This window comes from Micromys minutus, assembly GCF_963924665.1.
Source record: "Micromys minutus genome assembly, chromosome: 2".
In the NCBI taxonomy this organism is placed as follows: domain Eukaryota; kingdom Metazoa; phylum Chordata; class Mammalia; order Rodentia; family Muridae; genus Micromys; species Micromys minutus.
In genome coordinates, this window is record NC_137971.1 from 3557675 (window position 1) to 3629763 (window position 72089).

A 72089-nucleotide genomic window follows, 5' to 3' on the forward strand; every position below is an offset into this window, starting at 1 on the left:
ACCGTGGCTTCCTCCCATCTGCCTGCTTTTCACCGCTGTAGACTCTCCAGTTCTCTCTCCACAGAGTACAGGCCCCTCAGCCTTACCTTCTCTTCCATGTCTCCATCCCATATCCCCCCTTTCTCATCTCTTCCTCATACATTCCTCTACCAGAGCGGCTCCTGGCCGGAGGCAGGCGCTTTGGTGTCTGTCAGTCATTGTCCATCTGTCCGGTGGCGGACATGTAGGCTGTTCCCAGTTGCTGGGCATTACGAAGAGAGCAGCAGGTGAAGATGGCTGAGCGCCTCCATGGTCAGTGAAGTGTCCTCTGGGAATGTGCCCAAATGTAGCGCAGTTCATCTTGAGACCCACCGGTTCCCACCTTTCCATGGGACTGACACACGTGTGCACAGCAGCTGCAGTTTAAAATGTTCTCATTTGAAACCCATGGAGACAAGCTCACGGGTGCTTGTCACGTAAACAAACCTTATCGGCCTGGTCACTCCATTTCCTCCAAAAGCTATCTGGGTGACAGTGACCGAAAAGACCAAGAGAAACATTTTCATTCTATGTGTATTTTGTCCCCTACCCTCACCCCATTTCCATTTAAGGTATCTGGGAAAATACTCGAGTAAGTCTGTGGTTTGTGTTGAGTGTCAGCTAAAATGAGATGTTTTTACAATGTTGGAAAACAGGTTCAAAAGCAGTAGAGGACTGTTTCCCTAAGACTCCCATGAGCATCTTCCTTTAGGACAGCAATTCTCAGCCTCTGGGTCATGACTCCTTCAGAGGTATCAGATTTTCACGGGACAGTAGTAAAACTATAGTCATGAAGTAGTAATGAAAGAATTTTGTGGTGGGGGGAGGGTTCAGCACACCTCGAGAAGCTGTGTTAAATGGCTCTGGCATTATGGCGGATCAGAACCACTGATTGAGGACTGTCAGGGAGGGAACTGAAAGTCGCATGTTTAACTGACCTGGGGAAACATGGGGACTGAGCGCTCCCACACATGATAAGTGATGTTCTTCCTATGAAAGGGAACGGCAGGACTCAATGGCTCTAGAGTCCCCTTGGTTGCTAGGGTGAAGAGAATGACTGTCACAGCGTCCTCTGCGCAGCACGGTCAACACTCCTCACTCTGAGGAGCCATGTGGATGGCTGTTGGGTCACTTCCTTCGGTGGTGTGGCTGCTGCTAAGGTGCCCTGCTCAGTAACACTCACACATGCTCAGGGCAGCCAGTCTGACCTTAGTGGATCAAAGCCGCACACACCCAGGAGGGTTGTATGAGAGCAAAGTGTTCAGCCAGTGGTCAGGGGATGAGGTAATGGATGAAAAGTGACCAATGTCTGTCATATCCACGTGAACTTGTCACAGGTAAGAAGATTCACAACCTCACATGTAGCAGTGGGTAAAACGTTTTCAGTTAGAATTCTACAAAGCTGTAAGACAGTATTTTGTTTAAGTTCCATGGATTTATTTTCCTGATTTCCCTCTTTGTCCTGCATGCAGTGTTAGCGTGGAAGCTGACGCTGACCTCCACCTCCGGAGAGGACAGCAGGCACTGTCACCCGGGAATCCAGACTTTTACAACACTGCTGGTGACCGCCATGGCGCTCACAGAAAAGTGTGCCATACATCCTGTTTAACGTAAACAAGGCAGGAGGCCAACAGAGTATCAGTGATGGTATTTTACAGGGCCCAGAAGTAGGATTATCTAAGTGTTACGATGACATGCATATTTTACTTTATTGTTCAACCCCAAATTACCATAGTTGGTGGGTTTGTCATTTCACCATAACTTCTTCTGTTACATGGTAAACTTCATAATTAAATGGTAACTGTACAGTAATGTAATAACTTATGGAGACATAACCATGAGAAGAATGAAGTAATTCTGTAATTTGTGCCCTGTAAGATTAAACGTAACAATCTTTACACTAGCAACAGTGTAAGCAAGCTAAGGATTTTGGTCCTTTTTTAGATATGTAGATATATATATATATACATATACACACATTTATATACATACATGTACACACAATAATATACAGTTAGGCCAAGAAGCTATGAGTTCACTCACAGCTTCATATTGCACAGATATTTATGACGTTACATACTTATAATGTGAGCACTACAATAAAAATTGACGAAAACAAATCTGATTTTGTCAAGTGGAAAATGGCTCATTACTGAAAAGAAACCAAAGACTACATTGTTATAAAGTAAAAAAAAAAAAAAAAAGTGCACACTTATTTCCTATTTATACAAACATTAAGCAGACGAGAATTCAGTTTGGAACTCCGAACTCTGCACGGTGACCACTTGCTAAGGTGATACTTTTCACTCAACAGTCTGTGGAAATCCTGGAATCGCTGAGACTGTGAGAAAAGCTAACCCTAGCTGGCTACAGTGTGAGGTCATTACACCAACTTAGGAAAAGCGTGCCTTCAGGAGCAGCGAACACAAGGTAGAGCTATGCCGGGCTCTTAGAGTGGGATGCCAGAGGCCTGGCTGTGGTGAGAAGGGCAGTGTTTGGTCAGGAGCTCACCTCACTGGTTCCTACAGAGCCCTCTGAGGGCACTGACACCTGATACCTCTCAATGTCCTATCTCAGTACACCAGCATCAAAGCAGCTGGGAGCAACGTCTGAAGATGTGGGGACTCGCAGAAACCCGTCAAGAAATACAACAAAAGGAACCACTGCTCATCCGTGAGAGCCACGGAAGGAAGGCCATGCAGAGGACCGCCCCTCCCCCTCTGGCTCTTTACTGTCTGTCTGAACAGATTTCTTGAAGGACCAGAGAAAGAGTTGCATCACGTTAGGAACAGAGTAGTTTTGTCATTTTAACAATGATGAACATTCTGGAACTGAGGCTACTCTTCATCTTCTGGTATTTTATTCCTAAATAGCAAAACTGAGCTATAAAATGGATCTGAAACAAGCTGGGCAGAGTGTGTCAATCATGCCCCCAGCCACGCTGTGTCCCCAGCGGGTGACAGCCTCCTGATTGTCTCCCCGGGGCGTGAACGGTGAAGAAGAAAGTGCAGCTGCTTAACACTTCAATAAGGACAAGGACATAAGTTCTAGAACCACAGTCACCTAAAGACTAGACAGACAGGTCGTCAGTGTGTCCTGCAGCTGAATGCTGCACCTTGGCTAACGGAGACATCCCAGTATCCTTACCACTCACACGCACGCACACATGCACGCTCCATTCCTCTAAATCCTTTAAGGTGTAAACTGAACATGAAAAGACTTACAAACAATCTCTTTAAAATCACTTAAGACAAAAGACGGAACCAAATAAAAGAACTGTAAACACCAAGAGGCCCTTGGCATGCCCACGGCTGCTCCAGAGCCAGGTCCTGCTAACACTGCCATGCCCTTCAGGAGGGACGAGAATTATAAAGCAATTTTCAGAGGGGAAATAGACGGGGTCTCAACCTGGCGTGTGTTAATTAGCTTTAAAATGCTATTTCAGCAAACACTACCCATGATGGCCATAAACCAATGCTGTTGCAAAAATGACAGTTTAAATGATCTGGAGCCACACGTGAAAAGCCAACTGCGAGTGTGACTATGTGCACAGAAGAGTAAAAGAACATTTCTTTAAAAATATAGATAATATATTAAGAATTTCTTTATCATATTAAATTGTTATTCTTACAAAAGCTGAAGAAGTCGATGCTGCTCTGTGAGTTTTCCCTCCTCCAGGATCATCTGATGGCTCCTCAGTGATATTTTTCCTCATTTACTTTTCCTAAATATTTTGTATAAGAAGAATCTTAACCTTAAAAAGTTATAAAATTAGTGATTTTTTTCTTGCTGCTTATTAATACAAAAGAATATAAGCATTTGAGTCCCAGAGAATGCCAAAATGCTTTGCTGCTTAAAGGATATTAAAAGAACAAAATGTCAGCCAAGTCCTGACATCACAACTTTTGCAGCTTTTCAGTCACTGGAGACTCAATCTCAAGTTTGATTGTTTCCTGGGTTAGAACCACGTGCAGTCATCCAGAGGCTCATACGGCAGAGCGCGTGGAAGCAACCTCGGGCCTCAGTGCGAGCAGCCGCTCAGTGGGCTCGACCTTCCGTGCAGGCGCCTTTCCATCCTCTCGAGGCTGAGTGGAGGAATCTCAGTGACCGGGTTCTTCAGGGCGAGGAGGAGGAGGCGTGGAACTTAACAAATGCAATGGCCGCCAGCTCCTTGCAGAACTCCTCCAACACAATCACACCCTCCAGCAGCGTGATGTGGTCAACACTAGAGAAAGCAAACAGCACATGATAATGAGGCAACCCTGAGAAGTGAGGAACCCCAGATGAAGGCTGTGAAACTCTGACTCACACAGGGCCTTCGGGCTCCAAGCCAAGCAGCCGCTTTCTGACCAAGAGAAGCTTGGGGGTGAAGTCTTGAATACGCTGAATTCGGACCATCAGGTCTCCAACAACCTGCAGAGAAGGGAGGAAACCAGCTCCTGGGTGACTCTCAGAGCCTCTCTGAGATACCTTCCTTCCCAGTCACCAGCTCTATGACCAATCAACTCCTATTTAATTTTCAAAATTAAATGTCAGGGTGGGGGAGGTGGCTCTGTGTGTCCCGGGGGTGCTGTGTTGGGCTTGCTGTGTCCTGAGCTCAGATCCCCAGCCCCCGTAGGAAGCTGGGAGCAGTGGTGTGTGTCTGCAGCCCCAGCACTAGAGGTGGAGACGGGACAAGCCCGGGGACTCACTGCCAGCCCGCTTCCCTGAAGGCGTGAGCGGTGGGTTCAGCAAAAGCCTGGCCTCAAGTGCTGGAGAGTGAGCGAGGAAGACATCAACCTCTGGCCTACACAGCACACCTGGCCATATATACCCATGTATATATACATACACGCACATGTATGTACTACATAAATAAAACACAATTTTAGATTTACTTCATTCATGTTTCTTTTGCCTTCATGCATGTATGTGCACAACATACATGTGGAGGTAAGAAGTATTGGATCCCCTGGAACCGGAGTCAAGGATGGCTGTGAGTTACCATGTGGGTGAGCTGCCTTGTGGGTGCTGGGAACTGAACCTGGGTCCTTTGCAAAAGCAAGTGCACGTAGCCCTGAGCTTCTCTCTGGCCCATGTTTTAATGACTTCGGTGAGTTCCTACGGCTCCATATGGTTCAGAACGCATAGCAATTATCTACAAGCAGTAGCGATGTCTTCCTTTCCACTAACTACACACAACGATACGAAAATGCTGATCCCAGAGAACTGAACATCAGTGAACTCACCCTGACAATCACAGAGAAGAGAGACCTACAGCCAGAGGCCAGGTTCACGTAGGGATCCAGAAGGTACTCGTGTGTGTGTGGATGAGGGAACAGGGAGAGCCTGGACAGTACCGAGGTCACCTGCAGATTCACGTCGTAAGGCTGCGAGGAAGAAGAACAGAGTGTTCGTGTCCTGTGCTGCCAGGCCTGGGATGCCACCACCCTGACCCATGGTGCCGAGACTTACAACAGAAGACAGGCAGGGGCGCCCACAGGGGGACAGCTTCCTACAGCAAGCCATCACAGCCCACCCATGTGTCAGGTACAGCCCTGACTATGAGCCAGAGGACACACTAAATCCAAAGTCCTAACAAACACACATGGGAACTTTTCAACACAGTGACATAATTCTAGGCCTGCTCTCCGTAGCTCAGCATGGGGACGCAGCTCCTTAGACACCTCTGCGGGTAGGAGCACAGGACTCTGGACTTAGTTGACCATGGCTGCTCGCTGGTCCCAGAGGCCAGCACTGGAGGGGAAGGTGTCGCTCAGAGCTCGGGAGCCACTCACATAGGCTTGCTCTCTTTTCCCAAGCAGCCAAAGGAAACTGGTGGGCTTAAAACTAACTGCCTAGAAGGGACAGGCAATGCAGCCTGGGACAGCAAAGGTGATTCGGGACCAAGTTTAGAAGCACAGTGGACTCTCTGTTCAATGCTTTGACACAGTGAAAAACAGGAGTCTGGCTAGGCACACGGTGGAAGTCAGCAGCCATGCCGATGGACAATAGACATGCCCACCCCCACACTCTGTTACAAGGTACCCAAAACATATATAACTTGTGGCTCTAAGTTCAACTGTAGGCTTTCTTACTTACCACAAACTCAATAAACACAAGTTTTCTTTTTTTTTTTTTTTTTTTTTGTTTTTGTTTTTTTTTTGAGAAGAGAAACTACCTTCAAGTCACCCCTTTTCAAAATCTTGCCTTAAACAAGACAGAGGAAATCTAAAGTCCCAATAAGTAAGAGTATTAAAGTGTATTTTCCTACTTGTAAGTATTGGTGACAGAACACACACTCGTGACCTACGAACAGTCATCTATCAGAAAGACTAAGATCAGCCAAGCCTACACCGTGGGGTCAAACAACATGAAAACCAGGATCTTCCAATGTTTTACCTGATCAAGAATCCTTCCCATTCTGTCAAATAAAACCTTCAAAAAATGTCCTTCAAAGAAGGCTGCTTCTAAGTCACACTTCTCCAGTGGTTTGGGGGCTCCGGGCCACTCCCACCGTAAGCAGACAGCGCAGTAGTCTCGGAACTACAAGGAAAATATTTGGATTAACGAGCAGCTGAGAAACAAGCCAAGAGGAAAGGACTCGCTCAGCTGCTGACTGTCTGCTGTGCCTGCGGTGGCAGAACCAGGCAGGAGGGGTGGGGACGGTCACAATGAGCCCGTCCAGATTGGTCACCACCCCCTGACTGGCTCCTCTGGTCATCACAGCAGACTTGGAGAACATTTGGTCCAGAGCCAAAGTCTCATGTAAGGTGTTACATGCCATGTTACATGTAAAGGATGGATGATGCCCGTTACTGAGCAAGCTTGCTGTGCTCACATGTAAGAACATGCTACTGTGAAAGGTGGGAACACTGCTCTCCAAAGGGGGTCCACAGGCCAGTGCTGACCCTCAGAGTCTTGTGACCATGACCAGTGGTAAGAACAGAAAAGGGGGCGTTAGTCCTCACAGCCCGAATAACATGACCAAGCAACCTTGTGTCGGCCAGGTCTAACAATGAAGTGCTGGCGTATGACGAGTGAGGATAAAACTAGTCCTTACAAGCCAGGTGTGGCGGTACACATCTGCCATCCTGGCACCTGGGAGACAGACGCAAGAGCCTGAGGCCATAAACAACTCAAGGCAGCCTGGAACCAGAGACCTCGATGCTTCAGACTTAAGTCTCATTTCTCAGGTGAACCAGCACCTTTCTCTGGAGTCGGGGCTGCTGGCAACTGGGCATAGTGTATATGAGGGGTGCCATGTGTGCATTTACACCCCACACCCCCAAGTCAGTCGGCCACATCACTTACCTGCCTGTGAGCGTCTCGGAGGTAGGTGTCATAGCCTGTGCCCTCCACGTGGTAGGAGGACTTGGCTTCATCTGGCACTAGACAGAGGAAACTGAAGGGAAGAGCTGTAATGAGCGAAAGCACCAGGAGAGGAACTGCTCGAAAGTGCAACCGCTAACAGGTGCAACCGCTAACAGGTGCAACCACTAACAGGTGCAACCGATAACAGGTGCAACCGCTAACAAGTGCAATGGGAACTTGAAAACCAAAGTACTTGGCAAGTTTTATTCAATGGCAGCTCTGCCCTCAGATTTATTAAGGCTTTATTAAAAAATAACTAATTCTGTATGTAACACAAATAAACCAAAAAAGACTTAATTTTCAGATTGTGGTACAATGGACTGCTGTATTTATTAATCTTAGAAACTGTATTTAATAACTGAACATGAGGTATTTTTATGGAGTATAATTTTACATTTGAACCAAATGTCATTTGTTTAATGTCACTTGCCAGGATCAGGCAATAACAGAGTTAAAGCAAAAGACACAGAGCAGCTTGTCAGGGTTGCTCTAGCTGTGACCTACGTCACGTTAAGTCACTCAGCGCTAATGCCTTGGCCCTGACTTCTGTCTCAGTTACTTTCTTCCATCCCCGTGCAGGTTGACCTCAGAAGCTTCTATGGAGACTGGTCAGTGCTCTTAACAGAAATTACTTCTCTATGAACACAGTCTTTTCTCCTGGAATCGACCGTTTTCCCAGTCATCTGTCAACCGCTCCCTGGCAGCTCCTGTGTTCACAGTGCACTCCTGTGACAACCACAGGCAGGAGAGCCTGGCTTGGAACACGTGACACATTCACGCCAATCACACAGTGGCTCACCTGTTGACGACTTTATGCACCTCCGTCTTGCCGTCATTTTTGGGATGGTCTGGGCTGGTGCGGGGTGAACAGATCCATTCTTGGTTTGGCAGAGTGTTATCTGGTGAAATGTCAGTAAATAATGGATCTTCCTCCAGATCTCTATGTTTAATTCAATGATGTATAAAAAACAACATTTATTATGGTATTTTCTAAACCCAAAGATTCTATTGCTAGTTTCTGAGATATATTACATAATTTTTCTAATACAAAAAAATAAGGACTAATGTATCTAATACACAAATTACCATTTTACACTAACAATCTCAAGGGTTCACTACTTCTTCAGTTAAAGCTCAAAGAATATTTAGTATCTGCCATTTACATTCCAGAAGTCACTGTTTAATGCACCTGTGGAGAACCCCAGTCCTGGCTGGGGAGATACCACCCACAGAGCGGATACTTACACAGCTCCTGCTATCAGCCCGTTCTCCACCACGTCCTTGTCTTCCGGGCACAAAGGTTTGTATTCTGTATAGTTTCTTTCTTCAAGATTTCTTAGGACCAAGTTGTACAGAATGTGCTCGTTGGGCTTTTGTAGGAGATGCTCAAACATCCTCAGGGTCATTATACTGATCTGAAACCAAGGCGATGGAGGCTCAGGGGACACCTTCAAGTCAGGTGCCCTTTACAAGTCATAGAGAAAACACTGTGACACATGTGTTACCACCCCCCGCACCAGCACCCCAACCCCTGCCATTACAAAATAAATCACAAGAACATTAAAAACCAACATTTCATAGATTCTAAATCTAGCGTAGTTGAACATGGCTTACCTCATCAGATATGTGATCGCAGTGTTCGATTAACCTATGTCTCAGTGGGTGTCTGCTAATTTCCGACAGAGTCTCCGGCTCCCTCTGTGCTCCGAGGATGAAGACCACCATCTCCTGAAGCAGGTCGTCCGAGGTCACTTGCCGAACGATGCGGTGCAGCAGGGCCGTGGACGTCAGGATCCCCATCTCAGAGCTGCGAGGAGCAGACGGGGTCAGCGAGAGAAAGGACACGCTGTGGCTAGTTCTGCAAGGTGAAAGGGCACTCACGTCTGCATCAGCTGGGGTTCCATGACACCGATGAAGAACCTCTCGTGGATGGCTTTGGCGAGAGCAACCGCAGCTGTCTAAAACACACAGCGAACATGATAAGCCGACTTGGTAAAGACAATGAACTCTTACTGGACGCCAGCGCCTCGTGGAGCTGGGAACTGGCTGGGTCCTGTGCTACCTGTGCGCCCACTCTAATAAACACAAAACCCACCAATAAACAACAAAGAATTTAAACCTTTTGTGCCTCCTTGATGAGCTGATCACAGTAATCAAACCAGGAAAGAAATGAGATTAAGGCCCGCTTCCCCGGGAACGCTGACGCATCTTCTTTATGACTGTAGGAGTCCAACCTGTGGGACACAGAGAAGAACCAGGCAGGAGAAATGGGCTCCGAGATGTAGACACTGCATCTCAAGCCATCCCCTCCAGGAACACGGGATGGGCAGCGCTTACCCCCAGTTAACTGCCTCCACCGTTTCAATGTCTAAGGGGTCCACTGACTGAGGTAGGGCTTTGTACAGGGAGGTGAGTCTGCCGGTCAGCAGCTCACACAAGCAGGTGCTCTGAGCAAGGCACTTGGCAGCCGCCGGCTCCGGCAGACTCACCAAGAGCATCAAGCCCTCACACGCCTTCACAGCTATCCGGCCGTCCTGAGCAAGAACACAGACATTACTTTTGGAATTCAACATGAAAGGATTCAGTGTTTTTCATTAAAGAAAGAATAAATGTGTTTCTACTTTAAATTCCAATTATTGCAGTCATGGGGGAGGGGGTAAGAAGCTGACTCACGGGACTTCTCGTCAGGTTTAACAAAGAATTCACTAAGTTGTAGTCCTGGTTTGGCCGAACGGCAGAGGCCTCTGGCAGTGAGGTGACATTGAGATCGTCCAGACTCGCAGACAGGTCATCCATCTGGTGAGGGGGCTCATCCTCCGGCTCCGTGTGCTCCACCCCGGTAGCACCTGACAGCTCCTGGGGCTGGTGGCACTGGCTGACGTCTCCTGACACGGGGTCCTGACCTTTTGGGACATCCTCTGAGATGACACTCAGAGCTCCTCTGGACATCAGAGACTTCGACTTGTTCTGAAAAGAAGTGTGTGTCTGTGGGGGTCATGCTCAGAACAGAAATCATGCTACAGAGCTACCACCTCACATGAACAAAAACTAGCAATCGGATCGGAATGTCCTCTCTTCTTTTCTGGTGGTGTGTTGGGGACTATGGCCGGGGCTCACTCAGGCTAGAGAAGCTCTGTCCCCTTCTGAGCGGCATCTCCGGTGCTAATAGATTTGGGTGGTAGCCACAGTGCTGGGTACTGAATGCGAGGCCTCACGCGTGCCTGGCAAGTACCACTGAGCTACACTTCCAGGTTCTGTTTTGAAATAGGGCCTTATTTAGTTGCTCAGGTTAACCTTGAACCTATCTTGTAGTCCAGACAGGTCCTAAAATGGCAATCCTCCTGCCTCAGGCTTCTAAGAAGCAGCTAGAACAGACCTGTGCCAGCAGGTCCAGCTTGGATTTTTCTGATTAGTGTTCCCCATGCCTAACGAAGTGGTGGTAAGTGTTTTCTGAAATGAAAACACAGACTTAAGCCACCTTTTAGATGCAATGTCACAGTCACACGAAGTTACCGATTCTTCACACTGAACACATGCATTCCACACTGATCGGCACTGACCATATTGACGGTAACTCTCAAACCACCGGTATTGGCAGTTAGCGTTACTACAGATATATCACCACAATGTTACTCCTGCCAGGATCAAGGGCAGGGGGGCCCAAAACTAAAAAGTTCAAAGGTCAACAACATAAACTTGAGGTTTTCACAAAAGCCTCAGGTTTTCTTCATTCTGTCTGAGCCTTTTCTGAGTTCTTTTTTTTTTTTTCTCCTTCACCTCTGCGTGGGAAACCACCAGAAACAACCCCGAGGACACTTTTATCTGTGTCTGAAGATACAATGTGCTTGCCTGAGCCAAACACAAAAAAATTCTGAAGCAAATCACTGGCTTCCTATTTGACATGAGAACAGACATCAAACTATTTCACAAGGTAACGTGCGTCGGAAGCCAGCCATGCTTACGTCACCAGAGGCACAGGGAAGGCCGATCCGTTTACAGGCCTACTCCCCTAACGCAGTCCTTGGAAACACTGTACTGCTGTGTGAGGTTCACCAGGCCAGTCTTGAGACCAGTGAGCTCAGGGCACACAATGCAGACACCTCTGTCTAGTGAACAACTTGCCAACTTCCTACAATATCCACAGCATACTGCACTTTACAAGGAGCAGCACTTAGGCCATGAGATGGCTCAGAGTCTGAGTTTGATCCCCAAGAGCCACGCGGTGGAGGAACCAGCTCCCTCAAGTCCTCTGGCCACCACACACCATGGTTATGCCGCCACACATGCGTGGTGGTCTGACCAGACGCCTGGGACTGAATGTGAACACGGAGGCAGAGCCAGGGAGTCTTCATGTAGAGAGCTCCTAGGTGATGAGCTGTGGTCATACTGCTGTGTTCCCCTTTCTTCTTGAGGATGGATCTCATTGGTGCAGCAAACCTCTGCGGATAACAACTCCTAACAACGCATTTGTGCAGATAACTCCCAAACCTCTTACACCCAGCCTTCGATCCAGAGCAGAGGCAGTGTCAGCAGATCCCAGAACTTACGCCCAGACAGGCATCAGGACATCTCCAGGTACTGAGAACTGAAATACCACCATCCCTTCAAAGCAGGCTCCTCTGGGCTCCCCGGCTCCCCTCTCGGAACTTGACAAATCCAATGGACTTTCCTGCACAGCCCACAGCCACTGCAGACTGGGCCCCTCAGCTCACTCAACTCCACACGCCTCTCTCCAAAGGAACTCACTCTAAAATGCTGCCTGAGATGTCAGGTTTTAAGGCCCAGATCTGACCACACAATAACAATCCCTGCTCAAAATTCATCACTGGCTCCGAGTGACAAAAACACATACGAGCCATTCAGAGCCGTAGCCAGTCCCGGCCTGTCTGTCTGTCTGTCTGTCTGTCTGTCTGTCTTCACACACCCAACTTGTGCGGCTTCCTGCACATGGCCGCTCCTTCTGCTCATTCTCTCCAGGCTCATCCGGAAGACGACTTGTCCAGGAAGTCTTCCTAATGACCCCGAGCAGATGTAATCTCTCCATCCTAAGGACACTTCTCCAGTTTCTTCTGCATCCTTCTGATTCTCAGCTTGCTCCACCTTATGTCACCTGAATGCCGGTCCTTCAGAAGGGCAACAGCTGACACTGTCCTGCCACATGCACTGAACGCGGCAGATGCCCGTAATGACCAGGAGCAACGCTGGAGAGCTGCAAAGCAGCAGTGGACAGTCACCATCCACAGTAAAGTGATAAAGCCCCGCCTCCCACAGGCTGTCAGTCACTGAGGATCAGTCAAGCAGTCAAGCCTCATGAACCACAGGATACAAAGTGACCAACAGGAGGGAATAAGAGGCACATTAAAGCTCGGAGGCTTGGATGACTGCAGTGAGGACTATTCATCCAGCACTCTCTGAAGAAAACAGACACGAATGCATTTCTCATGTAAATGGTTCTCTAGAGACAGCTCTGTCACGGGCATCTCACGACCGACACACACGAGCCTGTGGATTTTTTGGTTGGTATAATCCACAAGACAAGTTTCAGAGCTTTTCGAGTAAGTTTGGGGTTGAGTCCATGTATCTAAAGTACTAGGTGTCTAAGAAAACAGTAGAAAGAAGAAAAAAAAGGAACTTTGAAAAGAAAGCCCCAGCCAAGAATAGTGGTCACGCTCGTAATGTGAGCATGAAAACGTGAGAATTCTAGGTCAGCCAGGGCTACAGAGTGAACTTCCTGTCTTAGAAAAAAGAAAAGGAGCCAGGCATGGAGGTAGAGGCAGAAAGATCCCCCCAAGCTAAAGGCCACCCTAGTCTACGCAGCAAGTTCTGGCCCTGGCCACACAGTGAAATCCTCTCTCTAAACACAAGCAAGGTAAAGAAATCTCACACACAGCTAAACTAACATTTTCTTATACATAAAGAATAAAAAGAACTGTAATGTGGCCAAAGTAACATCTTTAGAAACGTACATTCTTGGCTAACAGAACCATTCTGATGCGAACTTGAAAAACAAGACAATGAGCGCACGGGTTAACACAAACGGGAACAGGCGTTTCACAGACAGAGTACTAAGCAGAAAATTAAATTTATCAATTCTGCAGCTGAGCTGCCTGCAGAAACTCTGCGGATAGGACCCCAAAGTATTTACTCAGTAACAGAAGAGAAACCAACATATTAGGATGTCAAACTCTGAAAGAAACTAAAAACCCCACAATGCCCCGAAACAGTGGGTGCCCACAAACACTGCTGATGGAGGCCTAACATCAAAGCCACTTTTCCTCAAGGACTTCACTGCTAAGAAAAAAGAAAGGGAGCCCCTGCAAGGTATAAAGGTTCCAGCTGACATTCTCAGCGCCCACCACAGCCACAAGCTACAGTCCTGAACTGGGGAGGTGGGCACCGGAAGTTCCCTGGGGCACGCTGGCAGCCAGTCTATCCCAACCAGTGAGCCCCAGGTTCGGTGAGAGACTGTCACACACATGCACATGATATGTAGATAAACATTAAAAAAAATCTAAATTCAAAATATCAACAAACCAGGTCTTTATTATGACTGTAAAAATAACACAAAATTACTGAAGCCATCCAAAAGGGGAAAAAGCTGTTAGCATCTCAAGCTTCTGTTCAGCTTACCCACCTCTGCATTAGCAGTCCTCCCAGAGCCTCCTCCCCTTGAGCCTCCTCCCTCTGAGCCTCCTCTCTCTGAGCCTCCTTCCCCAGAGCCTCCTTCTCCCAGAGCCTCCTCTCTCTGAGCCTCCTCCCCTGAGCCTCCTCCCTCTGAGCCTCCTCCCTCTGAGCCTCCTCCCCCAGAGCCTCCTCCCCCAGAGCCTCCTCCCCCAGCCTCCTCCCCCAGAGCCTCCTTCTCCCAGAGCCTCCTCCCCCAGAGCCTCCTCCCCCAGAGCCTCCTCCCCCAGCCTCCACTTGCTGTTCAGCCCGTCTCAGTCCTACCCTATCTGGCTCAACTGCACTCGCTGAGACTCTCCTTCCAGGGTGATTGGCAGGTGAAATAAGCCCAGATCTTAAGTGAAAACTGTGGCAGGTCAGCAGAACCTGGAGGCCTGAATTGCTCTTGAGAGGAGTTAATTTCATTTTCTGAGCTGCAGGTCGGAGGAGTGCCACATACCTCCAGGAAAAAGTTGACCAAGTAGGGGTCCTGTTTCAGCTTCGCACACACGATGCAGAGAAACTGGATTTCCTCATTCTCCGTTGGTGTCGCAAGGACCTCACCACAGAGTCGAATTAATTTCTGTCAAAAAAGTTTTAAATTTCTCCTTGAGAAGCTATAAAGTATAGAGCATTGGTGAGAAATATATATAAAATGAGATATAAGGAAACCCAAACATTTACAAATCTTCATGCTATGTTACAGTAATTTCCTCCATTATTTTTAGTCTTAAGAATATAAAGAAAATTCCGTGTCTACTGAATTCCATGTGCTTCTAATCTGCAGTCGGGGCGTAGGTACCTGCACAGGCCTGTGGACGTTGATGTGTGGAAGCAGGGGCTGCCGGATTCTTCCCAGAAGCTTGGTGTAGAACACCAGGACCTGCTGCTTCATTCCTGGAGGACACTGGGCACAGGACAAACAACATAGTCACAATTGGCCTGCTAGAAACACAGTCCTACATCTGAGGCCGTGGCACTGCCGTGTGTTCACAGCCTCGGGTGATTCCACACACAGTGGACATGTGTTGTTGACGCTAGTGTCCAGGTCAGGTACCATCAGGCTGGGACGGGAGCCTCTGAGAGCCGGCGCGCTGCCAGACCGAGGGCAGATCTTATTACAGCAATGGACAAGGACAAGTTGTAGCTAACACACAGACACCAGTGAAAAGGATCCTACGGCATGGACTCCGCTAAGCTAACTGCGGAGGTATTTGCCCTGTGAGAATTATAAAGAACATCGCTGGAAGTTCTTATAGCATGCCTGCTATTCTAGCTGCACAGGACACATCTCCCTCACCCCCACCGCCCCCCCCGCCCTCACAAGGAACACGGCCGGGTGCCATTCCTGTCTCTATATCTGAACAGAGCACCTGGAGTCGCCTGTGTTACACAGTGTGGGTCGGGACTTACGTCGGCTTTCCCTAAGGTGTATAATGTTTCCAGGATCTTGTGATGGAGCAGGTATTCCATGCACGGCCCTGTCTCTCCAGATTCCCGCTCATTTTCCTCTTGGACCAGTATGTCTAACATCTGTTCCAGGTGGGATGGGATGTTTGTATCAGTCACTGGGGCTTTATCATCTAAACAATAGAAAAACCCATCAAATAAATAATCAAAGAGCCTTTTAAACTTCTACATGCGACAACATCTCCCTTCTCTCCCCTCATTCCAACTCAACAGAAAAGTGTGAGCCACACATGTGAGATTTGCTCACAGTGTGGTTATCTCTGTGATCCATGGCCTGCTAGAGCACAACTCAGTGAATACTCACCTGTTATCAGTTGGAAACTGTCTCTGGAAGACAAGGCCGTCTGTTTAAACTCTCACTGCTCCCGTGCCTCTGCACACACTTCCTACTCAGGAGCTCAGACCCTGCTCACCCTGACTCCCTTTCTCTCCATCCTCTCTCCTTCCCGAAACTGCCTGATTCAGAGCACACCTGTCCCTCACGTAACTAATATGCACTTACTTCTGCTATCAAATAGAGAAAAAAAAACCCTTTTCACTCAAGAATGTGTGTTTCCTTACCCAGAGAAGTGGGAAAATCACAAAAGCTGGTAGTGATAGGTGAGTGGTCTCAACAGACACTATTGTAGTGAGCTGCTAAGCATGCAATGTGCGCAGTGCTCCAGACTGCCTGTTACACGTGAAGGGTGCCCCAGGTTAGTTACTCCAGAGCCGCACAGGATTCCTGTCTTCTGAGCATGAATTACCTCTGATCTCATCAACTTACCAAGTGGCCCTTCCCATTTTTTCACTCAGCCTGTGTGTGTCTCATCTGCATATTTACCACAGCGACTGCACAACCCTCAAGATGCAGGTTATTAAACCTTACCACACGGGGCACCTGAGGCACACCTGAGTTCTTACCAATGGTGTCTGCACAGCAAGGAATGGCCATTGCTTATGTTTGTGGGAGCTTCTGCAGCAGATGACACTTGCAAAGGACACTATGTGGCCGAGAAGGGCCAAAGGATATATAGTTCGCTGATCCTTAAGATACTCTAACTGTATCCCCCATATTTACCCTTTAAACTCGATATCCCTGGTTGTCTCATTTCCACCGGCAAACCATCCACCAGCCTCCTAAAGGCCACGCCCCTACTTGAGCACTAGCTTCTCTCTCCTACTAAATGACGATGCTTGTGAGCAACCTTACTCATGAACGGTCTGACTCTGGTATCTGCCCTTTCCTCCCCGGATTCTGTAAAACCTACTCAGAACCCTTCTTTCCCTCCCTCCTTCTGTTTCTTTTTTTAAAAATGCTGATGCTGGGACCCAGCATCTAACTTAATGCCAGGCAAGCGCTCTACCACTGAGCTGTACCCCCATCCCAACACCTTACACTTGTCGAAATAATTAAAACATCTGGGGGATACTGAGATGGCTCAGTGGGTAAGGTGCCTGACATCCAAGTACGCAGACCTGAGCTCAGATCCCCAACACCATGAAAACCCAGGTGCTGTGTCTGTGACCTCAGTTCTGTGGGAGAAGAAGACAGGCAGGGCTCAGAAACTCACTGGCTTGTCAATCTAGTGAATCGGTTCGCTCCAATAAAGAGACAGTAGACAGAGCCAACAGGACGGCTCAACTGGCCAAGGTGCTTGTGCGTAGGCCTGATGACCTGAGTTCAATCCCCTGGGAGAACCAACTCCACAAAGTTGTACTCTGATCTCTATATATAACCAAAGCATGCTTATTCATATATATCACATGTACAGATATACGGACATACGGACACATAACAGGAGAAAGGGAGGGAGGGATAGAGGGAGGGAGAGAAAGAGAAAAAGGGAGAAAGAGACTGACTGGTTGATTGATTTTTTTAAAAATGTGGGTTTTTTTTTTTTTTTGTCTCCCAGCCACACACACACACACACACACACACACACAAAAGAAGTTATAGCCTCCTTTGCCAAACATTTCCCTCTCAGCTCTCTTCATACAATAGTCCTCAGGACAGCAGTCCACATACTGTCTATACATGTTTTCTGTAATTTGCTCCTAAATGTCATCACGCATCATTTTCTCAGGCATTCAAACAGACTTCCTCAAGAACACCAGTGAGAGACCCAAGTGAGGGCCTCCCCAGAGGATCGTGGTCAAAGGGCATCGTGGTCTTCCCTAGGCTGAAGTAGCCATATGCTTGGCCGCCCCCCCACGAATATCCCCCCACGCCTGCTTCAGTTCCCCTTAATGTTTATCTGACACACTGTGTGCTTGTCCCCACTAGACACCACACGGGCTCTGTCACTGTGTGAGGCTGACAACTCCAGTCCTCTGCACCCAGGACAATGCCCAACACAGGGGATGCTCAGAAGTTACATTTCAAATGACCCCAAAAGACTAACCAAAGGTAAAATTGTTAGCTAAAAATAAAATAACTGAAAACTCATCTTGAAGCAGATCCTAGGCATGAAGGAAGGCTCCTTACCTGAAGTTTCTATGTAGTAATGGGTAATTGCCTTCCAGTGATAAACGAAATCTTCTTGTAACGGGAGAGACGGTGCAAGCTACACAGACAAAAGAGCAGACTTAGAGGGTGCCATCAAAGGTTCCTGCAAGTCACAGTATTACACTTGTCGGAGCCGCAAGAGAGGCACCAAAATAAAGGAAAAACTTGATTTTATGTCAAATATCAAATAAGACAAAATGAGTTGAATCCAAGAAAGCAGAATGGATTATTAAAAAGAAAGCCACCTTTATCAATATTATTATTAAACTATAGCATTGACCCTTCCCCTTCTTCTGTTATCACATGGCTTCAAAAGTGATAAGACCAACCCCCCCATTATTCTGTGCCCGAGGCATCTGTGAACTGCACTGCTGATAACCAGCGGCCCTTGTACCTGGACTTTGGAAGCGGAGGGAGAAGAGTAACTAGCAATCGCTGAGGTAGCAGGACCACAATTACACTGCACTGCCAACGTCATAATCTGATTAAACTGCTCCCTACTTTCCATGGCATTCTGATGTAAATCTTTTCCTTTGTAAGCCTTGATCATGCAGTGGATATTTTTAGCAAGATAACTACATGAACAAGACACTACATATTTAAATTCTACAAAATGTGCCACACTGCAGGCTTTGAAATGCACCTCATATGTTTTAAGTCCATAATTAGAGCCCTCGGCCATCTTGCTGCTAGAGGCCAGCACTGGGGAATTTGTGTTAAATGGGAGGAAGGTAGGCCTGGCCTCTCCTTCTCCAACACCTTTCCTTGAAAGAGTGAGAATGGGAGCCTGCCGTGTAGAGCTACAGGTTTCTGTCCTGGGAACAATTATGTTACAGTCTGACTGGGTAAACTGCCAGTTGATGCCCTTCCCATAAGCGCCAAGAATGTCCAACCCTTTGACATTGTGACCAGATGTTGCCATTTTCACAGCTCCCTCTTGAGAATGCAGCCAACTGACACACAGTAAGTCTTTGGTGTTGTGTTGGACCACACTCACTGCTACCTGAGGCCTGACAATGACAGCAGTCAGGCCTCTCTAACTTCACCTGTTCCATGTCGACCTTTGGCTTCCCAGCTAGTGACTTTGAGGTTGACAACTCTGTCAACACAATTTCTCAACTCTTGTGCAACTTTTGGGCACAGTCACAGACATGTTAAGTGTCTCAACCCACAGGTGCAATATGTTTATGAAAAGAAAACGGAACTAAAGGGTTGGATCTGTCTTTGGCTTCTTGAAGCCAATCTTTCCCAGACTTGCCTATGTGCACAAACTTGAAAACAGATGAATATTCAGCGCGGTTGGGAAAGACCTAACAGGTGGTGAAGGTTTGGGAGGACTCAGCTTTCCGGAGTCAGGTTTGCTAACAAATGGGACAAACACAGGACTTGATTCTTTCAAAGACAGGAAATGATGCTGTTACTCATGTAGCAAGGATTTCTGCTTTTAGGTTGTTACACAGTATCCTTCCCCCAGCTTTCCCCCAGCAATACCACAAAGCAGACTACCAAGCTGGAGTCTCTGCAGGCTGTGTGTGTGTGTGTGTGTGTGTGTGTGTGAGTGTGTGTGAGTGTGTGTATGTGAGTGTGTGTGTGTATGTGTGAGTGTGTGTGTGTGTGAGTGTGTGTGAGTGTGTGAGTGTGTGTGTGTGTGAGTGTGTGTGAGTGTGTGTGTGAGTGTGTGTGTGTGTGAGTGTGTGTGTGTGTGAGTGTGTGTGGGGGGGGGGCTTGTCATATAATACCATCAAATCCCAAGCAGGATGACAACATTCCTTCAGACGATGTGTTCTGAATTGTTAATAACTCAGATGAATAACAACCCCACCTATAGGGGATTCTCTTACTTTAAAAGACTCTAGTAAACTTGATTTTTGTTACTACTGTGCAAATTGCCTGTTTTACCATTGCATAAAAATGTGCATCCTCTGATAGAGATGTGAGAGCCAGCAGCAGGAGACTATAATTTAATTTTTTAGTATTTGGAGAGTAATTTCTCAAAACTCTCAAACCTAGAGCCACCTCAAATCGTCAGGACACCTGTGATTTCCTGTTTGCCTGTCTTGGACTTCCTGTTCTCCTATCTGAAACCTTGTTCTCTTAGGTGATCTCCCCTTCTCCACTTTGAGGTACCTGCCACTCCGAGGCTTCCTCTTAGCCTTGACCCAGCTTTTACCACTGCTTAGCTGTCTCTCCCTTAGGCTGGAAATGGACAATGGAGCCATCGTTTTCAACATGCAGACTCCTGTTTTTAACTCAGTAATGGGGCTGAGTCATCATCAAACACTCATCCATGAAGAAATGAACAGCCACCAGCGCCGGCGTTGTGTGATAGGTAGGCCTGCAGGCCAGCACTGCACGAGTCACACACACACATTGGCAGAACTGAAGAGGAAACCTAGAGCTTGGTGTAAGCAAACACTACACCACCATCAGACCACGCCCCCAACACTCTTTTAACTTTTTACATTGTAGCAGGGTCTCACTCACATACATTCCCGGTAGGCCTTGAACTTGAGATATATTTGCCTCAGCCTTGTTCCCCATCGCCCCACCATACCGGAGCCTAAAGCAGTGTTAAACTCTCACGAGAAATTCCTGTTTTGCTCAAACTCCCATCAAAGTCTACCTGTTAGCTGACTTGCCTTAGGGAAGGAACAATGCTTTTTTGCTAGAAACCTGGACTCTGTCCAACAACAAAGGAACCTCGTCAACAATTTGGACAAAACATCCTAGCCATTATCTTTAAATGTCATCAAAATGCACATTTTAAAAATCTTTTAAAGTGCCTTTTCCTACCCCCAAATTTATTTTATTTATTTTTGTTGTTTTTGTTTGAGGCAGGGTCTCCTGTAGTCCTGGCTGGCTTCAAACTCACTGCATAGCTGGGGCCTTCAATTCCTGATCCTCTGGCTTCTGGTTCCTGAGGGCTGGGATTGCAGGTGTGTGCAACCACATCTGGATGTCCTGCTTTGCTTTTTCCTTCCTCCCTTTCATTTATTCACCTCACATCCTGCTCCCTGTCTCACTCTCAGTCCCCGTTTTCCTTTTAAGACAAGGTTTTATGGTAGAGCCCAAACTTGCCTGGCTCTCGGTCAGGAAGGTCAGAGACACAGTGTGAGCTGCTTCCTCACCTTCCTTAGGTTCCAGTCTTGCCTCTTGGAACCTTCTCCAACTACCGTTAAGATCTGCTCTCTTCCTCCTACACCTCCCAACCCCCACGGCGTGGTCAAGCCAATCTTTGAAGTGTCGTAAACCACACAAAGCTCTCCTACACAGCTCATTTTAACCTCTGCAGCCACCCTGTGCACAGACTCAGAGGGGCAGCGGCTGGACTGGACCCTGCTCTGTCTGAGTCCAGGGCGGATCAACCCTGTGCATTCATGACACTATGACCTCTGTGTGTGCTTAGCCAACTGGCACTGTGACCACAGATGTAGACACACCGTGTTCCCTTAGTGGCGGGTGCTTTCTCTCTCTGGCTCTTAAAACTCTTGCAGAGTAAAAAGGTGGCTTGAGAAACAAGTCCTAAGACAGAATAGTTTTCAAGACTTGGTAGCAGGAGGCAAACTGCTAAATAAAGGCACCAGCGGGCTGTGTCACAGCTGGGAGTGGCTCTCAGAGGGGGAAGGCCTGACTAACAGACAGAAGGCTAGGGTTCAGTTCCTAATGTGGTGGGCAGGGTGGGATGCTGATCCCCACAACTGTCTATTAACTATACTTTGAACACATTCTGAAGGATGACATCCACAGTCAGTTAAAACAGGTAAAAGCTCAGGGGCTGGCCCTTAATCATCCCTGGAATAAAGAGCAAGAGCCATGATGGTAGAGCCACGGTGATGGTAGAGCCACTGTGATGGTACAGCCACAATGATGGTAGAGCCACAGGGATGGTAGAGCCACGGTGATGGTAGAGCCACTGTGATGGTACAGCCACAATGATGGTAGAGCCACAGGGATGGTAGAGCCACAGTGATGGTAGAGCCACAGGGATGGTAGAGCCACTGTGATGGTAGAGCCACAGGGATGGTAGAGCCACAATGATGGTAGAGCCACAGGGATGGTAGGGCCACAGAGATGGTAGAGCCACAGGGATGCCCTCAGCACACGCTAAACCAGAACAGCTAAGACAATGGTGGCTAACCTGAGGACTACCTTTAGGACAGGCCTCATCAGCGCTGAGACATGTGGCACCTGGCTAACAGAACACAGTTATTCCTAAGATATTTCCTAAGGGACTGGAGCCACAGAGCCATGCTTTCAGAGCAGGGAAGAGAGAACTACACTACAGACTTTGGCTTCTCTTCAGGCGTGACTGTCTTTCCTACGCCCACCTCGTGTCTATCAGGTTAAAGCACATTTACAAACGTGAAGCTATGAAAACGTCTCCCATTTTCCCTCTTTGTAAGTAATTAATGGCAAATGAGGAGAAACCATCTAATTAATACACACCAGGTGTGACAACACGTTCTTGTAATCCCAGCTACTTGCGAAGCTGAGGCAGGAGGACTACAAGTTTAAGAACAACCTGCACAGTTTAGTGAGATCCAGTTTTAGAGTAAAAGTTTGAAGGCTGGATTCGGTTCAGCAGTGAAGACTGGAGAGAACCAGGTTTGGTTCCAGGGAACTAGCATCCTTTCTGACCTCCACAGGCACCAAGCACACACTCGGTTCACAAACACACATGTAAACAAAACACTCAGACCCAGCAATCAAAGGCAGATGCTGGTGTCTGACTGCCTGAGTTTGATTCCCCAGGACCCGAGCCGCTGAGAGAGAAAAACTGACTCCAGAAAGATGTCCTCAGACTTCCACCCGATCAAGTGCTAGTGATCACACACACACACACACACACACACACACACATACACACACACACACACACACACACACGTACACTGGTGCACACCCATGCACAAAAGGTCATAATAAAAAGGCTCTGTAAAGGCCAGAGTAGAAGACTGTGGGACGATCCTTACCTATCATTGACCAAGTCCTGGGTGAAACCCCAGTACCAGAAACTAAACAGCAAACCAAGCATGACCCTATGAACCCAGCTCTTGGGGCTGTGGGGGCAGAAAGAGCAGGAGTTCAACGTCATCTTTGTGCACAGCAAGTCTGAGGCCCGTCAGAGACCTTGACTCAATAACAAAATGAACACAAAACTCAAACACCTCATCTAAGCCCATCTAGATTAATATACATCTGGTCAACCTTAAAAACCACTGGGGGCTGACCTGGCTGACTATGGACACTCAGACACTGATAATATAAAGGGTTAGAACAGCACAGTTCTGAAGATGCACAGAACAAACAGAAAAGAGGTCCTGTCACCTGCAAGTCTGGGCCTCCCTCCCTTCCACCCCAAGTCTGCAGAACTCTGAGGATTCTGTTCAGTCATCGAGACTGGGTGACCAAGGAACATATCTTGAGCTATGAAAAACATTCTTCAGCTACCAGAGGAGGGCTTGTTTATCATTGTCTGGGAGAATTCTTTCCCAGGGCAGTGTTAAAGGGGACATCAAAAAATATATATTCATCAAGGGACAAGGGACCAAATCTATAATCCCAGCCCTTCTGAGATAGAGATCTTAAGTTCAGGGTCAGCCTGGGCTACATGAGATCCCTCCCAACAAAGCAAAGAAGAGCCAACGAGTAGAGCTGTTCTTTCTCTTGGTAAAGTGTGTGGGTGGTAGCACACAGCTTAGAAAGCAGCAAATGAACTTGACATTTCCACAGGGCAGACGGGGAAACTGGATACTATAGAGCCAGAGATCACTCAGGTAATTTGATAGATGCTAATGATACATGGAATTATTAAAAGATTATGAAAACAGAAAACATGAGCCTTGGGACCAAAATGAGACTATAAACCAAAAATCCTGGTCAGGCTTGGAGACATGCCTACGACTCCAGAGGCTAAGGGAGAAGTTCGAGACCAGCCTGAGCTGAGTTCAAGTGAGTTCAAGGCCACCTTGGGGCACTGGGCAATTCTCTATCTCAAAAAATAAAATAGAATAAAATAAAATTCAGTGAGAGTGCTTTTGCCTAGAAAATGACAGGCCCCAGGATTTAATCCATATAACTTATTCCTAGTTATCTTTCATTTATTATTATATTAAGCTATGTCCAACTTTAAAAGTTTGCTGACTCTTTATGGTCCAATGTATAATACAAAATGTCAATATAACTGTTATTAATTTTTTTAAAAAATTATTTTACAAATGCTGTTGCAAGGTGACTTACTCCATATTAAGCAAGAAAAGCATTAGCAGTATTTTAAAGTTCAGTTCTCTCCCCCTGTGTCAACACCGCTCCTCAGAACACCCCATTTCTTCCTTGGTTTGGTGTGTCACAAGACAAAGCAAAACCCAAATCCCACGTAGTATGTAAAAAGCAACTGGTTAAAGTTTTGTCTCCATATCTGAAATTCATAACTCTAATTTTGTTAGCCCACCCTTAAAAAAAACTAACCGTGTTGTTTGTGATCTTTTTTTTTTCTCTCCTTTTGAAAGTCATGTAAATTTGAAAGTACTACTATTAGGCCATTCTCATAATGAAAGGAAAATGTCATTAAAAAAAATGAACACAGTAACTTTCTTCACACATGGTGACCCCGTGTTGAGCACTGGCAAGGCATTCTCTTAGGGTCTTGGGGTGCTGTAATGTTTGGCGGTTTGAGTTCTGTCCCTCTGTGCTATTTCGGACCAGCCTCAAAGTACAGCGGTTGCAGGCTGCGCCAAGAGCCTCCAGGAAGCGCATTATATACAAGAAAAGGGAAACAGATGGTGTGAGCTGGGCGATCGCGGACCCGCAGACTCCCGCAGAATGATCACCGAGGTCCGGCCGCCCGGCCCGAGCTGGCAGAGCCGGTACCGGTGCAGACTGGGCCCCGCGGTAGCCGCCGCTCCTCTCCCACCCACCCGCACAAAAGCAAAAGCAAGCCCAGCCCACGGGCACCGCCGTTCTTTTGTCTTGCGCGGCGCTGGCCACGTAGCCCCGGAGACTAACGGCCAGGAGGCCCCGGGAGCCGCCCGGTCCCCACCGGGAGAGCAGAGGCCCCGGGGGGGGGGGGCGCACAGGCCTCGCCGCAGCTTCCCTCCCCGCGCCCCGCAGCCCCCCGCGCCCCGCGCGGCCTCACCGCCTCCACGGCGTGCTGCAGGATGGACGTGAGCTTGGAGAACATCCTGTCCCGGGACTGCAGCAGCCTCTCCCGGGACGACCTGGAGAGCTCCTCGATGCGCCGCCGCCGCCCCTGCTGCGGCTGCCCGGGCCGCTCCAGAGTGAAGGCCGGTGCGGGCGGGCCCGGGCGGGGAGCGGAGGGCGGAGGCCCGGCGGGAGGCGCGGCGGCTCGGCTCGGAGGGCTCGGGGCCGCGGCGGACGGCTCCGAGGACGTTCGGCTGCAATCGGGGCCCCGCGGAGCTCGGCGGCGGCGGCGCGGACACGGTGGCAGGAGCTCGGGCTCTTCCGGCTGCCGTGCCCGCCGCGGCCTGTAGGGGGCACCGGTGCCGCCCGGGGAAGCCCAGGCCTCCGCTGCTTGGGGCGCTGGACGCGGGGCGGGGCGCGCAGAGGACTCGGCGGGGTGGGCGGAGCTGACGGGGAGGGCGGGGCCGGCGGGAGGGCGGGGCCTGCGCCGTATACCCGGTGCTGCTCACACTTCTCTCTCGGTGGCGGGCGCAGGGTGCGGATTTGGAAGCGGCGCGTAGACGTTGCGCTTGCGTACCGTACGTAGGGCAAGTCTGGAAGGCCGCTAGGGAAATGTCAGCATCCCGAACGCAAAAAGGAACAGCAGCGGATCCGCGTGCTAGGAATTCGACCGCATCAAATGCAGGGGAAAAGACTCCGCCAGACTAAAGTAGCTTGTCCTTATCAAAACCGGAAGTGCCAAGTGGACACGTGGGGCTAGGCTTCGGTTAAATAACGCAGGATGGTGACTTGCCAGGTTTCAGTGTGTTTCTGGAAAAGGACATAATAGTCAGGATGCCTTACACCGATGAGTCGCCGCAAAGGAATGAGCACTTAGCTGGAGGTTTCCTGAAACCCTATGCAAACGTGTATTTAAAAAAGCCTAGAGGAACCACTGGCCAACTGGACCATTTTAAGTTGGTTGATACAACTTCTGAAAGTCTGGAGAACTTTGTTTTACGTTGATCTTAGCATTTCGCCGAGAGGACCGGGGAGTTCTGCGTTAGAGTGATGTAGAGTTCTCATTAACATGGGTGAAAATACCTATTTAACGTCGGATTAGTTGAACAGAGGACAGATAAAGGGCAGAAGGGGGCGCCGCAGCTCCGAGCGGGATTGAGAAGTTCTGTTTGGATCCAACTCTGCTTTTCTGGTGTGAGGTTATCAACGCATCAGTGAAGAAAGCCAGGGATCACAGGCTCTCCTCACTGTTAGTAACTACATAAAAGGGCAGAGACCGAGAGAGAAGGGAAGGGGAGACTTGAATGTTACCCTCTTTTCCATGTTTGCTTCCGCTGTGCTCAAAGGCAGGTAAACATACCCTTGATTTCTGTAAAGTAAAGCGCTGGCAATATCCCCTGTCATTTGTTGGACGTTGAGATGTGTTCCTTACCATGTTCAGGCCCCTTGTTCCTGCTCCAACCTAGAGCACAGTGTTGTTATTCATACTACTTATGAGGTTTGGTCAGTTTATTAACCATAATAATTTTCCTGGCCTAATTACATGGCATTTTGTGTCTTTATAATACCCTACAACCACAATGTGTGTGAGGAGATGTGTTTAAGCAGGCTAGAAGTTGTGCGTGATGGATAATTAACTTTGCATACTTATTATAAGCACAGTATTGACTCTGGGTCAATATCAGTACTTGATTGATCTGTCTGGTCCCTAATTTCTAAGACGCGCACGTTAGCTATAACATAGCAGAGCCGGAAGTTATTTCCTATTCTCATCCCGAATGCTTGGTGACTCTAACGTATAAACCCAGGTGGTAGGGGTGGTTGTGGCAGCTGCAGGAAAAAGGTTGGTGGACCGTGCATTATAGGAGCAGGCGTCGGTGCACGTGGTGCAAACACACATGGCTTTTCCAAAGCCTTTAAATGTGAACTGTGAGCACTGGTTCAGTTATGACAACCCATGGCATTGCCTTATTGGGAAGGTGAATGGGGGCATAGGTGGTGAGATGGTGTGGGGGGTGCTGAGTCCTCATCCTCTCCGTGGGGAAACAATTGCTGAAGAGAGGCTCTGTGCTGAACGTATTGCCCTGGCCAGGGTCGGGTCTCAGCACCCACACAGCTGTTTACAATAAACCCTGTGACTCCCACCCTGGAGAGCTGATGCCTTGTGGACTCTGCTGGAGCCTGCATAGATGTGTGCACACGCACGCCCACGTACAACTTAATAAAAGAAGGGCTGGAGGACAGTCCCAGAAGGGTACAGGCTGCTCTTCCAGAGGACCCGGGTTCACTCCCAGCACCCACAGGGTGGTGTAACCGCTGACTGTAACTCTCTTCCCAGGAGATCTGACGCCTCCTCTTGGCTTCTTCAGGCACCTGACCAGCACATGGGACAAAGACACACGTGTAGGTAAAACATTTGTACACCTAAAAGTAAATAAATCTTTTAAAAGCATTTTCTTCAAAGAAAGGAAGTAAATACTGAAGGCATCCTCTTCCCGTGTTGAAAGATGGTGCCTCCGTGAAACAGGAAACTAGGAGTTTGGAGGAAGGACTGTGGCTCTCACAACAAGCCTTGTAAAAGGCTCTGAGATGAGTGCATGCGGACACAATGCTAAGTTTGTTTGGCAAGGGCGGAAGCCAGAAGCAGGGAGCCATTCTTAATGCTTCTTGCAAAAGTTCAGAGAGGGGGTTAGTGGCCTGTCAGCTAGGCCGGGCGTGGTGGACTTGAAAACCAAGGTAAAGTCAACACATTTTCCAGGTTACGGGAAACATAAACGAGAGGCCAAAATACTGCTAATTTTCTGGCTCGGATGAGGTCAGCGATCAGCTGCTTGCAGTCCCATCACTGGGCGGTGGAGGTGAGGATCCCTGAGCGCTGTGAGAGAGAGACCCCGAGTATAAGAGCAAAGTGGGACGCTCCTGAGGTTGACCTCCTGTGCACACACATGCTCACTTGCACCACCCGTGAGCAACGCGTGCCCAGAAGAAAACCGGGGAGGAATTCTGAGAAGCGCTGCAAACAGTTTTCCGTGAAGTTCCCGCGTCAGTTACCGGGTGACCGTCCTGCCTCCGCTTGGGACCTTCTTTCCCCGTTTCCCTCCTTTGCTCTTCTTCCCTCCCTCATTCTCCCCGCATACGCATATCCAGTGATCTGGAGGAAACCACCGCTGTCACGTCTTCAAGTCTTCAAGTTCTACTTTTAAGAAAACCCACTGTCGGAGTGTGGGGGAGGGGAAGCGAAGGTGGAAAAGGCCCAATGAGGACGCCCGCCGCCACAAGTTGGGGGAAGGCTGAGGGTGACTCCCTTTGCCACCTCCCCCACCCCCACCCTAAGAGTCGTCAAGAACAAAGCAGCCCCTGGAAATGAGCAGTTCCTGTAAGGCCCAGCTTCACAGACCAGCAAAACCCCACATCCAGAAGCTTTAAAGAGTCTCTTCTTTAAGTAAAAGAACCTGGAGTGACCGGAAAGGAAGCTCAGCAGTCAGGGCGCTTGCTGCTGAACCTAGCAACCACATGGAGTGGTTCACAACACCAGCTCGGGGCAGCCAGCACCCTTCTCTGGCACTGCATATGCATGGCATACGCTCACACAGATGTATACACATATGCGTAAATAAAAATAAATACATTTTTAGTTAACTTTCTTGATTATTTTTTTTTAATGTGTATGGTGGGCATTTTGCTTTCAGGTAAGTATGTGCACTGTGTGTACTTGGTGCCTAGGGGGCAGAGAATATCCTGGAACTGGTTCTTTTGCAAGAGTAGCCAGCGCTTCTAACCACAGAGTCATCTCTCCAGTTCAATAAAAGAAAAATTTAAAGACGTTTCTCGGGTTGAATTGGGGCCAATATGATAGCTCCAAGATAACTGCATAATCTTAACAGTTCAGACCTCCCGCTTGGCACAGCCACACCCTGGCCACTTCCTGGCCACATACAGGATCAAAAACACCAATTTCCAATATAGGCGGGTGGGGGGGGGGGGAAGAAGGGAGAGAGAGCTTCTGCCCTCTCCTTAGGAAGTACTTCCTCACACTCCACACATCTGCTTACATTTCATCAGTCAGGACTTAATTTTATAATCACAACTAAAGGTTAGGAAAGAAAATTAGTAAATGAAATGTCGGATTCTGTGTAACCAACAGAAAAATGATCTTACAAGGTACAACAGTAAAATTTAGCACAGATTTCCCTTCAATCGAATGTAATGTTAAAAAAAAAAAGCACGAGGCAGTGGAGAAAACATAAAATGGGTGTGTGACGAATAAAAGACAGGATTCAAAAATAATACTTTATTTTATTGGATTTTTTGGAGATTGCTTTTGCTATTTTATAAGCACACTAAGTGGTTGGTTTCACCGCGGCATCTTTGCTCACGTTAGGCTCTTATCTCCACGTTCTCCTTCCTCCCTAGCTCCTCCATCTTTCTCCTCATTTCTTACGTACTGTGAACACTCTAGCAACAACCCTGGATGTGCACGTATCTGTGTAGCATTAGAGACTTTGGGTGTAAACCCAGGAATTTAATTTTATGTTTAAACCTTGCTCTTATGGTAGTTCCATTAAAAAACAAAACAAAACACCATATTTCCTAAAAGAGTTAGATTTAAAATGGAAGAAACAGTGTTGGGATTCTAAACCCCACCCCACAGTTACCTGGCAACAGCCAGGTATGCCCTGCCCCAGTTACTTGGCTCAATAAAAGGGACTGCTTTCACCCTCCTCTCTCGGTCTCTCACTCTATTGCTCCTTTCTTGCCCCTTTGTTCCTCCTCTCCCCAGTTCTGTTGCAGTAAATATTAAAAAGATGACGTAACCTTTTATCACCCCCACAGTCTTACTCCCCGGATGCCGCTCTAGTTTGGAGCCCAGTTCATAGATCTGTCCACGAGATTCCCTTCCCAGGAGGTTCACTCCACCCGCCCTGTTGCTTCTGTCCCAGGTGGATTCAACCACCCCAGAATGTTCCATTTCTCAACTTCCCTGGCACAAACTTGACTCCAAATCCTGGTAGATTATCAAACGGGTTTATATATTAAATTCTCAATCTTTAAACTCTCTACACAATAAGCTTACATCCAATGGACAAAGATACAAACTGCCTTTCTATATGAGATAAGATGACCTATAGAAACCCTTGAAAATATTCAAATCTACCTATAGCAATTAAGACGACCTGGATCTAGAGTCTCATTCTCCAGCTCCATCTTGATTCCTCCTGGAATCTCCCTTTCTCTCCTCCTCTTCCGTTTTCCTAGCCCTTTCCCTGCCCACTTCTCTACTGTCCAATCATGTATCACCTTAACATCAATATTTACCGAAACACATTCCTTTACCCCCCTCTCTCCACATGCACATGGCTGGCCTCTACTTCTCTACTCCTCTCTCTCTCTCTCTCTCTCTCTCTCTCTCTCTCTCTCTCTCTCTCTCTCTCTCTGCCTCACTACCCTCTTAACTCCCTCCCCATGCCCAGAATAAACTTTATTCTGTACTATACCATTGTGTTGCTGATGGGGGGGGTGAGATGCATCAGCATGAGTCGCTGCACCTGCATAGAACATAAACCCCCCTTCATCTTTTTTCTAACAGACAGGACCAAATCGTGGAAAGCCGAGATAACACAAGATGGCGCTGACTTCCGTTGCGGCAGCCTGGCCCCTCCCTGTAAACAAACTGGGCGCATGCGCAAAGAGTGGCGCGAGCCAAGTCACTGCCCATCCCAGGGCGTCACGATCAGACCACTGTCGGGCAGCCAATCACACAGCGACACACCACCCTTAGGGGTATAAATTAGGGTGCTTTCTCCTGCCCGGGGTCTTCCTCTTTACGATACAATAAACGCCTTGCTGCAGAAGGATCCTGGTGTTCCGTGTGCGTTCTTGCTGGCGAGACGGTAGATCGGGACACCAAATAAAAGTAAATCAGAATTTTTAAAAAGCTAGGATTATGATTGTGTCATACAAAATAGGACCAAAAAAATGCAAAGTATCACAGATAAAGACAGGAGGAAGAGTAAAATAATCACAACTCAAGAAAGCATATTGTTTGTTCTTATAACATACCTCATGGGACAGACACAAAATGCACCAGGCCGTCAGACAACATTAACATACAAATTTAAATCTAGACTGAACATGAGAAAATATGGAATATTTATTTTTCTTAAGCTTGTCTTGCTTAACATAATGATCTCCAGTTCCGTCCATTTTTTTTTCTTTGCAGCCGAAACTCCACCACGTTAGGCATCATATTCTCTTCACTTAAGATGCTGGTGGACTCCGACTAATGCCACAGCTTGACTATTACAAAACTCCAGCGGTAGCCATGAATATGCAACTTTCTGCAGTTGCCGATGCAATGACGTATCTTTGTGTATACATCCGGGAGTGATAGAGCTGGGTCACGTGGTAGTTTTACCGCTTGCACAAACACACACACACACACATACACACACACACACATACACACGAAGGTTATATGTATCTGAGAAAGATTGTTCTTAGAACGTGTTTTGTGCTCCTCCCAGGTGTTGCAGATAGGAGTTTACCTCTGTGGAAGAACTTGTTGTCCCTTGCGGCTTTACTCATGTGACGACTCTTCTTAACCCTCAAAGTATGAATTGTCCGATGCTCTGAATAAAGCTGACAATTGCATGGGACTCCAGTCCGCCTAATTTTTATGGCCCACTCTCCCAGGTGGTAAACATCGAAGCACTTGTTCAGCTGTAAAGACCATGGGCTCTGTATATGGTACTGCAAACTAAGTAAATTAATTATCAGTAGACAAAGTAAGCAAACACAAAAGTGTCAAGGTAAACTAACCAGGGCAAGTGGATTGCCTCTGGCAGAGAGCTCAGCGAGCACGGAGCACGGAAGTTGGATGGTCATTTCAGTTGGAAAGCATTGTGCATGCCTGATGAAGATTGTGCATGCCTGATGAAGGCCAGATTGGCTGCCCCAGGGAGCTATCAAGAATGGGAAAGGCCAAGAGGACAATGACAGAAGCAGCCTGAGGACAGATTGCATAGAACCTAGCCCTATCAGATTCCTCTTTATGCCATGTAAGTAGGTTAATAGGGCCACAACACGTGCATCCTGACATGTTAGAAAACGCCACTTGTTGGGGAGAAGATCTGCTATTTATTTGTGGCGTTATTCTTGCTCTTCCCTCAAGAGCCATCCCATCAAACAAGACCCTATGCTGTGGATTGCCCAATTTTAGATGCTCTATTGATGACAGCCTGCCTGATTCAGCTTTTTAGCTCCCAGACCAAGTGATGTTTTAATAGGCGGTGTGTTTGTTCCGCCGGAGTCCTCATCAATCATTTGCCATATCGAGACATCCTGGTTATTTGAAGTAGCTCCCTCCTGCTGCCATTACAACAGTCTCTCTGGGCTGGACTCTGCTGGTTAGGTGCCAGTGCCTGGCCGTACCACTTCAGGATCATCCTACGCACTGTACTCGAAGTAATCTCCGTAGCATGAGCAACAGCAGCTCTGTCTTCCACCGCCAGAGAGCCTTTCGAGGATGTGGCACCGTCTGACTCAGAGCATCTCATCATGTCTAGTCCACAGATGCCTTCATAGGTTTCCTGAAAGATGTTGTGGAGGATGGGGACACATGTTGCAAATGATAAATGAGCTTCACCTTCCTCTGTGCGCCTGTGCCAAGAATGTTCTAACGTCAGTTTTTATGGAATCCTGAGCCCAAAGTTCAATCCAGTCAGGAAGGTGTCAGACCCACTTCGGCTACACCCGCACTCACATGCTAAACCGAATCTTGCCCTTAAATGCGTCTGTATAAGTGTGTTTGGGATGATCTAATTTTGACTTACTTCCTCCCTGGTGTAGCAGCCTTCATACTCATTGTCAACACGTTCCTCCGGCTTTTTGTCTCTCTATATACTACAGAAATATGGAAATTCTTTCAAAATATAAGCCATATGCTCCTAAACCTGGCATTCATCTTCTTGGAGCATGTTGAGACCTGTTTCTAGTTGTCAATCTGGAGACATTCATGGAAGACAGGCATCTTCCTCAAGGAGAGCTGACATCCCCACCCCCCATCCCCGTCAGTCAGGAGGCCTCGAGTGATCCAAGTTCAGGAGAGTAGATTTGGAACCGACTGGACACAGTTATATGCATTTAACTCATAGAGTCTCGGTTACAACAAGGGACACGATAAAAAGGGTTTCTATGGTTACATGTGGATTCGGCATGAAGCAGCTACTGATGTGTTCAGACAGGACTGGGTGTGTTAGGGTGGCTTGTAGCAGTCCCCAATTAATCTACCCAATTCGATCCCACCCCAGTGTTCTGGGTTCCCGAATGAAACACACACACACACAGCCTTATATTTTATATTCCTTAAACAGCTCAGTGTCTGGGCCACCTCCTAACCTCCACATGGCTGGTCTACCTCCCTCCGATATTCCCAAGTTATTACTTACTAAAACCTATGTTCCATCTTGGCTGCTTCCGACCCAGACTTATTGTCCAAGTCTGCGTTCCCCCGGCTCCTTCATGGAAGCCATGCTCTCTGTCCCACACCGCTCAGGCAAGGCGACTTTCATCTCCTTCTCCCATCATGATGGATCTTCTTCCTCCCCACTCCTTCCCTAGCCCTGAATCATAAAAGTCCCGCCTGTCTGCCCTGCACAGCCATTGACTGTCAGTATCTCTATTTACCAATCAGAACCAAGTGTGGACAGAGTCCGTCAGTCTTACGTGACACTGCGCGCAGGATTTTGGGGAACATAATTGGCACAAGAATATAAGCAGCTACGGTGGACGGCCACTGTTCAGACAAAATTGGGTGTGCTCAGGATGGATGGCCACAGAACATAAATAGATTCAGATGTGGTGTAGTCCCGGGGATACAAATTACAAGAGCAGTCATGCCAAGAAGAAAGTAAGTTGCCGAAGCGGTGGGTGACTTTTGATACTTTTCAGAACAAAACAATGTATTGTTTCTCTTATAGAGCAGTGGAGTGCGGTCCTGACATTTTATTGCATACTAAATACTGAAGCAGGAGTAAATACTTTCATCTATATGAATATCCATCTAGAAACGGAAAGCTTAGAGGAAAGAGGTGACTAGCACTTTATGGCTGTGTACTGTAGTTGCAAGAATTGCCCTCAGTAAGGTCTTGAAAGAACTTTTAGGAGACAGTAATACCCTCTTCATGAAGACTAACCAACCAGAATGTCTACTTCCAGAGGCATCTCGTGACACGGGAAGCCCGGTGGCTTTGTTGTAGCTTGTCTGTCTGTCTGTCTGTCTCTCTGTTTCTGTCTGTCAGTCTGTTTTTAATACATTCTTATAGGCTGGCATTGAACTCATGATTCTCCTGCCTTGGCTTACTTAATGTTGCAATGACAGGCATGCGCCCTTGGGTCCAGCTTACCCCAGGGTCTTCTGTGTGGAGAGCAGATTGTGGTGGAATATTGCAGGGAAAGCTAGACTAGAGGTCCCAGAATTCCAGAGAAGTTGACTACTGTAGTTTACTGAGAGAACTCAAGGAAGGGAAGATTTCTTTTGCTTTCTGGTTTTTAGGGTTCAGTCCAAGGTTTCCTGTGCAGAATATGGCGGTTGTCCTTTGTCTTGGAGCAAGCAGAGAATAGAAGCAACGCTCAGGAAAGAAAGAGGGCAGGGCAAGTAGAGCTTCCAGGGACAAAAAACCACAGAGGGCGGCTTTCCTCTGACCAGGCCCCGCCTCCTGCAATCAGATTCCGAATCCATCAAGGGATTGTTCTGCCCATTGGGTTGATGCTGAGGTTTGGTCTGTTGCTATGTAATGTGATGCAAAATTCTGTGCCCAAAGGTCTAGTTGCCTACAAGTGATTTCTTACGTTTGTCAGCTTTGGGTATGTAAACCTCGTTGTGTAATTTAAAATTATTGGTTAAATGAAAATGGCCACAACCAGTTACTGAAGGGATTAGAGAAGTAGGTGGGTTTTTAGTTACCTGGTTGGGGGTAACTAAAGAGAGAGGAGAGAGGAGAAGGACATAGCATAGAAAGAGAATGAAGCCACCATGACAGGAGAAAGACCATGACTACATTGCCAGGAGAAACAGGAAGTACCTGTGGTACACCACTGGGGAAGTAGCTGGACCAGCAGTTAGAAATGTAGATTAGTGATTATCTCCAGGTATTTGCCAAAGCCAAATACAATAACAACAGTCTGAGTCCCATCCATTTATAAACTAGACAGGGGTACATTTAAATTGGTTCAGCTATGGGTTGGAGCCCTCAGGATTGACTTGCTCTTGAAGTGTCATCACCCACACCCTCAAAACTCTACCTCTGTAATTTCTTGGTGTTTCTGAACCAAATGGGCTTAGGTTAACCATGACAGAGGGGACAATGGCTTGAGTGAAGTGGGCAGTGAGAGGCAGCCAGCTTCTGGGTGGGATTCTCCAGAAGTACAGCTGGGCTTGCTGAGGATTGGTCTTGAATGAGCAAGAGAGGATGCGAGCACAGAGCTGAGGTGATGCTTAATGCAATTTTAAGTGCCTAAGTGAAATTTTAAGCACACCAGCCTGGATGTGGTTACCAATGAGGATGACTGTGGGTAGGAAGGAGAAGAGCTGAAAGGATGCATGTGGAGGCACCTAAGAAAGAGTGATGTCATGTGCTCTAGAAGGAGAGTGATGTCATGTGCTCTAGAAGGAGAGTGATGTCATGTGCTCTAGAAAGAGAGTGATGTCATGTGCTCTAGATCATCTGATCCTAAAGCAACAGTTAGTTTATAATAAGTGGCGTCTAGTTTTATTTCTCAGCAGTGTCAGTAAGTGAACGGAGGACCTTGTGACAGCTCAGCAGGTATTCCATCACAGAGCTATAGTCCCAAGCTGCACACTGATATCAGTTAATAGTAGTAATTACGATGTTTGCCTTGTTGATGACAGATGCACTCAACGCAGAGGAGAATAGATCCAACCAGACATTCAGGCCCACAGGAGAAGATAGAGCCAGACAGATGGCCACAGAACTGTCTGCTTTGAAATGGCTATTTTGTCAAATGACTTTCACCTCAACAGGAAGAAAGGAACAAGTGTAAAATCAAGGCAACTTGGGCTAGAGATAGCAAGGCTGGGGCTATGACGCAATGACAGGGAATGTCCCACAGCTGGGATGCCCTAGGCTCAACCTCCAGCACTCTCCAAACAAATGGTTAATTTTCTTTTGTTTTTATTAGGATTTACCACAAGCCTGTAGATCAAAACAACATGGACATTTTCTGTTTTTGCAATTCTGGAAAGAGGTTTCACTGAGCTAAAACATCCAGCATTTCCCTGATCAGCTATGGATACTGTTGGGATTCTGTAAACCCCACCCATCAATTGCCTGGCAACAGCCAAGTATGCTCCTCTGCCCCAGTGACCTGACACTATAAAAGGGGCTGCTAGCCTCCCCCCTTGCTCTCTTGCTGTCCTATTTGCCTGCTCTTGCTCTTCCCCCTTTCCCCTCCTCTTCCATTCCCTTCCCCCCTCTCTCTCCCCATGCTCATAGCCTCTACTCCTCTATTCCTCTCTTCCCTCTCTCTCTCTCTGCCTCTACTACCCTCTTAACTCTCTCATGACTTGAATAAACTCTTCCGTACTACACCGACCTGTGGCTGGTCCCTCAGGGGGAAGGGATTCCCAACATGGCCCCCCCAGAGGCATCTCCCTTGCCCCCAGGCCTGGCTGCACCTCCATGGGCCATATGCCTCCCACTCTCTTCATTCTTTTCCTAGCATTGGTGCCGAAACCCGGGACGTCATCTTTTAACAACGTTGGTGCCCCATGACTTTTAACAACAGATACTACCAATGGAATTATTAATTTAATGCTTAAAAGATGTACAGTTCTATACATTTTATGTACTATAGTGTAAGATGGTGCATTATTTTATAGAGAAGATAAAGGAAAAAGTAATTTCATTTAACTTTACTGACTTAAAAAGGACATCACAGAGTTATCTGTTTAACAAATCCAGTTAATATTAAAAACAGAAAATGATAATGGTTGTGTGTGATGGAGCTATTGTCCCAGGAAGATAGAAGCAGGAAGCAGGGGAACCAGGCACTCAGGAGTTCAAAGTCAGCTTACACTGTGAGTCTGAGGCTAGCCTGGGCTACATGAGATGTCTCTGACAAACTGAGAAAGAGGAAATGGAGAACGGTGTCTGAGAATGTGAATTAGGATTCCACCCCACAGTTACCTGGCAACAGCCAGGTAGGCTCCGCCCCACAGTTACCTAGCAACAGCCAGGTATGCTCTGCCCCACAGTTACCTGGCACTATAAAGGGGCTGCTTTCCCCCTTCTCACTCTCTTGCTCTTCCTTGTTCTCCCTTCTCTTGCTCTTACCCTCTTTGTCCCTCTCCCCATTCCCTTTCCCCTTCTCTCCACATGCTCATGGCAGGCCTCTACTCCTCTACTTCTCTTCTTCTCTCTCTCTGCCCCTACTACCCTCTTAACTCCCCTCCCCATGCTCTGAAAAAACTCTATTCTGTACTATACCGTCATGTGGCTGGTTCCTCAGGGGAAAGGGATTCTCAACATGGGTCCCCCAGAGGCATCCCTCTTGCTCCAACACCTCACCACACTTCCATAAAACATACCTCGCTACTCTCTTTATCTTTTTCCTAACATTAGTGCTGAAACCCGGGACATCTCTTTTCTTTATCTTTTTATAAGCACATCAGTGGAGGGAATAGGATTTTGAGCAGAGATGGAGAAACTGAAATCACATCAGAGGAGGAAAAGCCCCCTTCATCCAAACAAAAGGAAGAAATGGGTCCAGGTTTAGAAATAAATGCTTAACCAGCCATATCTCTCTGGAAAGGAAAGCAAAGATGAGCTGGAAGGGCTCACAGTCCTGAGGAAGTGAAGAGGGCCTGACATAGTTTTTAGCCTTTGTGGGGGAAGAGAGAGAGGTGGTGAGGATGTAGGGGACACATTTATTGTGAACTAGTGGGCTTTGGTGACCACGTGACTAATCCATACTGTCTGAGACTTTCTTCAGTACAGCCCTGCTCGTCTGTTACAGAAACAACACGGCAGTCGCCTGAAATCAGTCCATTAGAAGGAGGGCTTTTCTAAAGCACTGCTCAGAGAGCCAAAGCGATGGCCTCTTAAGATCTGATCTGAGGACGGGGGAGATGGCTCAGTCAGAAAAGGCTGTCAGTGCTGGAGGCCTGAGCTGGACCCGAATCAGAAGCTGAGCGTGAGGCTGTGCTCACGCAACCCCAGTGCTGCAGAGGGAGAGCTGGAAACAGCTAACCACTGGGCTTCACTGCAGTTAGAGAACTGCAGTGGGTTCCCAGGCAATGAGAGGCCTGTCTCCAAAACAGTGGCCGAGGAAGATTTAAGATACCCAAGTTGACTTCTGACATCCCCCCCCGACACAGAGAGAGACAGAGAGAAACTCAAGCACAAGCACACACAAACACATGCACACACACATACACGCATGCACTCACACGTGATACAACAGATAGATGCACACACGACACACAGAAAGAAAGAGCAACTCACGTGCACATGTGCACACACTCATGCACTCACACACACATACACACATGCACTTACACATGAGACACACATACAGATGGATGCACACATGACACACATAGAAACTCATGAGAACACACATGCACACACATGAGCATATGCACACACACTCATGCACATACACACTTGCACTCATGCAAACACACAAAATCTGATTTGAAGGGCAAAGAAAGTGAAGATGGGAGGAACTTGATACAAGCCAATGGGACAGTGTTCTGGAGATTCCAAAAGGTGACCTAGCTCTTGGGACAACTTGATCGGAGAATTGGAAGAACAGAGTGTCCCTATGATAGCATGAGCAGCTGAGTTTTCTCTTATAAAGTTAAATAATTTTGGTGGTGAGCGAATGGGCAGAGATAGAGAAGTCAGGAAGAGAAAGCTTTGAGGCAGGAAGGGATGCCCACAAGAATGCTGAAGCACTTGGCAAGATAGACAGGACTGAGGGCAGCTGTAGACCGTGTGGGTGTCGGGGAGATAGCGGGAGGATGTGGCCAGGACATGTACAAGTGGCAGTGTTTAGGAGAGTGGTGGGTGGTGTAGACAAAGGGCTCAAAGGCAAAAGTCGGAGAGACTTTCACTTGCAAGCAGGAAGGCATGTCTAATGGTGGCACTTGGTGGGGAGAGAAGGTCACATGGCTTAGACTTCACTCTACAGAGGAGAAAACTGAGGAAGAGAGGACAGATGCTAACACCCGAGCTCTCCTCAATGCTTTCTGAACTCCCGATTGTAAATTCACTTTGCCTGGATGCACCACAATGGGGCAGATGTACAAGGCTCTAGGCAAGCCCCAAACTCCACCTCCACAGGAGAGAGTGACGTAGACTCTTGCCAAATCAGCCACTCCCTAAGTCCCTCCCCTGCACACACATAGCACTAGAAAAACAACTATGGCCAATCTTAGAGGCAAACGTATGGGAATCGGTGGTTGGATCCCAGGCTGTTTAAATAGAACAGAACAAAGGAGAGGGGAGAAAATAAAGGCACATGTTGATACCTTCTCCTCGATCCTGGCTCCTTTGTGGTCCTGACTCCATCATCCTCCATGAAAGCTCTTTTCCAGAGCCCTATCGCAGGCTCTGCACTTTTCTAACAGTCAGGAGGGCCCCGGGCTGAGTCTTGGCCCTCCAGAGTTCACAGGCCTGGCGGCACCTGCTAGGATTTGTTCCCACACCTCCCAGTCTGAACTCCAGTGGGCCAGGGAGAGCACACCAGAAGCAGCTTTTTCTGGGACCTGCAGCGTGGAGCTACCTTCCCCAGAGGAGCAGAGCGGGACCCCCAGACCAAAAGTACAACACCTGCCCACATCCTCTGCTACACATGCAGCTGGAGCATGGGTCCCTCCGTGTGGACTCTTTGTTGGAAGTTTAGTCCCTGGGAGCTCTGGAGGGTCTCGTTGGCTGATATTGTTGTTCTTCCTATGGGGTTGCAAACCCCTTCAGCTCCTTCAGTCCTTTCTCCTGCTCCTTCATTGGGGTTCTCATGTTTAGTCCAGTGGTTGGCTATAAGCATCCTTATCTGTATCAGTAAGGCTCTGGCAGACTCTAAGGAGGCATCCATATCAGGCTTCTGTCAGCATGCACTTCTTGGCATCAGCAATAATGACTGAGAGGGGGAACCAGAAAGAAGATAACATTTGAAATGTAAATACATACACTATCCACTTAAAAAACTTAAAAAATTTAACACTTTAAGTCAATACATAAAATATTATTAAACGTTTTAGAGGCCTGATGCCCCAGCAGAGGGGGATGCTAGGGAGGTGATGTGGGAGTGGGTAGGGGGATGGGGGAGCACCCTCATAGAGGCCGGGGGGAGGGGAGATGGGACAGGGGAATGCGGAGGGGAAACTGGGAAGGGAGACAACATTTGAAATATAAACAAAATAAACAATAAAAAAGGAAAAAGTTCTAAATGTGTTACATATATTAAGCATATTCTTGTAAATAAAATATGTTCCTGTGAAGTGATTTTTAAAAAGTGGTAGAATTTTCTGTAAACAAAATGTTACAAGGTGGATTCTGGGCGGTTGGGGTGGTGCTGTTGAGGTTTAAGAATGACAGGAGAGTGCTAAACCCCACACGTGCATTATGTAGGCCGGAAAGAAGTACGGCTCAGTCAGTGTCCTTGACAACTGGAAAACAGATACTGTCTCTGTGACAGTCTGGGCCTCAGTAATGGTACCTGCAGTTTCCTGCCTTCCTCAGCAGAAAGGACAGATCAGAAGCCGGGATGAAGGACCTGCGCCGCCCCTTGTCCCCTAACGTGGGATGCCACCCTTCCCCCCATGTCTTCCCTTCTGCCTTTTTCATGGGCCTCCATGAAAGTGCTGAGAGTAATGCAAGGGTGTGCAGCTGCTCATCGGTAAAGCTAGGAGAGCAGATCTACTTAGCTTCTTACTTACCGGGCTGGACGCGGTTCACGTACCGCCTCTAAAATTCTTCAGTCAAGTCTGACCTTCTGGGCAGCGAATTAGTGATTGGATCTAGCGTCTGCATTTCTGCCTGTGCCCTCTAAATTCAGAGAAGGGCAGGTTGCCAAAAAGGCACTTTGTGGCTCCGGTTTCTAAGTCAGAGCATCTGCGATCTGTATGGGAATGATCGTTATGCCCGAGAAAGGCCTCCAGCTTCTGTGACCCTTTGACCTCTAACTTGGGTCTCAGGTTTCAAAATAAAAACGCAATTATGCAGCATTAGTTTCTCCTGCCTTAAAACGATAGCTCGAACCAAGCTTTTAACATGCTTATCCTTGTGCCCACAGAGTACGACTCTACACTGGTGTTTCCACAGGAAGGGGTGATGGGCTCAGTGGGTGTGATGAGTAAGAATGTCCCCTACAGTCGCAGGCACTGGAATACTTGGTTCCCCAGTCGGTAGTGAAAGACCCCCACTTAGCAGCAATAATGCTATGTCTTTCAGTAGTACTAGGTGGTGAAGCCTTCCTTGCTGAAGGAATTCCCGGGGGTGGACTTTGGGGTTCAAAGTGTCTGACACCTCCAGTCATTTTTTTTGCTTTGTGGTTGTGGTTGTGCTTGAGACTGAAGATGCAGGCTCTCAGTTTTGAGCTCCCGACACCATGTCTGCCTGCCTGCTGCCGAGACTCCTCACCACATGCGCTCCTCCCTCTGAAACCCACGAACCCCAGGTGAACCTTGACTGGGGTGTTTGTATCACAGCACAGAGAAGTAACTAATGCAGTGAGCTATTTATTCCCGAGTGGCTAAGAAGTCAGAAAGGGGACGTGCTGGAGGGTCTTGGAGGAGTTAGAGGAGACAGTGGAGGGTGGATACAACCAAATTGCATTGTATGTGTGGATGACGGTTTCAAGGAATGTGTGGGAAGCCACCGCATTCGCCATTACAAGATGGTGCCCAGCCGGAAGGGAGGGTGGCCAGTTTTGAGATAAACAACCTAAGTGCGCATGCACATCTGCCTGTTTTGCTGACTCATGGTGACTCTGAGTATGCTAATTAGGGTGCACAGAATGCACCAATCAGGTGGCGGCACAGTCCTCCTAAGCATATATAAGGAGGGCTGGTTTCTGGGCTCCGGGTCTTTTGCCACTGCAATCAAACCCGCAATAAACGCCTGTAGAAGGATCCTGTTGTGGCGCATCTTCCTTGCCAGCGAGATAGGTGATCACTACAGGAATGAAAATGTTACATAGAAAAGAACGTGACTAGAAAAATAGCACCCGCAGTCTGGGTTCCACTAGAACATGCGTGTTAAAGATACACTTCAGGGTGCTTAATGCTCTGACCTCCTTCAATCTCACGAGATTCAGATGTGTGTCAGTTGCTCCTGATTACAGCCGGTGACTTAATTTTCTGTCATATCCTCTAACTCTAGAAGAGTCTTGAGCCTTTCACAGAGGCAGTATCGTAGTCAATGAGGTTTATCTGAGGTGCGATTATTGCTAATAGAAGAGTCTTGAATTTTTCCTGTTTTATTTGTTTTTTCCTAACTGTGCTTAAAAATAAAAGAAAAGAAAAATGTTCACCTGAAATCACTTATGGTCTTGAGAGTTAGAGACAATCTTCACGCCTTTGACATTCAGTAACTGTTCTCCTGGTTAGAATCTTTCTAATTAAGTGTGGGTTGAGCTTACTTGAGATAAAAATGTCATTTCACGGTGAACACCTGAGTGATAAGTATGCAGTCGAACTTTTAAGTTACAAAACTGCAACATAATTTCCTATGCAGCAAACAAGAGGAGGGAGGGTGTGAGCATGTGTCCCTTCCCCCAGACCCAAAACTGTTTTTCTGTGTAGCCTGTAGACCAGGCTAGCCTCAGATTCCGCCTCTGCCTCCCCCCCCCCCCCAGCACTGAGATCAAAGGCATCCACTGCCACTGCCCAGTGTGCCCTCAATTTTAAGAAAATATTTTATTTTTTAGTTTCGGTCTATGAGTGTTTGCCTGAATTTACGTCTGTGCACATAGTTGCAGAGGAAGCTAGAAGAGGGTCCCAGACCATTGTCAGCTGCCATGGGATGCTAGGAACTGAACTCTGGTCCTTTGCAAGAGCAGCAAGTGCCCTAAATCACTGAGCCATCGATCCATTCAGCCCGCGTTGAACTGATGATGGTATTAACCTCTCTAGTTATCCCAGAAAACTCAGATGTGGCTAAGCTAACTTGGGCATATGGAATATTTTTTTTTAACATAAACCTTATAAATGATTTTAGCAAGAATTTTTATATTTACTCATTCAACATTTGTTGAGTCGCTACGTGCTGGTAACATGGAGGTAATGGGAAAGACAAACATATAGAAATAATTTATACCAGCACTCGGGAGGCAGAGGCAGTTCCATCTCAGAGTTCAAGGACAGCTTGCTTTACAGAGTGAGTTCTAGGACAGCCAGGGCTAGAGTTACATTGTAGCAAAATTCCATGAAGGAAAATACAGGTAACCACGAGGATGGAGAAAGCCAGACCTGAAAGAGGAGGTATTAGAAAGTGTGGGTGTGGAGCAGAGGTATTTCAGAAGGTCACAGGCAAAGGCAAGTTAACTATGGTTGGCTGGTGAAGACATGACCAGAGACCCGTGTGGCAGAGGTGGAGTCAGCAGGAGGTGGGAGTGTGGGGCAGTGGCCAGGTGGTATACCAGGTGGCGTGGTGCCTGCAGAAGCTGGTAAAGATTTTAGCCTTTGTTTGGTCCTGTCCAGTGATGAGTTCGGAGACTGTGGTTATGGAGACAGACAGAGCCATTAGGATGCTGTGTGAGACATGCTTGTCTCCTGGGTTGGGAAGGTAGGAAGACTTTCGATCTTTGTTAATGTAGATGTATTTCGAGGGCTAAGCTGACTCCGTTTGCCAATAGATATGGAATATGATGGAAGGGCAGGAGATACAAATGCCTCAATGTTTTTTTCTGTTGCATCAGGAATATGGGCCGTTATTTATTGGGGCCGTGGAGACAGTGGAGATAGCAGAGGAGAGAAATAAGGAGTTTACTTTCACCTTGTTTGTCTGGAATGTTGGCCAGGCTTTCAGGAGGGTGGAGAAGCCAGATGGATATACAACCTGGCTTTAAGGAAGATGACTGACTAATCTAGAGACACAAATTTGAAAATCTTTCATGCACGTGCACTGTTTGAGACATGAGCTTAGCTTAGTTTTTAAAATGTGTATATGGGTCTCTCTCTGTGCATGTGTGTACATGTGCATGTGTGTGTGTGTGTGTGCTCATGTGCAAGCCCAGGGATGCCTGCTCACAGGAATTGCCACACAAGATTGCACTGCACAACCCAGGGTCACCTTAGGCTCAGGTCCACCCTCCGTGCTGTTTCGGCAGAGGCTTTAACATTCGAACACGGTTTGCCCGAGAGTTATTTGACTAACGAGATTGTTTCACAAAACACTGTCACCCAAGCCTTTGTGAATTCTCTCAAAGGGCTGAGTAACAGCTCCCCCAAAACTGAACATGCAAATTCCTATGCATACATACATGAATGCCCAAATAGTTATATACCCCATGTTACACTAATATGTACACAAACAGAAGAGCATACACATGCACATGCATGTCCTCCATATACATGTGCTTGCCTACACACACACACACACACACATACATACATGAACACACACATACATATATGAACACACATGCACACACAAGGGAATACCCATACAACCATACATTCTTACATACATGCACACATGTTTACATGAAGACATGCACACAGAAGCATGTATACAAGTATGTACTTGTATACAGATATGTAGGCATACATGTATAGACACAATGATGAACATGTTCACATATGCACACATTGGCAGATACCATGCAGGAAAAGCTGCAGTGGGCAAGAGAGTCCACCATCTTGCTTGGCTGTGATGGGTGTCCTAGAAAAGCACAGACCCAGGGGCTTCATCTGAGGGTTGCTTCTTCCTATTGACTTGTCTTTCATGTTTGTCATTGCTTTATTCCTCATATATCTAGCATGGTGTAATTGGGGGTGTGCGGCACGCTCCTCGACCAGCGAGGAAAGACAACCACCACCAGAGGATTCCTCTCAGATCACGCTTTATTGTGGGAGCCTCTTGGTTGAAGGGGAGAGCAGGAAGCGAGGGGCCCCGAACTACCCTAGCTGTCCGCTTATATAGGGAGAAGTGCATACGGGCTTGCCATGATTGGTTGTCACCAGTCTGCTGACACCAGAGGCCTCGGGATTGGCTGGAGATAGGTTATGTACTACGCATGCGCAGGGTGCAGTGCCTTAGCTGACAAGAGCATTACTATATATGGAGTTGTTTACCTCAAACCGTGAGGGAGCCAGCGCCATCTTGTAATGGCGTCCACATTCGGCTCCCCACAGGGGTGGGGAGACACTCACTGTTTATAGCCTATCAACATGAAGATGAACTTTCATGAGATAATGCTGTTTAAATGGATTAATGATTTCATGGAATTCCTGTTTTGATTTAAGTAGTTTCAGGAGGTTAGTTTGACTTAAATGATTTTGGGAAGCTAGGGTAGTTGATAGAAAGGTTAAAGTTAGAACCAAGACTAGAGTGTGCCCCTTTCTCATAGAACAGCAAGAACTGCATGGTTAGAAGTGAGGTAACCCAGAGACAAAAGAACACACATGGTATGTTTCACTGATAAGTGGATATTAGCCCAAAATCTCAGATTACCCAAGATACAACTCACACACCATATGAAGTTTAAGAAGAAGGAAGACCAAAGTGTGGATGCTTCAATCCTACTGAGAAGGGGAACAAAATACTCACAGGAGGTAGAGGGAGGGAGGGGCCTGGCAAGGAAAGAGGAGAAAGAGGGAAAAGAGAGGGTCAGGTTTAGGTATGAAAAGAGACAGAAGTCCAGAGGGTCAGAAAAATGGATAGAAATATGTATGGGGGGGATGGGGAACTGGGGGTAGCCACTAGAAAGTCCCAGACACCAGGGAAGTGAGAGGTTCCCAGGACCCACAATTTTTAACCCAGAATTATTGTTGTCTAAAAGAAATGCCAGGACAAAAACCAGAGCAGAGACAGAAGGAAAGGCCATTCAGAGACTGCCCCACCTGGGGATCCATCCCAGCCTTAGACATCAAACCCCAACACTACTGCTGATGCCAAGAAGTGCTTTTGACAGGAGACTTGGTATGGCTGTCCCCCGAGAGGCTTTGCCAGCACCTGACTAATATAGAAGCTCATACAGCCAACCATTGGACTGAGCCCAGGGACCCCAATGGAAGAGTGAAGGGAAGGACTGAAGGAGCTGAAGGGGTCTGCAACCTTAAAGGAAGAACGATATCAACTAACCAGACCTTTCAGAGCTCCCAGGGACTAAACCAACCAAAGAGTACACATGGAGGGACCCCACGGCTCCAGCTGCACATGTAGCAGAAGATGGCCTTATCTGACATCAGTGGGAGGAGAAGCCCTTGGTCTTGTGGAGGCTCCATGCCGCAGTGTAGGGGAATGCCAGAGTGGTGATGTGGGAGTGGGTGAGTGGGTGGGGAACACCCTCACTGAAGCAATGAAGGATGGGATGGGGGTTTGTCGAGGGGAAACCAGGAAGGGGGACAACATTTGAAATTCAAATAAATAAAATATCCAATAAAAAAAAAGAAAAGAACAGTGAGCCTTCATGCATCACAAGCCTGTAATTGTAGCAAAAAAAAAAAAAAAAAAAAAAAAAAAAAGGCCCTGGAAAAAAATCATCCCAGGTTGGGCCTGAGTTCTTTGATCATGTGATCTAGGGGCGTGGCCACAGGTTTCAGTGTGCACCATGAAGAGGAAGGTCATGTACAAAGAGTAGGTAATTTCATTGTGAATGTTAAGAACAGAGAACAAATGATTAGCCAGTTTAGATGAGCAAGATTTCAAAATCAAGATGTAAGACACATGACCTGTTTCTTAGTAAACACAAATTGTCGTCAGTTAAGCACAGGGAAAAACTTGCTATTACAGACTTGGCTTGCTTAAACTTTGCTAATCTATGACAGGAAAATTATTGCTCTGGGGTTACAATGACGTTGTGGAGAGAAAGATAGACAAGGAATATATATTTGTTTCGGAGGAAGAATATGTAATCAATCCTTTTGTGTGACAACTTTAATCTGTTTTTTGAAGAATGTTCTTGTGGTGATATTTGTTGGCCTGCATTTCAGTTTTTTGTTTGTTTGTTTTGTCTTATTTTTGTGTTTTTAGAGAATATGTAACTTGCAGCTATGAGGTAATCTTCTTACATATAAAACTTTGTCTTAGGGGTTATAAAAGGGCTAAGGGAAAATATAATGTTATTAGAAACTGTCGCAGTAAATATTAAAAAAATAAAAAAGGCTTATCTCTTTATCGGCCCCACATCTCACCCCAGGGCCCGATTTTAGTACGGAGCCCAGCGCACCTCTGTTACCTTGTCTGAGCCGCCACCCGGGTCTCACTCCATTCACACAACTCCCTTCCCTTGGCAGTTTCCATCTGCCTATTGCCTCCATTCCAGGGTGTTTCTCTACCCCAAAATTTCACACAAACACAATTCTCCAGCCTGATAGCTTTTCATACAGGTTTATATATTCAATTCTCAATTCACAAACCCTCTACACAACAAGATTATATTAAATAGACAAAGATACAAACTGCCCTTCAATATGAGATATTAGACCTATAAAATCCTTAATGTTCATAGCTATTTATTGCCAATTAAGTCCACCTGGAACTAGCTCATCTTTACAGAGGTCTATCTTGGAACTTCTCATCCTCCCTCGTCCCTGACCTCTCTCTCTACCTCCCTCACCCTGCCCAGTCACTGGCTCTCCCTTATTTTTCTAACTAAAATGGGAAGGTTCAGATGAAGTCACTTCATGAGTACAAGACTAGGCAGCCCCTTCTTGGGGAAGTGGAATTAACATTAAAATACGATTTAGGACAATCTACATTTTCCCGTTTTTGTCCAGTTTAAAAGGCTCTTTTCCCTCAATTATAAAATGAATACAACTGTTACCAATTTACATTTTACAAAGTATAAGACAGCCTTAACACCCAGTCTATCAATTTTGTCTATTAAATAAAGTACCTTTTTATCTATCTTGAAAGACTCTATTTCTATACCTGACTTGGCTCTAGATTGTATGTCATCTGAAAATCACCTTTTAGATCTACATTAACTTTCTTAATGCCAAACAGCTGATTTGGCTATGAGGCTACCAGTCTTCAATCATGTTAGAAATCCCAGAATGAGTAATATTACCTGATATATGAGAAGCACAAAACATAGCTTCCAAAACTAGCCAATAGATAGAGACTGCTGATCACTTGGACAGTCACCAATCCCTCAAAACATTGGAGTGTCAGTCTTCAGCCTCCTGGCCCAGAATCATATCTGACAGACCTTTTTAATGCAGAAATCTGAAGGGCTGATAATTTTGGCTGGGCAAAGATTATCAATCGACTATTCAGAAAAAAGTGTCCCTTTCTGGACGGTATTGTGTGTAGATGAATGAGGCAATTCTTGCCTAGTGGCTCTAACTGGAGCAATTCTATTGATGTTCAATTTCTTCTTAGACTCTACGAAGGACTGTTGTCAGGAGCAGACAGGTCTCCAGTTGAATGATCTTTAATTTTTAAAAAAGTCCATAAATATCATATTCTGTGGACTTCTGACGCTTTTGAAGATCATCTATCTACACAAAGCATCTCTGACCTGCTAAGCCTTGACTACCCTTGGTTATCTTAAATTGAAATTGTCTTAAAAAAAAAAAACCCTTTTAATGACTCAGAACCATGATGTTATCTAACCTTCGACTAGTAGGGTTGCTCTAGAAGAGCCACAAGCTCAGCTCTCTGGCCACCCAGCGTGCTACTTTCATGTTTGCTCCTTCTCGTTTGCTTTGACTGCACTATTTAACTATAAAATAGAGCGTTTGTAAATGATATCGAAAGATAGATAAGCTAGAAGTTTGTCTGGAAAGAGCAAGATGGGAGTAGAGATAAGAGTGGTCCCACAGCTGTGCTAAGATGCTTGGGTCACGCAGAGGGAACTCCAAAAGGTTTAAAAAACCAGCATACACTCAGTGTTATAGTCGACATCTTGGCAGATGTAGCAAATGAAACTTCAGAATGTCAGAAATATGGATTTCAGCGAATAACTATCTCTAATATTAGGCTATGCTTTACCTCGTAATGATAGAGTATAAAATGTTTACCTAGAATAGGTGCGTTCTGTCCTTAGCTATGCTAACGAGTGACTTTCTGTTCTGTGCTGAGATAGGGTCCTATTCTGTCACTGAGACTGAATTCCTCCTGCCCCAGTCTTCCGAGCAGGTGTGACTTCCCATGTGTGCCGCCGCACACAGTGACATAGATTAAAAATTATGTGAGTTGTTTTATTTTGTATGGTAACTGTCCTGGTTTACCCCTATTTTTGAAGGGTCTTTTAGCATAACCAAGGCTGCTCTTGAACGCCTGACCCTGTAGCCTTGGCGTCTTGATCACTCGGATTAGAGACTCTCCTCATTCTTCTGTAGTAATAAAATAAATAAATCCCGGAAGCCGCGTGGTCCTCGCTAGGCGCCCCAATGTTCTGGATTCCCGAATGAAAGACACACACACAACCTTTATATTTTGATATGCTTTAATCAACTCGATGGCTGGGGCACTTCCTAACCTCCATGTACTTAATCCACCCACACCCCCCGCCCCCAATCTTGCATTCTGCTTTGGCTGCTCTGCATCCAGGGGCAGCCCACTTGGGCCTCTCTCTCCCCCAGACCCTTCACGTGTCAGCCACACTACCCGGTCCTCCACTCTCCTCAGGAATGGCAGCTCTTCTTCGGCTCCCTCTCCTTTCTCCCAGTCCCTAACCCGGGAATCCTAAATGCCCCGCCTCTGTCTGCCTCGCCCCTGTCTGCCCTGCCCAGCCATTGGCTGTCCGCATCTTTATTTACCAATCAGAACCAACTGGGGGCAGGGTCACTCAGTGTCTTCTGTGGTGCAGACATTCCGGTAACAGGTTTGGGGGAATATAATTAACACGAGAATACAAGCAGCTACAATTTTCTTCCAAAAAGATATTTAAAAAATATTTGCGGGGCAGAGGGCACATATACTGCGTCACACATATGGGAATCCGAGGACAACATGTGAGACTTGGCAGTAGGCGTGCCATCCACAGAGCCTTCTCGTCGGCACCTAGGTTTCCTTCATACATGCGCTGAAACATGACAGCCTTCTTTTCAAAACAACACCTGGAACTGGCATAGACAGTATTGGCTTTCATTATGGCATTTTTCAAACACGTTTTTTCATTGTTGTTGGTTCTCCACTCCCCTCCCCCTCGCCGCCTGACCTCTTGGACCCTTCCAAGTATAACTTTTTTTTTTCTGCTTTTGACCAGGTGGGGCTTTTGTTGTTGTTGTTTTTAATTGTTATGCACTAATTGTAAAATCCAACAGGTTTCATTATGATGTTTTTCTCATAGGACACGTGGCAGTTTGAAAATATAACTCACGGCCGCCTCTGTTTCCGCGCCCCTGCAGGTTGCAGTCTGATCGGAGGTCACAGGAGCTGCGGGGCAAACTCAGTGCGCAGCAAACTCAAGCTTAATGTTGTGTTAAACAAGCCACGCATCTACCAAGGCACTTTAAACACACATACGTAGAATTTTTAAAGAGACTCGTTCTGAAAGTACACCAAACTCAATATGGTTCTCATCTTCTCATCTAACCTGTCATTGGACAGGTTCAAATCCACACGGGGCCAACTCCCGCAAGCTATGGCACTTTCTGTATTTCTCTGTATTTTCAGAGGTGGTGCGGAGCTTCTCTACCATGCTGTGGGTGGGACCTCTTTTCCCTGGATTTTCAGGCAGGCTCTTGGTGTTTCCGCGCTTTTGGGGGATTTATATTGCACTCTGATAATCCACGGCAGTGTTGCTAGAAATAACTCAGATGCTGTCTGTCGAAGTATCTGTAAATCACATGCTTTCCTCTCCATTTTCTTTTCTTTTCTTTTTAAAAAAAGGTTTATTATATTTATATGTGTACCCTGTAGCTATTTTCAGACACACCAGAAGAGGGCATCGGATCTCTCCAGCCCCTCCTCCTCTATTTTCAAATAATAGCAGTAACACTTTTACGTCTGCTGTCAAGTCTGCCTGGGACCCACATAATGGAAGGAGAAAAAAGATTCCTTTGGGTGTAGGTGGTCTTTCCTCTGACCTCCACACTTACCCTGTGGTATCCACACACACACACACACACACACACACACACACACACACACACACGAATATATACACACAGTAAACAAACAAAAATAAATAAATAAATGTGATTAAACAACAACGACATGACTCCGAAGGCTAAAGAGATAGCTCAGTGGTTAAGGACACCGGCTGCTCTTCCGGAGGACCTGAGTTTGCATCCCAATGTCAACTTGATTCCTCACTACTGTTCGCAACTCCAGTTTCAAGGGATCTGACACCCTCTTCTGGCCTCCAAAGGTATCAGGCAAGTGGTACAGATTATGTAAGCAAATGCTCACACACATAAACAAAAATAAAATTTAAAGGAATCTCTAAAAACATTCACCCATGATTCCACTTAATGTAGAAGAGAAATACGTGTGCAAGGTCACCGAGCAAGGGAGTGACCATGACCCTGAAGGTGGCATTCTCAGCGAAGACTCATCCGCTGTATCTGGATGTGCTGAGCACCGCATTTCCCCCAAATTTGGGAGACCCAGCTGCATAATTTATCATAACTTGCACTTTCCCCTGACCTAAAAAGGAGAGAAAAGTTGTTCCCACCAGTGTTAGATTTTACTGGCACTCAAAACTGTTATTATAAGTGACTTAATGTTCAAAACACACCTATTGTTGTGTTTACACAGAAACAGCACAGAATTATAGAAACAGGATCCTGATTGTGTTCTGTATCTACACCTACCTCCCATTAAAGAAAGGATCTTTCCCCTTCCTTTCTTCCTCTTCTTTCTTTTCCTCCCTCCCTTCTTCCTTCCCTCCTCCCTCCCTCCTTCCCTCCTCCCTCCCTCCCTTCCCCCCTTTCTCTCTCCTTCCTTCCTTCCTTCCTTCCTTCCTTCCTTTCATTCAGGGTATCAGTACACATGGCTGACCTGGAATTAGAATCCACAGAGATGTCCTGTCTGTCTCCCAAGTGCTGGGATCAGTGCGATGTACACTACACACAGCACTAAAATGATCATGCTATTCTCAGCCCAGAGCCCTATCTTTGAACAAAGCTAATGACCCAGACACCCTAACAGATGAAACCAGGGCCCTAAGCGACCCATCCACTCATCACTGTATTCCGAAGAAGTACAAATATCAACTTTATTAATTACTGTTTAAAGTGTGATTCATTTCAAGTTTTAACACAATAGACTTCACATTTTTATCAAGAACTAACCTCACCACCATCTGATTCCTCGTCACGAGCAGTCCTAACAGAGTGACCATACTGTTCTAAACTCGGGGCTCAGTCCCAGCCTATATCCAATGCTGTGAACCAATGAATAATTACAATCTATGAATATGAGTTTACAAGGTAGCACCTTTAGGTGTTTAGGTTCACAGTTATTTTAATGTGTGCTGTAAAATGCAATGCAAGTCACAATATTTATGTGAGACGTAGACCTTACACTAGGTGGCGCTATTGGGCAACGTGATATCTGTGTTGACTTTGATGATAAGGTTTTCTTTGTTTTGGTATTCTTTGAGGCAGGGTCTCTCTACTTGGCCCTACTGATTCGAAATTCGCTGTGTCGAACAGTCTGCTCTCAAACTTGAGGCATTTCTCCTGCCTCTGTGTCTTGAGCGCTGGAATTACCGCTGTGAGCCGCCACATCTGTTAGATAATGGTTCTGTTGTGCTTTGCCATGCTCCGCCATTATTCCGAAGGTACACAAAGCAATTCAGTGTTTGTGATTTTAAAGTGATAAGCTCTTAACTTAGACATAGGGGTCGACAGAAGACTACAAGTGGAAAACCCACCTGTAATCCTATATTGCGGTAGCACCCCCCCCCTGAACCCCTCCCCAGCTTCATCCTCTATGGTTCAGAAACAGATGCAGGAGCCTCGCAGAGAGGCAAGCCTGGGTCCTGCCCCACCCTCGGCTCCCATGATGCTCATCGGAAGCAGACTCATGATGTCATTGAGCTGTAGGTATTTGTGGTTTTCTCAGTTTTGACTCTTCCTCCTCCTCCGGCTACTATTCTTTTCATATTATTGTTTTATTTAGTGTGTGTGTGCGCGCACACGTGTGGACACGCACACGATGCATGCACATATAATTGTAGCTTGTTTGTATTTACCTTCTGTGTTCTCTTTCCAATTGTGGCTTATTTCTCTTAGCATGATAGTTTTCAGTTCCATTCATTTTTCTGAAAAAAATCACACATTTTCATCTGTCATCATCGCTGAATAAGAAGCACCCCACTGTGTATAAATGTTTTTTTTTTTTTTCTGTTTTTTTGGTTGTTTTTTTTTCCCCACCATCTGTTAATAGGTGCCTAGGCTGGTTCGTTTCTTAGTTATTGTGAATAATTCAACAATAACCACCAGATACACGAGGATCTCCATGCTCTGCCGACTAAGCCCCTTCAGGGGGGTACAGAGGTCACTGTATGATTCTATTTTAGTTTGTTGAGAACCCCCATACCTTTGGTAAACCATGCTGTACTGGTCTATATTTCCTTCAGCATGAATAAGGCCCCTCCCCCTTCCCCATATCCTTGCCAGCGTTTGTTGGTATTTGCTTTCTGCTGACTGAGGTGAGATGAAATCTCAATATGGTCTTAATTTGCATTTTCTTGACAGTTAAAAATGAACATTCCTCCTCTTCTTTTCTTGCTCCTCCTTTTCGAGACAGGGTTTCTCTGTGTTGCCCTGTCTCTCTTGGGACTAACTCTGTAAACCAGGCTGGCCTTGAACCCAGAGATCTGCCTGCTTCTGCCTCTTGAGTGCCGGGATTAAGCCGTGCACCACCACTCCTGGTTGAACATTTTTCATGTATTTATTGGACAATTTGGCCGCTCCACATTCCAGAAATGACCTGGTTGATATCTCGATGCCAAATTCAGTTTCCCTGTCTCTGTCTCATGCTCCTCTGTGGGGGAGCATCGCCCCGAACCCCGCACCAGTGAGGACTAGACTGTGTGCACCTCTTTCCAGCTCCAGGTTCAGTCGGGGCAGTAGGTGAAATTAGCTGAGGGAGAGAGCTTATGCTACGAAAACCAGCTGATGCTTCAAGTTGGAGTTTCTCTTCCTGATGGTCACTTGTTAAAGTGTTTGCCTGCACCCTGAGGGATGGGGGCCGCCATCCTTGCCTGCACAGCTTCTCTTCCATCCCAGTTTCTCTGTCTCAGCTATAGCATCCTCCTGGGGTCTTTCCCTTTTAAACATTAGCCAGCTTCAAGAAGAGTCTTACTGATTCCCACATATTTAAATGAAATCGTTATCAGCACCACCACATTCAGATTTTCTTCCCGAACTACCTCTCTTGTGACCCCTCCCCCATTACCCTCTCTAGTGACCCCTCCCTCTATTTAGACTCTTTCCTCACTCAGCAGTAGACCTCTAACATCAAACCACAAATATGAATTTGTGTCTCATGAATGTACAGACATTGCAAACCCACGGCCAGAGCAGAGTCCCAGACTTGAGTGCACAATGCTTTCTCTTTCCTCTTTTCCATCCCACCCTTCTCTGGTCCAGCAAGAGAACACCATACACTTTTCTGGTCGAAGCCAGAACCCAGAGAGTCAGCTGTCCTTCTCAACTCTCATCAAACCAACAACTTCTGTGTGTGTGAAAGAGAGAGAGAGAGTGACACCAGAGAGAGACAGAGACAGAGAGAGAGAAACAGAGATAGAGAAAGGGAGGAGGTGGGGCTGCAGACAGTTGTATGCTTGCAGCTAAATCTTCAGGCTGTTCCCTCTCTGTTCTCTCGATCTTCCTTAAGCGATTAGGACAGAACTTTGTGGAACTGCCTGCTCTATAATCCTTAACCTTGGATCCCGTCTCATCCAGCGTGATCTTGTAAGGGGAAAGGGGGCGCCCTGGGGCCACACAAAACATAGAGACCAATGATACAGGGAGACTAGAATCCCTGACCTACTGTTTTTCTCAGGGAACTTTGACTTTCTTGGCTGCCCACTTTCCCCAGGAATCCCGAGGCGTGTTCAAGGGGCCAGCCTGAGTCTGCTTTTCAACTGGTACCCAAACACTCCATCCCTAAAGAGAGGGTGGTGCGGAGTGAAGTCTGTCACTCGAGTTTTTCCAGGAACTCTTGCTCCTTCAGTCCGGGACTGTGAAAGAAAAAGAGGCCCATCCTCGCTAGAGGGCGCTCAGGAGCCACCGTGAAAGGAATAAGTCACACCCTCATCTTGAGATTGACTCCCCCTTCCTGTCTACTGGGCTGGTTGTAATGACAGGCTTGAGCCATAAACCGGTCCATTCAAGAGTATTCATCGCAGTATTCCCATTAACAGTGAAGTCTGAAAAGCTTCAGTGACTAGCAAATGAAAACTCAGCCTGAGATGAGTGCCGAGGACTGCACCTCTGACCGAGGGGGCATCTGAGACTCAGAACCTTCAGGGTTTATTGGCAAGTAAAAATGTGCTCTGCAGAAACAGGATGCGATAAAAGAAGCCCGGTTGCCCCGGGTGTGAGTAAAGGAGGGAGGTCGTGCAGCAGGATGTCTGACAGATGCAGATCGTAAGCGTCCCTCAAGGTGGGTTAAAGGTTGGTTCTCCAGCTTTAGCTCTACACGCTGGGACATTGCGGTCCCCAGCCTACGGAGGCATTGTGGTCCCTTCCCCTGTGTGAATGCCCTGTCACCCATCCTGTGTGAGGCATCTCGTTCCTCCAGCCTGCATGAGACGGTGCATTTCCCGCTGGCCTGTACCATAAGAACACTAGAGAAACCGCTTCAGAAGGAAAAAAAAAATATGCGAGACAGAAGCAACAGAAGCAGATTTACATATGATCTGAGTATTCAAATTAGCAGAGAAGAATTTTTAAAAGTGTAACAATGCATTAAAGCGTCTGGTAGGGAAAAGTTGACAACGGGTACAGCAAGAGAGGGGAATTTCAGCAAAGATGGAAACTATAAAGCGTTCAGTGGCGCCCCACCCCCACGTTTTTGTTTTTGTTTTGTTTTGTTTGTTTGTTTGTTTTCATGCGGCAGAACAGAGCAGCGGGACGGAGAGAATCCAGACTGTGCAGCCATGGGTACGGGAGCCGGCGGAGGACAAGGAAGCATGTCATTGCCAAGTACAAAAGGTTGAAGATTCTCCTCGACCCCTGAGGCTCGGGCCACTATCAGATCCATCTCACGCCTGCTAGGACAGTACCTCAGCTTTTGTTCGTTGAAAAAAAGTATTTTGATGCTGTTTTGTGTGTGTGTGTGTGTGTGTGTGTGTGTGTGTGTGTGTGTGTGTGTGCACATGTGAATACAGGAGAACACGCAGTGCCTCACTCCTCACTCCCCACCGTGTTCCATTGAGGAAGGGTCTCCCTGAAGCTGGAGCTCTCATTTCCCAGCATGCTCCAGTGACTTTCTTTCTCTACCCTCCCCTGAGATGTAGGCACAGGGATCATCAGGACCACACACAGCTTCTTCTAAGGGGGTCGGAATCCAAACTCTGGTCCTTGTAGTGGTGAAAACAAGCACTCTTACTTGCTAGACTATTACTCCAACGTAAAAGGGGTTTCAGTGTTCGTAAGAGTGGCTCCGTCGGTGAAGTGCCTGGAGGTTTTGAGTTAAGAGCCTCGGTTCTCAGTAAAGCTGGGCATAGCTATTGCATCTGACCTCAGTGCCGGGTCAGGGGTCATAACAGGTGGCTCCCTGGAGCTCTTTGTCCAGTCAGCCTAGCCAAATAGACGGGTTCTGTGTTGATTAACAGACCTCATTCTACCAGCAGAGTAACACACTGTTGAGTAAGACTTCTGTCCTTTAGACTCATGCATACACTCACATTTTCACACAAACAAGTAACTCTGGGACACACACAGGCAAATGCACACACACTAAAATCAAGGGCCTTTACCTGCTGAGTCATCTCGGCAGGTTCTGCTTGTTACTTTTACGTGTTATATTGTTCCCCTTTCAGAATGTATCCATTACTTCATATCCACTGGGGTTTTGTTCATTTGTTTTGTTTCTATTCAAGAATGTGACTTCTTGCTCCACCTGGTGAAAGCTTTGTTAGGTTCTATGTTTTCCTTTCTAAAACCGTAGTTTGGTTCACTAGTTTGTTTAGTTTTTTTCTGTTATGACTCAGTTATTAAAGCTTCTGTTATAAGTAGATATTGAATGTTTTAGGACTCATTGAAAACTTGGTCTCAGGCTGTTGGCAAGCCTAAAGAGGTAATTAGATCACAAATGTGCTAATCTCATCAATGAATCCACTCATCAGTTTATAGTTCAACAGGGTTACTAGGGCTTAACTGTGTGTCCCAGGGTAGGGGAGGGGCAGCTAGGGAGTGGCTTGAAAGGTCTTCTCTGGCTATGACCTCTTTCTCTTGTGCTTGTCTTTCTCAGTGGAGCCAGTTAACCATGAACAGAAAACTCTGAAACCATGAGTCAAGATGAACTTTGCATCTTCTGAGTTGCATTTCAGGCTATGAGTTCAGTTTTCTGTTAACCCGATATAAGCTAAGAACATTTGAGAAGAGGTTGTCTCAAGCGGGAAGACACAGCCCACTGTGGGTGGTGCTACTCCTGGGCTGGCAGTCCTGGGTTCTATAAGAAAGCAGGCTGAGCAAGCCTGGGGGAGCAAGCCAGTAAGCAGCATCCCTGCATGGCCTCTGCTTCAGCTCCTGCCTCCAGGTTTCTGTTTTAAGTTCTTAGCCTGGTTTCTTCTGCCTGTACAGTGGAAATATAAACCAAATAGATCCCTTTCTCTTAAGTTGCTTTTGGTCATGGTGTTTTTCACAGTCTTAGAAAGCAAGTGAAGTTACTGGTGTTTCATCACAGTTATGTAACATATACAGAGCAAGACAAAGCAACTTCTTATTATATCCTTGCCTTGTGGTTGATGTCTATATGTAGGTGAAGGCGGGCACAAGATAAGGCAAGGCTTGTGATTGGGCATCGAAAAAGATAGCCATGAGCAGAGTTTTGGAAAAGTGGGAGAGATAGGAGAAGAGAGAGAAGGAAGAAAAGATGGAGGATGAGAAGGATGACCCACCCGCATGTGACTTTAAATAGCCACAGGTCACTATGAGTATCCTTTAAGGTATGGATTTTTATAGGACAATTTGTCTTATCTAGGTGAGCAGCTTATATCAATATCAATTGACTCTGAGTGGATGCTTTGTGGAGTGAGAATTTACTGATATAAATCTGATTGATAATTACAAGCTTCTAGAGTTTTGATTTTTGTCAGGTTACTGGGAATTGTGACTGTAACCACAGGGGGCTGGGAATGTGAGCAAAGTTTGTAGGGGAGAGCCACAGGAGGGTGGCTGTGCTGGGGACAGAGAGTAGCAGGAGGTTGCATGGCATGGTGCATGGAACCATTTGCCTTTTGTTTAATATTTACCTCTACATTGCCTTCTTGCTTTTCAGTATGTGAACGGGTTGGTGCACAGTATCATTGCTGTCTGCTGGTTACAGTCTGTCTGTCACTCTCAGCCTGTGTTAACATCTGGCTTGTCTTTGGGCTTTGAGATACAGTGTTCTTGGCATCTTCAGCCATTTTGACTGGATGCCTAGTACTGTAGCCATTACCTTGCTGAATGCTGGGTTTTATTTGCTGTTGTTTTTTCATTCTTGTAGGCTGTTAAGGTCTTTCCAGATCAATTTGCTCTTTTCAAGGCTCTTTAAAAACCATGAGAGTGTACAGAGTGTATTCTTCATGCGGACAATATTTGAACTTTTCTTATTCAAGTGTGACTCCTGTGGGTCCTCCACCAAATACCTTAGATTAATCACCAGTAAATGTCCTCTGTACCTTGGAGAATGTGTGAGCCAAACAAACTGCTTAGTTTTCAAGTGTTTGTCATTTTCCCTCTAGATCTCCAAGTGATGTACCTAGAAGTCAATAAGGACTCAAGAGGATGTTTGTGGGTATTAGAAGCACTTTCTCTGTACAGCCACCCCCCATCTAGAAGCCTTTTCTTGACTCCCCGACCCCCACACCCATGAGTTGATTCCTCTCCAGCCTCTTTGGGATGTGAACTCTTCTAAGTTCATCAAAAATCAATGAGCTCTGTTGTTTGGGATTCTCTTTCCTCTGCTGTATGCCGAGAATCTCTTCTAGTCAGAACCTAGAGTGTTCTGTACCAATCGTCTCTTCCCCCTTTTCTCAGGAAGCCTCATCCTTAGGAAGCACTGTCCTAAAATGCCTTGTGCCTCACTAATAAAAGAGCTGCTTCCGTTGTCTCACTGACACTTTTGGTCTCATGAGTCCAACTGCTCCCTCATTCTGGCCAGGAGCACGGGCGTAGGACCATCTTACCCACTAGATTCTACCAGATCTTGGGTAACTTCCCAAGGGCCACACCCTTGAGGATAACAGACTCTTCTCCTTCTAACAGCCATCCATGCCAATAGCGCCTCAGCTAGGGGTGGGACTTTCTGACCACCTCCCTCCCCCATGATGAGATTTTATGTGGCTCTGAAAGCATTTCCCAGCGGCATTTGGGCAAGGGAGATGTCTCAGAGCATTAGATGCTTACCCAGAAGCACGAGGACCTGTGTTCAGGTCACCAGAGCCCACATAAAAGCTGGTGGGGTTGCCAGGTGCCTGAACCCAGAACTGTGGGAGGGAAGGGGACAGGTAGAGCCTGTTCACCAACCAGTGCAGTGGAAGCAGTGAGCTCCAGATTCAGTGCAAGGGGGAGTGCAACAGAGAAAGATGCCTGACACCCATACGTGCACATCCTTGCACATATGTATGAGCACACATGTACACACACACATACCTACACACACACACACAAAACCAACAAGTAAAAATATATAAATCAATCATAATATATGATCACCACACACACACACACACACACACACACACACACACATGCTCATACTTGATACTAAATCTGAACATTAAAATCAAGTTCATAGGGGCTAGACAGATGGCTCAGCGGTTAAGATCACTGACTGCTCTGCAAGAGGTCCTAAGTTCAAATCCCAGCAACCATATGGTGGCTCACAACCTTCTATAATGGGATCAGATGCCCTCTTCTGGTGTGTCTGAAGACAGCTACAATGTGTGTGTGTGTGTGTGTGTGTGTGTGTGTGTGTGTGTGTGTATTCTTTAAGCATTCTAGTTCATAGGAAAATCCTTTAGCTAAAGATGATCTTTGATAATTAATTTATTTTTTTAAGCTGCCAGGTCCTAAATATACTTGTCCTTCAGTGTCCATGGGAGACCTTTCTAGTGCCCTTGGTGTGAATGGTCAAATGCCTCTATAAAATGCTGTCATAACTGAATGTAAACTACGAATTTCTGCCTGTATTCTTTAAATCACTTCCAGCTTAGTTATAATAACTAACACAATGAAAATGCAATATAAAAATGTATTAGGTTTAGGAAACCAGGGCAAAAACAATGCATTCATGTCCAATACAAACACAATTCATCTTCTTCAGGCCCGTGTTGCTGTGTAACCCAGGCTGGCCTTGAACTCATGATTCTCTTGCCTTGGCTCCCTGACTGCTGGGACTTTTAGGCATGTGCTACCACGTCCGGCAAGATACAGTTATTCTATTCAATAGTTTTGGCCCACCGTTGTTGGAATTCCTGGACATGAAACTCACAGCTAAGATAAAGGCCAACTGCTTGCTCTCTGCCTAAAAACACGGTGTACATTGCCTTAACCAGACACAGTCGGAGCATATTTTATGACCATCTGTGTGGTCTATTCTAAGCATCTTAAGGACACGAGGGTGAGATCTGCTTGTATCTGCGGCTGAACAATGAGGTTACAGAGACAAGAGAGACTGTGGCAGATGACGACAGGGACTGTATTATTATGAGGCTAAGGGCAGACAGGCCCACGGTCCTGGAATCCTGTATGACATTTGCTGTAATACATAAACACAGTAGCATACTCACAGAACGAAGTCAGTTCAACAGGACTGCCATGTTTGACAGTGTTTTTAGGGAAAACACAAAAGGAGATTATTAAACACCAATGAAAAGAAATGTTTTAAGTAGCTGCGTGTCGGGTGTTTCTGAAAACACACGTAAGTTGAGAGGTCAGTGGGCATTGAGGTAGCAGGGATGAGATGGCTTTAGGATTAATTTAGGTGGGGAGAAAGGCATTTGCAAGGAATATTGAGAGTGAAGAAAGGCAGGAGACAGAAAACATCATTATTGAGAAGCGTCTGCAGGGAAAGCAGTCATGTAGTGTTCCGGGGATAGCCAGAGGTGCACAGGACAGGCATGCCCAGTGAGAGTACAGGTTTTTAACACTCCAAAAGAGGTAAGCTCTTTCAGACATGGGGCGTGCATGTTTTGTTCACTATCGTGGCCCTACCAGAAGGACCGGCACATAGTATATGCTCACTAAATCTTTGTTGGTGGAATTACTTGCTTGGATGGAATGCTTGCGGAGTCTCTGTGGATCAGTGGGGGTTCTCTGCAGGCTTTGGAGTTACAGCAACGCCCTAAGTAAACAAGCAAGCAAGCAATCCTCCACCCAAAAAACAAAAAAAAAAAAAAACTATTCTCAAAGCAACAGGAAAAATTAGAGTGAAGGAGGCAGGGACTGGAGGCTAAGGAACGTGGAGGCTCGTGTGGACAGCTGAGTATGGAGACTACCCGGCAATCACTGAGGTGTGAAGGGTTAATAGTGAAATAAGGTCAAAGGGAAAGAATTCATTTTGAGCTCTGAGCCGCTGGACTGAGGCAGGAGAAAAAATGTTGTCAAGGTGGCCGACGAAGAGCTGGTTTTAGGTGCTGAGTTTTGTCGTTGCTACTGACATTCGCATTTTTCTTCCCTCGTTAAATCTTTATCCTCAATCTTCCCCGACCGTGGGATCATATGGTTGGGTTTTCTCCAATTACCTGCCCATTAGTTTTTCCTAGAATTATGCCCACCTGTTCTTTGAACATTTCTGAACTGCTGGACCTGTTCTGAGAATTACATTTTATCAGGAGATTTGGGAAGGGTTTGCGTTGAAAATAACTCGACCAGAATTATTTCGGAGTGTGGAGGAACAGAGTCCAGGAAGGGGCTTGGGGAGTTTAGAACTCGGGGCCAGCTGTTTTTTGTTCTTCTGCTCAGCACCGAGTCAGTCTACACATCTCCAAGGCAGCAGACTTTACCGGAGTCCTCTGGTTTCTGTCCTAATGATCCACACCGAAAGGGGTTGGTACCCTCTCTCCGCTGTAGCCCTGTCCCATCCTGCACACTAGCCCTTCTAGAGCAGGAATGGCCTCGATGGGGTCATAGCTGGTCCTGCTTATGAACAGCCAAAGACTGACTGCGCCACAGTCGGGTCAATCCCCCTCAGGTGACCTGGAACTCCTCCACTCAAGAGCAGCGCTTAGGGAAGGCATAGACTCACTCCTTTTAACGGTGTCTCTCTGGGACCAAGGCTGGAAGCTGGAAAGCATCACTGACAGCAATCCCTCCCACCCCCATCCCTGCATTATCATCTTCAGAGACACGGGTCCGGAGCGTGGCCCACACAGACCCCATTACACGCCCCACCGTGCTCAGGAACAAAGCTCCGCCCGGCGCCGTGGCCAGGCGGGCAGTGCGTCCGCAGCAGCCTCTGGACCCGAGTGGGCCCGGCCCGCGGGCACCAGGCGGAGGAGCCGGCCCCGCCCAGCCGCCCTAGCTGTCAGCAGCGCCGCGCCCTGCGGATCCGCCGCTGCCCGCCCGGCTGCTGCCCCGAGCGAGCCAAGCAGGTGTCCTGCGGGAGGCGTGCGCTCGCCCGGGGCTGGGAGGACGCGCGAGCTCGTGTGCGCGTCTCGGGATCCTCTCCTCCCCACGCCCTGCGGGTTTCTTCTCTCCCTCCTGCTTCGCGGTGGCTGCCTGAGCCATGTCCACCCGAGGTGAGTGGGGACCAGGTGGTAGGGTGAGCGGAGCCGGCGCAGGGTCCGGAACAGGGCGCGTTGGGCAGGTGCCCGAGGGCAAGGGGCTTCGCGAGCCGAGCTGGCCCCGGCCCGGCCTGAAACTTTGGCAGCGGCTCCTGGGGCTCCAAGGCTGGGAAAGGAAGCGCTCGCCCTTGACCTTGGTCGCCGGATGTGGGCGAGTCTGAGGGCCAAGGTCCAGTGCCCAGCCCACCTGTACTGGCTGCGCCTCTGGGCAGGGAAGGTGTGGGGGATGGGCTGGCCACTGCCAATCCTGCTGAAGAGCTGAGGAAGGGCTGGCTGGGAAGAAGAGGCATTTTTTCCCCTTCTTTCTTGTTACCATTTTGTAGCTCAGTTATGGAAGAAATCCAGGGCTTGATGCAGTAGAATTTAAAGCTGCAGGGTTTATGCTCCATTTCCTTAAAAAGTAATTTTACTTGTACTAACCTTTGACTGGTGTCCCCCCTTTGCCTCCCCCTGCTTTGATCTGGAGTGGAAGCAGTTACTGCAGGTGGAATGGAAGGAGGAAAAAGAAGGGGGAAATCGGAATTGCTTTTCAGGCAGGAGTGAAGGGGATGAATTCCTTGCCATCTGGATACAGCAGCGATGCTCAGGAGAGAGTCAGTCAAAGCTCAGTGGCTGCTACTATGACTGAAATATTAAAGAGATCAAGTCATTGTGCAGCTTGCGAGCAATTAAAATGAAGTGGCTTGGTTGCTTTGTCATAAGCACTGAGGGAAAATATTGATTATTTTTAGAAAGTATGTTTTCGAGGCAGTAACTTCTGCATCCTTTGACGTCCCTTGAGGCAACATGTGACAGGTGGTAGCTCTGGTCTTTAACCTCCTAAGCGTTCGCCCTTTCCTGTAAGGGGGAAGGTTAGGAATTCAATTACATTGTTAGATGATTAAGCATTGCTTTTTTCAGGGTCATGTTGGGGAATTGTCATAAATAATCGCTATTCAGAATGCTTTAAAAAATCCATTTTGAGAAATGTAATCTTGGTTGATGACTGTTCTGGCAACGTGGTTGCTCTGTATCTAGAAATGGGATTTAAATTTTAGGTGATCAGGCTGTAGATGTGACACGAGACCCTGAGTTATGACCCTACCTAATCATGGCCAATAATCTGTGCACGTTCAGGTCAGAGGAAGGAAAAGGGGTGCAGTGTGTACGGGGAGCTCTTAATCACTAGGCTCTCCTGTGGTCCCATACTCCAGCCTGGAGACTCTAAACAGTGTTTTGAAGCCCAAGATTTCAGCCCTGACCTTTGTACTTACTACATACTGCAAGGAAAATGTGGGGAAGATGTCAGGAATTGTAAAACTCTCTTGGGTAAGAGTTTGGTTGACTTGGTTTTCTATGCTACTGAAATCCCTTTCTACCAAGCCTTCTAACTGCTGGACCCAACGAACCACTGGGAACCTTGGTTTGTCCAGTCCACTGGAGGACATCATCAATTTTACTGTCTTCGTGATTTATCTGGAGAACGTCAGATGGGGATAGATGGGTGACTAAGGGGCTGAAGTCCTGAACTGAACCTGCTTCTCAAGTATTTCTGATCCTATCAAACGCAGGGTGATTTCCTCTTTCCCTTCCATTTGCCTGTTGGAAATTACAATGGTTGTTTCAACTGTCAATCTGACGTGGCCTAGAGTCACCTAGGAAGAGAGTCTTAAGGAATTATCCGGATCGGACTGGCCCTTGGCGTGTCTGGGGAAGCACTTTGATCATTAATTGATGTAAGAAGACACCAGAGGAGTAAACTACTTCATGGTCTGAGCCTTGATCTGTGTTCAAGTGTAGAAGGCTGGTGAGGGAGAGGGAGGGAGGGAGGCAGGGAGAAAGGGAGGGAGGGAGAGAGAGACAGACAGACAGAGAGAGAGAGAGAGAGAGAGAGAGAGAGAGAGCACTCACACCCATTCCCCCACATTCGTTCTCTCTGATTGTGCCTGTGGTTAGGGTGCTGGAAGTTTCTGCTTTGACTTCCCCACCATATGGTCTATAACCTGTGATCCTAAGTCAAAAACACAAAGATAGAGCAAAAACCATCCACCCTTAAGTTACTTTGGCCAGGGTATATCATCCTGGTGGATCCAAGAGTTTAGCCTGACTAATCCTGCAGGGAGGAGGCATCACACCAAACGCTAGTCACTGAAGGCCTTTTTGTTTGTTTTGTTTTTTCAGCCAGACACTCACATCTGTTATATAACCTCCAATATCACAAAGAATGGCTACAACTAAGCTTGATGCTTAAAAGTTGTCATTTTACAGAAGGGACTGAGGTTCTGAGGGGTTTATGCACATTGTCCACCCTTCACTGGTTGGCAGATGGGAGGTCCTGCTCTGTGTCCAACGCTGTCTGATTCAGGCCCTTTGACCAGAACATTCAGAAACATTTCCACAGGTGCTTTGTGACACCCAGGGAGGGAAACACGGCTGCCTGTGCCTCGTGAGAGTCATCGTGAGAGTCCTGACACTCCCATTCTGTCTCCTCCTTTTCCAGCTCGAGGACCAATTCCTAGATGTTATCAAAGACCTGGTGATTTTACTGTGTCTTTGTGAAGTGCTTTTATTTGCACAAAATCGGAACTCACACAGAATTCTAAGTGAGGAGTAAAGCGTGTGCTGGAATCTCAAACCCAGCCTCACTGAGTTTGCTCCGTCCGTATCAGCTCCAGCCTCTGCACCTGGAGGTAGAGACTGAGGCCCCAGGATCACAGAGTTAACGTGTAGTTTAAGGATACAGATTACAACTAGGGAAATCTTTAGACTCTGGGGAATATGAATCCCACTGATTAAAAAAATGGTGTCTGTGTATGTGTGGTATTTAGAATTGCAGGTTATAGTGAGAGCAAAACTGTTTCCAAAAACCAGAAAAGCTGAAATAAGTCGGATGTGGATTTCAATCGAAAAATAACTTAATTTTAAAAACTTAAAGAAAAAAAAACCCACGCTCTAGTTTGCTATTTATGACATATGGATTATGCACTGGAATTAAACCCACTATTAAGGTAACAAAGTATTTTTAACTTTTGTGGCAGCACCAGTTAAGCTGTTTCTATCCACAGTTTCTTCTAGTAGTCTTAGTATCAGACTTTTGTGTGTTTTTACCACTAAGACCAAAGTGGATTTGTTATGATCTGGTTCTTGATTTGCCATTGAGAAGAAATGGGCACACTTGGTAGGTGTTCTAGTCTTGGGGAGGATTTTCTAGCTTTTTATTTTGGTTTTTTAAATATTGATTGCTAGGTTTGGTTCCAAACCAAATGGATGATACACTGTAAAGGTAGAGCCTCCGAGCCGCACATGAGCAGATTTCTAGGTGCTTCTAAGCCTCGTTAGATAAGAGCAAAGCTCCCAGATTTTAGGAGTCCCAGACATCTGGAATCAAATATATGGATTCCAGGACTTTGTGCTAGAGACGCCAAGTAAAGGTAACCAGGACGGCAGGGATTGGGAGGTGTCTTAGCCAGCACAGTGCTTGCCACACAAGCAGAGAACCTGGGTTCAGATCTCCACTACTCATATAAACAGCCAGATCTAGGTGTCTAGCAGTTTGCTGTCCTAGCAAAGGGGGTGGGGTGGGGACAGGGGCATCCCTGGGATCAGTGAGAGGCTGCCTCACAAAGTAAACTGGCAAGCAGCAGCAAATCTTCCACACCTTCCTGTGGTCTCCATGTGTGCACACATGTGCAGGGACAGATACAGAGAGTCAGAGAGAGACAGAGAGAAGAATTGTCAGAGTAGGGTGTGGGGAGAGAGAACTCTGAGCTTCTCTCTTCCAGAAGAAGTGAGTTCAGTTCTCTGCACACACGTCAGATGATAATGATTTAACACGGCAGGTTACTCCAGGGCCCTCCTCTGGTCTCCACAGACCCTCACAGGAATCATTTAGAGAATATTCAGGGTCGGTTTTGTGGTCTGAATCTTCCACGGGCTCAACTTAGTTCTGTGTGGGCTCGCACAGTAGCCAGAGAATGAAGAGCTCTCTGTTTTCTAATGCAGGGCCTATGTCTTCTAATAGGCTCTCAAAGGAGCAACTTTATGTCACAAGCATAATATTAAAACCCACCCATATGATAAAAAAATACCAGCCCATCAGCGGAAGATGATTAAGTTGTAAAGTGCTTAAACTCAAACACAGTGCAAGGCTATGACGTCAGCCTTTCAGAACACCGAGTCTGGGTGAAAGGTTAAAGGTTGAGGGGCCGAGGATGGGTTTGCCTGAGCCAGCACAGACAGCTCTCGGAGTGTGTGTGCTCTGGAAATAAAGCTACCTCCACTCCTTGGCTTTAGAACTTCCACTGAGACAGAAGCATGGTGAATGCTCACTGTTCTGAGAGTGAACACCACTGAATTGGTGCATACACACTGCAGACTGCTGGGAAAAATGAGTTTGGTTTAAGTGCCCTGTTTAAATCATACATTGCTAAATGAAAAGGGAAAGGTATAGAATGGTCTGGATAAAACTGGTATCAAAGCTTTGCAGATTAAAGAAAAATCTTCATGCGTGCCCGTGAGTGCATGGACTGAATGTCACACAACAGTGCCACCAGCATTTAAAATTGGCCACCTCACAGGCAGGGACTAGGTGGGAAGGCATTTGGCACTCTTTTCCTAGTGTATTTCTCTTAGGGTTTCAATTGCTGTGATAAAGTACTAAGACCAAAAGCAAGTCAGAGAGCAAATTGAATCCATCTCCCACGTCCCAATCACAGACCATCATGAATGGAAATCAGGGCAGGAACTGAACTACTAGCCATCGAGGGGTGTCAGCTGGGTTGCCCCTCATGGCTTGCTCAGTCTACATTCCAGGAGACATCTTCCCAGGGTGGCACTGCCCACAGTGAAGTGGGCCGCCAATCTTCAGTCAGGAAAATGTACCACAGGCTTGCCCACAGGCTAGTCTAATGAGGATATTTTCTCAGTTGAGGTTTCTTCTTCTAAAGTAATTCTAGATTTTGCCAGGTTGATATAAAGCTAATATCTTTGCGGGGTTTGGGGGAAGCAAATAGAGATGATTGTAATAGAGTGAGACAAAAATCTATAAGAGGGAGAAATGTCTACTTTCTCCTACTCATTTATTCTAATTGAGGTCATAGGTTTTTGTTCATCTAGTAATGTCTATTTGTTTATTCATCTAGTAATGTCTGTTTGTTTATTCATTTAGCCAGAATATCACATACCCCAGGTTGGCACAAACCCCTGATGTAGCCTAAGATAACCTTGACTTTCTGCTAGGTCTGGAATGTCGTGTTTACAGACGTGTGCCACTAGACCTGGTTTTAAACAGTTCTGAGTATCGGACCCACAGCCAGTGCATGTTAAGCTAGCACTGTGCCTACTGGGCCCTTTGTATGCAGGTATTGAACAGTTGGTTAATTAAAAGACCCCATGTGCTTGTGGCCAACATATGTTTCTTGAGGTTGTGCAAACCTGACAAGTTACTTCTTTGTCTTCTCTGCTGCCTTCTCCAGATAGTTTTTGTCTTTGGTATCTATAATCTTCTTCTTGATTAAAAAATGTTTAATGTTATCTGTTTTTAGATTCAATGAATATGTTTCTATCTATATTTCTGCAGAAAATAACAACAAAAGACCCCTGTATCTATGTCCAAGGAACTCATGATGCTTTATGGAGAGACAGGAATACAGATATTTAAAAAAAGGATTTTCCAGGTGCAGGTAGATAATATGGGCTGAGGAAATGGTGTGGCCACATCAGGAAGTGGCCCTGGTAAGCTGGGGTCACCGAGGCTTCTTGAACAGAACTGTGTTCTTGGAGAGCAGGTTGATCGACATGGATGGGACAAGATGAGATGGAAGAAGGGCGGGAGGAGAGGGAAAAGGAGCTCCGGAAGCACATGGGTGCAGCTGCGTGTTTGTGTTTCAACAAACACAAGAAGCAAGGCAGAGTTATCTCTATGTTAGATCTGTGAGCAGCATTGTTTTTAAAAATATTGGAGAGGATATGGGAAGGGTTGATCAAAATTTATTTTATGAGAAAATTTTAAATGAAAAATATGTATTGACCTACAATTAACATACGGTTGCCCTTATCTGGTTAATCATCACTTTCTAATGTGCTCTAGAGGAAACAGGAATTTGGCTGTGCTCAGCTGGCTCTCTTATACAACCCAGGCCCACCTGCCTAGGGATGGTGCCACCCATAGTGGGCTGGGACCCCCCACATCAATCATCAGTCAAAACAAGCCAGTCAAATAGAGACAATTCTTCAATTGAAGTTTTTCCCTGCCCAGGTGACTCTAGGTAGTGTTGACTTGGCAATAAAACCCAACTAGGGCAGAACATATAAAATAAAATCCACAGTAAAAAAAAGAAATGTCTTCTTTACCCCTTCCAAGAATAGAACTGACATATGTTAGAAAACTTCTTGAGACGGCACAGTGGATAGTTTGATGCTTTCAGTCTGTCAACCTTTGACCTCCAGCCAGTGTTGATTACTGAGCCTTTCTTCCAGAGTGCAGACTGCAAATTCTCCTCATTCCTGGGCTGTGGGTGCTCATATGCTATTTAAAGAAGCCATTCAGAGCCTCTGTGGTGACCTGTGCTCATAATCTCTCCCTGCCTGTGGGAGATGACTCAGGAACTCAAGGACAGCTTGTCATTAGTGAGTTCAAGGCTGGTCTGGGGTTCATGAGACTCTGTCACAAACAAACAAACCCAACCAAAATGACAACAACAAAAAGACAACATCCCTCACCCTCCAAAACAACAACAACAGAGGACAAAGAGATGGAATTTGTTCAATGGCTACACACCTGATTTAAGCCCAAACTCTGGTTTATCTATTTCTTCCTTTGAACCCAGAACATGTCTGAGCTACGGCTATATACCCTCAGGTACTGCACTGCCACAAATGTACAACCGTACTCCAACTACAACCAAACTCATGTGTATTTTCGGACATACTTTAACTTGGGAGTCATTTTTTTTTGACTGTTTCCTATGGCGACAGGAAAGCTGCCATGGGAAGTTGATGCCTGGTCTTCTGTTCTTTCAATAGTTACGTAAGTCATTAATTAACTAATTAGTTAGTTTGCAGTGCACATGCTAGGCAAATACTCTACCACTGAGCATGATCTCAGATTCACAATTATTTCAGTGAGAAGTTTTAGCTCTTCTAACCATTCCATTATCATCATTATTACTAATGTTTTGAGATGGTCTCACTGTGTAGTCAAGGACAGTTTAAGCTTTAGTGTATTGCTTAGGCTGCCCAAAATGTATACTTCTTCAGCCTCGGACCCAAGAACAGGCCTGACAAGTGTGTGCTACCATATGATGTACTTGATTTTCTGCCAATGGGCAAGGGATTTGTTTTTCCAGCATGTCATATTACAGAGGAAATTATCTAACACACACTTACCAATATATGTGGGTTGCCTATTAAAAGTAATTAATGGGTGGGGAAGTCCTTGCTTAGTAGATGAATCTATAAAATCCTTTGTGTAATTGACCCTTCTGTATAATTATTAAAATCAAACAAGAGCCAGCATTGTGGGTCGAGCCTTTAAACATTCTGTGCTGACTTGCTGGAGATCACATGGGTCCAGCCTCTTGTTTAGCTCATTTTTATTTAGACTTGAAGATCAAGTCATTTAGACTTTCAGTAAATTAAGAGAAATCCGTCCTGTATTCCATACAGCATGTTCTTTCTGCAGCTCTTCAGCAGTGGCACATACTAGAATAATATTTAGTGGTATGTCGGGGTCTGCAGTGGAGTAAATCCTAAAAGGCACCGCCCCCCACACTAAGAAAACATCCTGCAGTGTGTTTTCAGTCTAAGCTGCATCCAGAGTCTTTACTCAACAGATCGGGAATCTACATAAAAACATCCAGGACGGGGAACGTTCAGAGAACGGGGTGCTAACAATGAAGGGAAGTGGGGACCAGGAGGCAAACTGCTACTTCTGGCCCTTGGCTCTCAATAGGAGTCGACATAAGGAGTCCCAGCATCTGAGCAGAGGGGAGGGGTGACAGCCATCATTTTTAAAAGTAAAAAAAATATACAAACAATGTTGAAGATAGTGGTGGGTTGGCCACGTGTAGTGGATGCAGGGGTGTCTTGGTGTCACTGCTTCATGTAAAACAAGGGACTTCATCTCCAGTCTGAGTGTGAGCACAGGTACCAGAGAAGGTTTGGTCACCCACCCACCAACTCTTTAGACCATTTAAAGAGAGTCCACTCTCTGGTCAGGTGCTTTTACACATCACAGAATTATAGTTGGGAAGAATGCGATCATTTCGTCATTCGGTGTGTGGTTGTTGGTTGTGGGTGTTGAGGGAAGGCAGCCTTGGCTAATGTGTCTCTAGAAGCTGTGAGCTGACAGCAGGGAGGGAGAGGATTGGAGCTAAAGTCAGGAGATAACGGGGTGTGGCTCTTGTAGGTCACTGTAAGGACTGGGGGTTTTGTTCAGTTAAATCCAGTAAGATAAGAAGGGACCCCCTGGAAACCTCCTGGGAAAGCTGTAACATGATTTGATACAGTTTCAAGGTATCACAAAGGAAGGTGTGGATAATAGACCAGACAGCTGAGGTGGGGACCAGCAAGATAGGACAAGATGGAAAGATGGAGAGCCAGCCAGGGAGACCATTAGAGTCTGAAAGTCTTTCTAAGGCTGATGAGGAAAAATTAAAAAAGGGGAGAGGGGAGGGAGAGAGGAGGGGGGTAGGGAGGGAGGGGGAGGGAGAGAGGAGGAAGGGGGGAGGGGAGGGAGGGAGGGAGGGAGGGGGAGGGGATCATAGATACCTTCAGCTGGTAGGATGTCAGGTTGTTTCGTAGGATGGGGAAGAGGGTAGGTGGAACCTCAGGCTTTTACACCTGGCCTCTCTGTTCCCTGAAATAACAACCCTGAGACAGTATTTCA

The 72089-nt window shown here is 46.7% G+C and overlaps 1 protein-coding gene across 1 annotated transcript; it reads right to left on the reverse strand.

Annotated features, from left to right (window-relative positions):
- Positions 1–1514: 1514 nt before the first annotated feature.
- Positions 1515–25425, reverse strand: FHIP2A (FHF complex subunit HOOK interacting protein 2A). Its single transcript, XM_080911291.1, has 17 exons — positions 25125–25425; positions 17969–18047; positions 15445–15614; positions 14834–14938; positions 14492–14614; positions 10045–10338; positions 9709–9905; positions 9491–9605; positions 9253–9329; positions 8986–9178; positions 8617–8786; positions 8171–8311; positions 7312–7402; positions 6400–6543; positions 5247–5387; positions 4328–4431; positions 1515–4243 (listed from the first exon to the last, which is right to left on the reverse strand). Exons 1-17 carry the CDS (start codon positions 25167–25169, stop codon positions 4135–4137), a joined length of 2298 nt encoding a protein of 765 aa, XP_080767417.1. The 5' UTR covers positions 25170–25425; the 3' UTR covers positions 1515–4134.
- Positions 25426–72089: the final 46664 nt, after the last annotated feature.

Coding starts and splice junctions, on each gene's coding strand:
- FHIP2A (XM_080911291.1), bottom strand. CDS start 25,169: ATGTTCTCCAAGCTCACGTCCATCCTGCAGCACGCCGTGGAGGCG. Junction 15,615..17,968: donor TTACTACATAGAAACTTCAG/GTAAGGAGCCTT, acceptor TCTATTGTTTAG/ATGATAAAGCCCCAGTGACT. Junction 9,606..9,708: donor GTGGAGGCAGTTAACTGGGG/GTAAGCGCTGCC, acceptor TGTGTCCCACAG/GTTGGACTCCTACAGTCATA.